Source organism: Gossypium hirsutum, chromosome D08 (assembly GCF_007990345.1).
Source record: "Gossypium hirsutum isolate 1008001.06 chromosome D08, Gossypium_hirsutum_v2.1, whole genome shotgun sequence".
NCBI classification, from domain to species: Eukaryota; Viridiplantae; Streptophyta; class Magnoliopsida; order Malvales; family Malvaceae; genus Gossypium; species Gossypium hirsutum.
This window is the reverse complement of record NC_053444.1, coordinates 7,347,342-7,419,430: the sequence shown is the minus strand read 5'-3', so window position 1 is coordinate 7,419,430 and position 72,089 is coordinate 7,347,342. Positions and strand designations below refer to the sequence as shown.

Below are 72,089 nucleotides of genomic sequence, written 5' to 3'. Positions count from 1 at the left end.
GACGAACTCCAACAGCAGCTTCAGAGTATGATGAAGATGTTTCAGCAGTCACAACTTTCGCCGTCATAGTGTATTGCATAACTATTTTTATCATTTTAACCTTTAACATTTTTGTAAGAATAATATGAATTCACTTTTATTTATTAATATTAATATTATTTTATTCATTTAATTTGAAATATTATATAAATTTATTACTTTTGGCTGGTTTAGATCTGGTTACTTTTGATTTGTTGCGTCAGGAGGGCTGAAAAAGTGAAAAATTTTATTTTATAAAAATCCCAAAATTAGTGGCGTTTTTTATAAAAGCGTCGCTAAAAGTCATATCCTATAGCGGCGTTTGTGAAGAAAGCGCCGCTAAAGAACATGATCTTTAGCGACGTTTTTTTCTCAGCGCCGCTAAAGAACATGATCTTCAGCGGCGTTTTTTTCTGTGCGCTGCTAAAGAACATGATCTTTCGCGGCGTTTTTTTTAAGCGCCGCTAAAGAACATGATCTTTAGCGGCGTTTTTTTCTTAGCGGCGCTAAAGAACATGACCTTTCGCGGCGTTTTTTTTCTAAGCGCCGCTAAAGAACATGACCTTTAGCGGCGTTTATTTTGTAAACGCTGCAAACGTTAGCGACGTTGTCATTAGCGGCATTTTTTGCGGCACTGGTGGAAGCGCCACAAACACCTTCAGTGGCACTAAAAAGCGCCGCTAAAGGCTTTAAAAAAATGCCGCTAGAGGCCTATTCTGGTGTAGAGATTTGACCCTTATTTGATTATTTTAAAATGTTTGATTTTCATTTGAACACTTTTATGAAGGTTAGGTCATTATATGATAATTTTTTAAAAAATATATTATTCTTATGTGAGCAACTCAAAAAAGTTGGAGCATTTAAGCTTTACAATATATAAAATAATTGTTTATATTAAAAGTAGATTTGTTTAAAAATATTAAGTCTATTTATATTTAAGTTAACTTTATTATGAGGTATACATTAGTGGCTGTAAAATTTTTTAAATATATAAAATTTTTAAAACATTTATTTATTAAGGGGAAATGTAATAGCTTATGTTTAGAGAAATATTAAATAAAAAATAATTTAGAATTGTACCATATTTAAATTTTTTTGAATCGGTAGGAAAATTATAATTGAAAGAAATCACATGTATTAAAGAACCATGTGAATTTAAATAGTGAATTGAATGTTTTGGGAAATTTTTTCTGATTTAGTAAACTAAATGTTTTTTTTAAGAAATTAAAAATTTATTTTAGAAAAGGATAAATAGAGAATGGATTGTATCTAACAGGTCCCATGTCATCATCCATCTCTGTTAATTATGTAACAATTTTTCATGTTATTGATACATAATTTTAATAATTTTTTTAAACTCGAACCTTGAAACCTTAAACCCCAACTCTGATTCTAAAATCATAAACCCTGAACCAATAGGTCAAGTTCAAGGTTCAAGTTAAAAAAATTACTAAGATTATGTATAAATGACATGAAAAAAATTATTAAAATAGCATTAAATAATTAAAAAGAGATACAGACTAACATGACACGACTATTTCATACAAACCTTTCTTTTAATATATAGTTATTAATATATTAATTATAAATGTAACTTAAAAGAGTTATTCCTGTAATGATTAAAAATGGTAAGTATATGTTGATGTACTATATAGATAATATGCATAGATGATTGTTTTTAAGAAAGTATAAAAGTTCTAAGAAAGGTGGGTTTCTTAATGGCGTAATTTATGTTAAAAGTATATACTAAATTAACGTCACTTTAACAAATAAAATCCCATAGCGTATAATACATTGCTTAAATTAAAGGTTACTCCATAAGACAATATTGCCTAATTAAGCAAAAGTGAGAGAAAGCCCCGGCCGGCCGCCGACCACTAAACGTTTGACCTTTAGTAACTCTATAGTTACATTTTTCATATTATATAAGTAAAAATATTATATTTATTACAAATTTATATAAAAATTAAATGCAATTTTGGTTAAAATTATAATGTTAAAAGTTTTAAAAATATAGTATTTTAAGTTTAAGTTTCATAATTTGTTTGGTTTTAGTGATTATAAAAAGATAAAAATATTCTTATAATAATATAATTTATTTTGTATTTTAAATGATTTTAGTAAGAATATAAAAAAATCTTTTTATCGTAACTAGTTATTAATTTTTTATATATAAAATATAAATTTTAAATATTTTTAAGCAATTAATATTAATTATTTAGCTTTAAAGTAATATACAATTGCAGTAAAAGAATATTGAAATATATGCAAACAATTTGGATAGAATACAGCCTCGATAAATAAATATATAATAAATTAATAATCTCGGTTAAATAATATTTTTTCACGGTCCCGACTTAAGCTAAGATAATCATTTTTAGAAAAGTTCTTAAGGGCCCAATGAAAATATAAAATAATAATTCATTAAATATAATGAAAATTTTATATACAATATATAAAACTAAAGTGTTTTTTAGACAAATCTTATTTTTTATTCAATTTTATAAAAATATAAAGATTATATGAAAATTTTATATACAATACATTGTTTATTTATAATAAAATTTTTTGAAACCATTAACATTTTTTTTCTTTTTGGTTACAAGAACCAATTAATTAACACTTTTTTTTTGTTACATGAATCAATTAACTTTGATTCATTGCACCTACATGCATATTGGATTTTGATAAAAAAAAACTCATGTGTAAAATATGAAATATTCTCTAAATTAATAAATATTAATTTATCGATAAACTAATAACCTCGATAAAATAATAATTTTTTTGAGTCCCAAGTGTATTATTTTATAGAGGTTTTATTGTATATCAAATCAGATATAGTATAATTTAACAATATTTTTTACAGTATAACACTTACAAAAATATATTAGTTTATTCGTAACTTAAAAGGGGTTAAATATTCAAATTATGGTATTTTTTAGGGCTTGTTCATGTAAGAGTCAAATCATTCAAAATGGTTACATAGGAGGTTAACTTTTATAAAAGTGCTCAAATAATACTTTTCACGTACTTCAATCAATTTGTAGTAAAAATTTGGTGAATTTTGATGTGTTTAGTATAAAACATGTAAACAACATGATCAAATATTGCTTGAAAATAAAAGAAAGTAATAAAAACATAATTTGAAACTGTATATGACATTTGAGAAGCCCTTATTTGAACACTTTTAGAAATATTTAGCCCTTATTCGATTATTTTGAAATGTTTGATTTTCATTTGAACACTTTTATAAAGGTTAGGTCATTATACGATAATTTCAAAAAATATATATTATTCTTATGTGAGCAACCCAAAAAAATTGGAGCATTTAAGCTTTAAAATATATAAAATAATCGTATATATTAAAAGTAGAGGGCAAATTGCCATTAAAAGCTATTTTTTAAAATAATTACCGAAATGGGCCCGGTAAATAATTATTTATCGAAATGGGCCCATTTTCCAGAAAGCGCGTCCACGTCAGCGCGATGTCAAAGTACGTGACAGGAAAACGCGTCCCTGAAGGAGCGTTTTGCCTACGTGGACATAAAACACGTCCTTAAGGGAGCGCTTTATGTCCACGTAGGCAAAACGCTTCCTCAGGGATGCGTTTTGCCTGATTCACTATTTTTAGGGTTTAGGGTTTAGAGTTTTAAGGTTTAGGATTTAGGGTTAAAAATTAAATAAATAAGGGATTAGAGTTTAGGGTAGAGGTGTTCATGGGCCGGGTAAGGCCTGGTTCGGGCGGGGCCCAAAAATTTTTTTGGCCCGCTTACTAGGCCCAGGGCCAGCCCAGTAGGGGAAAAATTTATAAGCCTGAGTCCGGCCCGGCCGGACCCATTTTTTAATAAACACCAAAAAAATTATTTTAAAAATAAAAAGAATAAAAAAAGTATTTTAAAAATATTTTAAAATTAAAGAATAAAAAATATTTATTTATTTATTATATATTTGGGTTGGGCCGTGCCGGGCTCGAGCCAAAAAAGTGCTGCCCGAGGCCCGGCCCGTTTGCTAAACGGACCTCGTTTTTTTGCTCAAACCCATAATTCGAGCCTATATTTTTACCCGAACCCTCTCATATTTTTTGCCCGGCCCATGAACACCTCTAGTTTAGGGTTTGCCAATTAAATTTTTTAAAATTTTTCAAAATTGGATTAGTTTTCGTGTTTATTATTTTTTAAGAAAAATTCAATTAAATTAGGGTTTTGGTGTTTTTAAGCAGGATGCTTTATTAGCAGAAGTATTGAAAAAAGTAAAGCATTTCTGAACAAAGTAAAGCAAGATGCTTTAACTTATGCATATGTTATGCTCAAAGAACCATCTACCGAAAACATTATTTTTTTTAAAAAGAAAAGGCAAATTAAATTAAAAGTAAGGTTTATATGTCATAAAAAATTCTGAATAAAGTAAAACATTTCTACAAGAATAATTCTTTGATTTCAAAGTAAATTTTGCTCTTTTCTTGTCAATTAAATTATCTAATTGGTCTATCAATTGAGTTTACCGATTGACTATAAATAAGGCAAAATTTTCCCTCAGATTACATAAGTTAAAGCAAAAAAAATTAGAGAAATGATAGAAATTGAAGATGAGTGAACGTATTAGTGCTGTTATTTACTATGATGGTGAGGTTTGCCACACCGAGAACGGTGTTGTTTTTTTATCAGAGAATACAGTGCGACTAGTTTTTAACCAGAACATAGATTTGACAGAACTTCGTAAAAGAATCAGGCGTAAAATATTTGGAATGATGCCAATGAAAGTTCTGTATATTATGTATCGATTTTGTTCTTCTGTTGATTCGGTGACATATGACTCATTCGATATAAGAGGTGCTCATAGCTTGAAGGCAATGGTGCAGACTCATCTCGCTAGTGGAGCACCGTATATTGAGTTATACGTACAATTTACATCACCAAATGATGCAGTTGCGACTGATGTTCGAGAGGTATACACGACCCCTGCCTGACACTCGGTTAGTGGGTTACAAAACACGGAGCAACCCATGTTTGGTAGCAGTGTCGAATACATAACCCTTGCACGACACTCTGTCGATAGATGGGACATGCACCTCGGTGGGTCGATGTTTGATACTGGAAATACGTATTGGGGAACAACATCAACTTCTATTGGTTGACAATCTACATCTAGTTGGGGACATAATAAAATGCCTAGAAGAATGGATGATGTACTCCCTACGACGTCCATCGGTGAGGGGACCTCGTACGTTGCAGATGATGGTGACTTAGATGAAATAATATAGAAATATTCAACATATTGCCTTATTTAAAAGAATTTCTATTATATTAAAAGTGTAAAAGTAAATTTCTATTTTAGTACATGAAATAACATAGAAGAATTTCTATTTTATTACATTAAATAATATCAAAATATTCAAAATGTTTGTACAAATATATTAAAATAGCTTCTCAATCTCCTTGACCGCAGGATTTAGGGCCACATGGCGGCCGTCGATGGTTACGCGTTGGATTCCTCTTTTATCCAGCTTCCAGCTAGGGTTATGGTTGATCCGGTGGGGATTCTGGTTCCTCCGGTAGGCTATCTGGTTGTCGGTGTTGGGACGATGAGCCACCTTGATAGAATAGTGACTGTGGAGGTGTTTGCATCACCAACGGTGAAGCTGTTTGAAACCCATACGATGATGGAGATTGGTAAAAAGTAGAGCTCCCCGACGGCCTCTCTTGCGATCCCTCGTGCGATGCTGGCCTATACAGCGGCGGTCCACTCGGCTTAACAGAAAATGGAGATGAACCGGGCCATTGACTCCAACTTGCCATAGGACTCGGAAAAGAAAACATATAAGTGTTAGGATACATAAAAGGGCTAAGATACGCACCTAGCATCATTTGAAAAGGTTGTATCGTGGGTATCATCGGTTCAACTGCTGGGTCGGATGACTGTGTTGGTGCTTTCGTTGGGCTTGGTGATTGAATGGCCGCTGATGATGGGCCGGGTGATTGTCTGGGCCTCGTTGATGGGCCTACGTCGCCGTCCATTCGTCTTGGATTTAAAGGCCCACGTCGTTCCCTTTAGACACGTAATTGTCGCTGCCTCTCCTCTGCCTACAGTAAATGCGGCTTGCCATGGATCCTAAACCATGGCATGTATTCCGGCACGTATGCTAACTCTAGAACGATGATCGATTCTCGAGTAGGTATATAATCATACCGATCTTCCCACATTTGGATGTAGTATGACCAGAATCTCGGCCAATGCTTATGCAATTACCGTAGGTCGATTTTGTGGTGATCATCAAACACCTCAGGTGCCATGGGAATCGATTGTCTACATCCAAATTGCCGTAACACTCTGTCTGACTGGTGCATCTCCACGGTCGCATAGTTGATCAACACGACTTTCACCTGCCAAGTGTTTGGATTTTGGAAGTACTCATTCGGAATTACTACCCGAATTGCCGGATCCTCGTATGGTGTCCATTGAAACTATATGAACATGATGGAAATATTAGTTATATATATTACTAAATACTAAATACTAAATACTAAATACCAATCGACTAGCTCATGAGGGAAATATCAATTTTATTTAATACTTGTGCTTCCGACTGTTGGTCTAATAGAAGGCGTATATCTTCAAGAGAGGTAGGTAATCGAGCAAAACTTGCCGGATGGTTCCACCTAATTAAATCAATTTTTAGCATACTATTATTTTTAAAAATCTACGTAATAATTGTAAAATCTAAAATAAAATTTACCTTGTTATGAGCGGAAATGTATATGGGTGGTCCACTCGAGGACGTAAAAATGGAAAGCGAAACCGTGTCCATGACTGTAGTAGTGACAAGCAACCTCCAATTTTCGCTTTACTCGGTCGCGTCGCCCCGCACATTTCCCGATATAATGTTGCCAACACGGCAGACCCCCAACTCAATTCACCAACTGCTCTAAAATCAACGAGTTTCAGCAGCCATCTTAGATGTATGAGGTTCCGTGACAAGTCCGGCATTAGATAACCTCCAATTATCTGAAGAATGTATGCCCGAGCATATCGGATTCTTTCTACTTCGGTTGAATTATCATCCGGATTCGGGAATGTGTTTCGTAACCAGCCTATCTCGTCCGACCTCCGTTAATTTTCTCCGGAATTGCTCCTTAAAGCTCGTAGCACACAGCTCCCTAATCGCCAGATTGAACAGACCCGGTGACTGGGTACCTTTCCACCGGCAATCCCAATTGCAGATTGACATCTTCCAAAGTGATAGTGCACTCTCCACATGGAAGATGGAATGTGTGCGTCTCGGGTCTCCACCTCTCAATCAACGCACTGATAAGTTTCGGGTCCAACTTGCATCCCCGGCCTACCGTCGCCACGTGCCAAAAACCCACTTCCCGCAGGTAATTCTCTACCAACGGTGATGGAGGACCATGCATATTACGGATATAGCATTCCAATATCTGATCTATAGACTTTTATAGCAAATAATAAATTAATAATTATTTAAAATTGCATAAATAAAAAATCTTAAATAATATTTAAAAAATAAATTTAACACTTACTGTTTTCATTTGTTTGACGGATATGTGATTGTTATCAAGACGAATCAATTCTCCGGCCATTGCTAAATTCGTACAAATTTTTACAATTTAAAAAACTTTTAAAAAATTAATTTTTTTTAAAAAATAATTAAAAATAGGGATTTAAGAGAAATTTGAGAGGAAATTGAGATTAAATATGGATTTGAGAGAAATTTGGAAGGAAATTGAGAGCAAATTGAGAGGAAATTGAGAGAATAATTGAGAAATGAGTAAATTGTGAAAAAAAATGAAGGGGTGGAGGGTATTTATAGTTTTTTTTTAACTGTTGGGGGGGCCAACGGTCAAAAAATGATTGTTGGTACTGTTCACGCGCGGGGAAAACGCGTCCCCAGGGATGCGCTGACGTGGAAGGAAAACGCATCCACGTAAGCGAGCTTTCTATCCACGTGGACAAAGCGCGCCCTTGAGGACGCATTTTGTTGCCACATCAGTAGAAAGCGCGCTGACGTGGACGCGTTTTTACGGTAAGGGCCTAATCCGGTAAATAATTATTTACCGGGCTCATTTCGGTAATTATTTAAAAAAAGGGCTTTTAATGGTAATTTGCCCAAAAGTAGATTTGTTTAAAAATATTAAGTCTATTTATATTTAACGTTAATTTTATTATGAGGTATACATTAGTGGCTGTAAAATTTTTTAAATATATAATTTTTTTGAAATATTTATTTATTAAGGGGAAATGTAATATCTTATTGTTAGAGAAATATTAAATAAAAATAATTTAGAATTGTACCATATTTAATTTTTTTTGAATCGGTAGGAAAATTACAATTGAAAGAAATTAAATGTATTAAAGAACCATGTGAATTTTAAATAGTGAATTGAATCTTTCGGGAAATTTTTTCTGATTTAGTAAACTAAATGTTTTTTTTAAGAAATTAAAAATTTATTTTAGAAAAAGATAAATAGAGAATGGATTGTATCTAACAGGTCCCGTGTCATCATGCATCTCTTTTTCAATTATGTAACAATTTCGCAACAATTTTTCATGTTATTGATACATATATAATTTTGATAATTTTTTTTAAACTCGAACCTTGAAACCTTAAATCCCAACTTTGATTCTAAAACTATAAACCCTAAACCAAAAGGTCAAGTTCAATATTCAAGGTTTAGGGTTCAGGTTAAAAAATCACCAAAATTATGTATAAATGACATAAAAAAATTATTAAAATAGCATTAAATAATTAAAAAGAGATACAGATTGACATGACACGACTATTTCATATAATCTTTTCTTTTAATATATAGTTATTCATATATTAATTATAAATGAAAACTCAATTAAATGAAATATGAGAGATGTACTATATAGTTATTCATATATTAGTTATTCCTGTAATGATTAAAAATGATAAATATATGTTGATGTACTATATAGATAATATGCATAGATGATTGTTTTTAAGAAAGTATAAAAGTTCTAAGAAAGGTGGGTTTCTTAATGGCGTAATTTATGTTAAAAGTATATACTAAATTAACGTCACTTTAACAAATAAAATCCCATAGCGTATAATACATTGCTTAAATTAAAGGTTACTCCATAAGACAATATTGCCTAATTAAGCAAAAGTGAGAGAAAGCCCCGGCCGGCCGCCGACCACTAAACGTTTGACCTTTAGTAACTCTATAGTTACATTTTTCATATTATATAAGTAAAAATATTATATTTATTACAAATTTATATAAAAATTAAATGCAATTTTGGTTAAAATTATAATGTTAAAAGTTTCAAAAATATAGTATTTTAAGTTTGAGTTTCATAATTTGTTTGGTTTTAGTGATTATAAAAAGATAAAAATATCCTTATAATAATATAATTTATTTTGTATTTTAAACGATTTTAGTAAGAATATAAAATAATCTTTTTATCATAACTAGTTATTAATTTTTTTGATATGAAATATAAATTTTAAATATTTTTAAGCAATTAATATTAATCATTTGTAAAATTTAATTTGACTATATAAATTATATTTTAAATTCTAAAATATAGTATTACAAATTTAAATATAAAATGTTTTATATTTGAAATAAATTTGGTTAGAGAAACAATTGTATACTCAATACATAAAATATATTGGATTATAAATAAGGGTTAAAAATGAGCTTAAAAAAAAGATTATTAGCAGGAGTAAAAAATACTAAGGCCATTAAGGAGCAAGGACGATATTGTATCATTAGGGTAATCCAATGACACTAAGACAAACTTAATTATTATAACGCAATGAATGAATTAATGGTAGAGGAGCAAAGATTTTGTTAGGTATATAATAGAGTCACATGACAATGTTTCTATAATCCAAGTGGGCTCTACTTGGAGCTCCCAAGGAGTTTTGCCACAGTACACAAATATTTCCATGTGTTTGGATGTTTTGATTATATTTATGAAAATACTTACACACAAAAGTGTTTAAATTAATGTTATACAAAATATTTGTGCTTGAGAAAAAACCATGATTCACGTAGACAACATTTCTTTTTATTTATTTTGGGAGAATTTAAGAGTAAATAACGCTATTGAATTTCACAATTTCTTTTCACATTGTTAATTTTTTTTATTCATATTAGTTTTGAAATTTGATAGTGTTTATTAATTTGGTGATTGAATTTTTAGGTAATGAAATAATATAATTTCAGAGTGCCACGTCGATGCACATTAATGGAATCCAATTTTAAAAGACCAAGTTGCAAAAAGTTGTCAAGTTCTTACACTAATGTAGACCAAGAAAAGTTCAAGGATCAAGTTGAGAAAAATTACCAAGTTCACCTCTAATTAGACCTCTTGATGTTGCTCGAGCAATGTTAATTTTCACCCAACCACTCAATGGAGACCTCTATTCAATTTTTTGAATCATCTGGTTTGGCTTAAGGAGTAATTATGGTTTGTAGTCATAACACTTCTCACCTAGACCCAATTCTATATTATTATCAACAAAAATATTCTCATCTACAAAGACAATAAGATTTTTTTTGTTTCTAGAGCTTCCAACAAATAATTCCAAATACAATTTCCCATTCAATGTCATTAAAGGGAAAACCCGACACATTTTTCAATTTGCAAGCAACCGTGGAATACAAGGAAGACTGAAGAATCTATACCTTGTTGTATTCAGTATAAGTTTACTCCAAATGGCCTTTGCAACTTGGGAGTATGTGTCAAAGGCAATTCCACATCTACATCTCTTAACATTAGTCATCAATCTATCCTTTAAAACCAACCATAAGAAATTTATCACTCATTGAGGGCCCTTGTAGCTCTACACATTAAACCAAGTTCAATCCTTTGGATCTTTGCTGTCCTTTGTTAAAAAATCATAAGCACCTAGAACTGAAAATTCCACATCCTTAGACCATTGCCATGTGAAATATTCAAACCAATATATACATTAAGAGGTTGAATGTCACAATCTTCAACAAGCTAGCTTGGTCCAATGAGGGAGCAAACTTGCTCCATTGCCAATTCCCTCGTGCATCTACCATATCTTTACCTGTTAACTAAAAAATACCAAGAAGGGTGAATTGGTGTTTAAGAAGAAAGTTAGAAAGGTTAAAAATAAACCAACACAAAGATTTATAGTGGTTCCACCTTAATTGCCTACCTCCACTTCCTTGGCTTCTCTTGCTAAGGATTTTCTCAATCATTTCTTTTAAAATTGATGCTTATCAAGGGTAGGGTATAATATTTACAATCTCCTCTCTTTTGAAGGTTTTCTATCCAAAATATTAAGAAAACATTCAAAAATAAGAAGAAAAGATTGTCAAACAAGGATTGACCTCTTTAAGGTTTGTGATTGTAAGTTTAAGCTCTCTCAATTACAAATGAACACTTCAATAAAGAAATGAAACTAAACTTAACAAGTGTTTATGTAGAAAGTTTAAATGTGAAAAGAATAAAAGAATAAATCTTCAAATACAAGCTCTTTAATCTTTAAAAGAGTTTGAAAGCTCTATTTACAAGCTCTTATTGTTTTTTAGCAATTTAGGGTTATTGAAGGAAGTAAATAGTTGTTTGGAGCATTAAATGTGTGAGCCTTTACAACCTTACACGTTAGGGGATAAAGATTTTTTAGATACTAACTTTAGGGGGATCAATCCCTTTGTACTTAAAACCACATTTTTTACTCGTAATTACTGTATGTTGTATCTAACACTTTTCAGTAAACTAAAATATATAAGATACGAATATAATCAATTTATACAAGTGTTCTTGAGTTTGTTTGGACTTGAAATTTTTTTAAAGATCAAATTGTAAAGTTTTAAATGATGGATATGTAGTGAATGTCTTGTTAAGAAGTCAAAATTGAGTACTTGAGCTTATTTGGTATGTTTTAGGTATGTTTTGAATCAATTGAAAGTGTTTGTTGGGTATATGTTGTAAGGTTTCGTTAGAAAGTATGAAATAAGTATTAAATAGTTCATTTTTACTAAAAATAGGGGCCACGTCGTGACCTCAAATTTTGGATGTCGCAACGTTGCCATTACAGTGAGTGACCTTGTGATGAGCTAGGGCTTGTCGTCGTGACGTGATATACTAAATGGCCACATCGTGACGAGCACTAGATAAAGTTGCAACGTCTATCCATACATTTGTAAAACTTTATAATTTAGTCCTATTTCGTACTTGACTTGTTAAAAGAGCTTTCATAAGCTCGATTAAGGCTCGAAATTATTTGTTTAACCTTAAATGAATGTGAATTACAATGAATTGAATGTGTAAATGATTGTTATTATGAACCTGATGGTAGATGCTCTGGTGATGATTGTAGCATCCTATAACTCGGACCTGATGATCGGGTCGGGCAAGGGGTGTTACATTCCATCCATTAAGTCGGTTCTGAATTTTATCTATAATAAATTGATATGTACTATTTGTTACCCTTATATTAAATAAAGGTACTCCAAAATATGTACCAAGGCTCGAAACTTGCTGAAACGCAAGTTTATTGCTTATCAAAGTAGCCACCTCACTCATTCTGTTTGTTGAGAACAATATTTGAGTTTTCTAAGCATTAATTTTATGCCCGGGCTAGAAACTTGCTAAAACCTAAACACTAATTAATGTTATGACCTAGTCTCTCTATGTCGGTAATAAACAAGTGGAAAGGGGATCTCCTTTCCTAACACTTCTTATTGGCCTAAAGTCATCACTTAGTTCTCTACTCCAGAGTATTTGCATCAAAGAAGTGGACACACATTGCATTGTAACTTGTATAGAATTGACAGGTGTCCAAGCTTTGATAGAGAATCATTAATAAGGTCCCATTGTAACTAATTGCATGCCTTCTTTGTGCCCACTTTAATTGCTATCAATCCTATTTTACCCTTGTGGATTTTCATCGTGTTAACCCAAGTTTTTTAATTGGTTATCTATGTGCCAATGGAAGTGGTCTCTTCCACTATAATTGTTCCTGGTACATAACTTGCCTTATTAGTTGGCATGTTTAACCAAAATATTTTAACGATTTGCTTGCATTTTTTTGAGGATTTGGTGCAACCAATCTCATGGTTATGATTGGAGAAGATATTGAATCAAGTAATATTATTTTTCAAGGATTCTTATATGGTCCACTTACCTTATATATTGAGATATAGAATCCATGAAGATATGAGCTAATTTATGATATTTTGTATCCTTTTATTATGTATAATTGATTTGATGAGATTTGCGCAGATTAAGATAGATTAAAGGTTACCTTGTAAAGATGGATTCATATTCTAAATATGAAAGGCTTGTTCAACCTTGATAGAGGTTTTACTATTAAGACAAGTACTTTTTTAAGTGGTTGTCGATGTACTAATGGAAATGGCCACTTGTTAGCACATCGACAAACAATATAACTTGCCTTATTTGGAGTTGAAAATCTTTTCAACCAAATTAGTTGGGCAATGACTCAAATAATTTTGTGGACATGTGTTGGCCTATATTTTATGATCCATCTTGTGGAGTAATAAATCTTTAAAGATTGGATCGAATCAAGCAACCAAATCCTTTGCTTTGTGGAGATTGGATCGGGAGCATTGAAACATATCTTTCAACAATCCAACTTACTTTGGTCATTATCATATTATAGTATATTTAGCTAGTTTAGTTGTTGTTTAATACATATTTAGATTGGAATTGATCTCTAGTATGTTAGCAATTCTTGAATTTTTATATATTTGAAAGACTTGTATAAGTTGAAGTACAAAAAGTTAATAACACTTATTTGTTAATCGAGAAATGTTTTTTGAGAGTGCATTGAGAGCGTAAAATAAGTTTATTTCTTGGTTTTACGGCCTAAGTAATTTAGATGTGAGTGATTTAGTCTTTGGATACAAAAGTAATGTTACTATACCGGGGTGTGATAGAAGTAAGGTCACTTGTTGTATTGAGTTCAAAGATAGTGGATTCATCTTATTAAGCTAGCTTCCAAAAACGTAGTGAAACCAAACTGCGTAAACAATTTCTTGTCCCTTATTTTTGTATTGTTTTTCACATTGTCATTTGATCTGTCGTAATTTGATATATTAAATTAAGCTCCCCATTGTGCTTAAAGAGCTTGTTTCCGAGCATTTTATATGTTTTTTTCGCATTTTTACTTAGTTTTCATTTTTTCCTTAATAAGTGAAATAGTGTGTTTTATGCTACTTTTGAGACCCAAAATGGCCAAATGCGCCATAGGGACCCTAACGGTTGATCGAGTGTTGTAGGGAGTCAATGATGGCCCAAACGTGAATGAAAATATCACTTAGAAGGGGCATTGCGATATCAAAATATGAAAGTCGTGATACCGCTGATAATGTTGAAACGAGAAGAATTGAGACCATCTACAGTGGTATCACGATACCAACCATGGGTATCGTGATACCCAACATCCAAGCAACCCTTTATGTCAAGACTAACATAGGTATCGCGATACCACTGTCGTGAGGGGACAAAAAATGACTACAGGGGTAGTCATTGTCCAACTTCAACTCCTATCAAAACACATGCTGTTGGGTATTTTGGTCAACAAAAATATGGTCTGATGCTTACTAAAAAAGGCCAAAGTTAGGCTGGAGAGAGGGGACAATAGACACAAGTTTTAGCTTAGTTTTCTTAGTTTCTTCTTCATCTTTTTAGGGTTTAGTCTTCTCCATAGTTGTAAGGTTTAGTTTTTCTGCATTTCTTAATTAGTTAAGTTAGTTATTATTGTAATTCATGTTTATTTACATGTTCATCACTTAAACTCTTTTGTAATCACATTTTAGTCCTAGTTTAATATAAGTTAGCTTTGTTTTCCTTTACTTATTAAAATCATTGCTTTAGTATTTTTATTCATTTATCTTGTTGTTATTGTTGTCTTCTCCAAACTTTTGTAAGAAAGCTTGGGTTTTTACTCATTTTTCTTCAAGTTTAAGTTAATGTTATTTTTATCCATTCATTTGTTGTTTTGGTGTTTAGACATTAGCATGAGTAGCTAAATACTAAGTGTTTGGTTGATGGAAGTGATGGGTAATTGATTTTTGGGTTCAGGGACTAAATTGTAAAAACTAGACTAAATCGAATAGACTTTAAAACTTAGGATTGACAACCCTAAAGGAAAATTAAGATAAGTGAGACCGAGAGGAGATCTTATCGGGTATCAATTTGATAGTCCCATGTTAGTTTGGTGAGGTCGAGAGATAAACTGGACTAATTTGCCAAAATTGGTAAAGTTGAGGCCGAGAGGTAAAATTGAACCAATTTAAGATTAATAGCAATTTAGATCCCTAATTCGAAGGTTAACCAACCTCATGAAAACAACCAGTCACTACAGGTTATCGTATTTTTTCAAATTTGCTAGTTTCATATTTTGTTTCATTTGCAATTTAGTTCTTTGTTGTTTTTAGGTAATTAATTAGCGTAATTAAACTTGGGAATGGCTTGTAGTAATATAGTACTTAGTGAATAGTTATCTAGACTCCTTTGGTTACATGTTCATAGTTTAGGAATTGCTTAATCACCAACTTCTTTGGGTTCGACCTCTTGGAATACACTAGTGTACCATCGAACAATATAAATATTACAATTGACACTGTCCGCTTGTAGTTAAAACTGCATCTTTAAAATTGCTTTATAAAATTGTTTGTTTTACGCACACGCGCGACACGCAATTATTTTCAAAAGTGTCCACTTCTGCTGCCACTTTAATCACCACTTATGTATTATGTTTTTCTTAAGCAATTATCAAATGGCTTAGGATAACTCATCGAGCAAATGACTTCTTGAGTAATCAAAATGTTGTTCGTAACCGAACAACTCACCACAAAACTCACCAAAATAGGGGGAATCAAATAAGGCGTAACTTGCTTAAAACAATTAACTATTGTCTTCGTGCAGGTAACCTAAAATGAGGGAAAGTTTCCGAGCTATCAATTTTGGAGATTAAAATCAAAGAGTTCTATTCAACAAGTCCAAATCTTGTCTTTCAACCTCTCATATGCTGCAAATTGAATGTCAATATTTTGAAAACCGTAACACTCAAATCGATGAGAATACTAATTACTAAAAAATCATAAATTAGTTCAACCCTATTGAACTACTATTTTTTTCTCATTTTGTGATATTTTACCGAATCAAACTGCAGATTCTTACTTCTCGACCCATCTAATCACTTCTGAGATCACTGTTGAACCCCATTGATTTTGGAAAAAATTAAGCACGTAGCCAGCAGGTTTTAAAAGATGCCATGTCAAATAAGGCAGTTTATTTAATTATATATATGTCATATGATGCAATCAGCATTTGAATATAAAATAGTTGTTTCCACAAACAAATAGTAATACGTAGCTGCAGCCAGGTGAAGTTATACACAAAGATCTTCTTTCATGTCCATCCAATGCCTATTGCCTAACATGACATCTTACCAACTTCATGAATCAAATCATCAATCTAACTAATTTTGGGATTTCTCAACACTTCTCCTATTATGTATGGTTAATTTTCACGTGATTATTATTGACATAGACGGTAGCATGTGTACTGCAGTCATATTTAGGTTATTGTTTTAGGCGTTATTTGATAAAAAAAAAGATCTAATTTTCAATGCAAAATTTTCAAAGTATGGAATTTATATTAATAAAAATTAAATACTAAATGTAATAATGTTGTTTGTCAATGAATTTATTTGAGCTTCAGGTGATTTCATAATCTTGATCAAATAATGGTACATGCAAGCATATAAGCATGACGATGGGTGGAGTAAATCAGTCTCTTTCTTTTATTTTTCGGGAAGTTCATAAATCATAATCGAGCAAATTAGACAACAGAGAAAAGGACCAAATATTAGTGGGAGTCGAAAAATAGTGTGAAACATGTTGCCACATAAACGTTAAAAAGACAGCAAGCAAACCATTGGTAAAAAGTATGTATGCCCTGATTGAGTGCATATCCAAACAGATTTGATTGAGCAAAGACACACCTTAATTTGGTCTCCAACAACGATGTTTTTTTCTCCAAATCTAATGGAATCAAGTTGTTATCCCACCCAATCTTCAATTTAGGGAACAAATATTTGGAGTTTTCTTTTTATATATATATATCAATATGCCACCCCACCCAATCATATTTAACTTCTCAATATGATTAGCCTAGAAAAAAAGTTACCAAAAATGACCAATTGTGGTACGACTTGAAAAATACTGTCTGCCTCTTAGTTATAGGTTATATGAGTAGTATATACTAATGATGTGGGTTTTAATTGATTAAGGCCGTCCAAATTATTTCTCCCACAAAACAATTAGGGATTGTAATTTTCCGAACTACAGTATTTTTTGTGTTCAATTTCAACGACATTCATTATATATATAAAGTTTAATTATCTGAATTAAATCTAAAGAAATAGGGGTATGCCTTGTATATTAATATTATATGATGTTCTAAGTAAGTGTTAGACAAAATACGTTAGCGAATAAAATAAATTAATTATAAATAAACATCTATGAAATAAAATAAAAATAAAATGATTTATAAATAAATTATCAAATACGAAAATCAAATAAAACCATAATAAACAGTTGAAATAAAGGAGAATCGAGATTTTACAAAACGTTGAGGCTTGTGAAACACAGTTTCCTTAAGACAGATTCGACTGCTCCTACAGTACTTGGAGTAACGTTGGTCGAATGTCTCCTAAGATACAACAACAGTAGTAATCAAAGTAGTAGCACCTCTACCACGATCAACTAACGAACAATGCATTTTTCTATCACCGAAATGTTTGAAAAAAAAAACAAAGAAAGAAAATGAAGAGTTTTGAGAGCAACAGAGTTTCGACAAGAAAAATTATCAGAGAGTATTAGTGTATAAAAACCCTTCAATAATATAAGTTTCCATATGAGGAAAATAAATTCGAGTTGAGTTATAAAATAACCATAGGCCCAAACATTTCGCATTACCCACATCTTGCACGTGTGCCCCCACCCCAACAAGTTAAAACTTGAACACCCCCTACATGCAAGCCAAGATTACAAACTTAGTCATTTAATTATTTTTTAAGAGAGTTTACATATATAAACACATCTCACACTTGGTATCTAACCAACGTGGGATCTAAGCCTTTACTTTTCCTCAACAACATTTTCAAGTAGCTTACTTTGAGCATCAATTTCTCATTCATCACTCAATCATTTTCAGCATATGATATACCGTTCTAAAGGTCTCATGGAGTAGAATATGGAACCATAATTTTATGATTCAACTCTCCACCTTTACCTATTGAGAATATGCCTCAAAGTTCCCATAAAAACAATTTTTCGAACAGTAAGTACATACCAATAGTTTTAATCTTAATCAATATTTCACCCTCCTATAGTTTTCTTTGTCTTCAATTTTAATTATATAAAAATTTCCAGGGTTGTCTTCATTTAGTGGTATACAGGAAATGCCTAGAAATTTTAATGTTTTAGGTTTTGATAATTTAATATAATGATTATGATTTTAAATATTTGAACATATAAATTATAATTAAAATTCCTAAAAAACTAATTTTTTAAATTGTTCATGCTTATGTCACATCAAACACTCTAAAAATGTAAGTATGATGCATTAATCTCATATTGAAAAAAAAATGGAGGGACTTGAGCTATATAAACAAGTACGTTGCACATCAAATTAAATATGAATTTTGAAAAGAAAATGACGATCTCGTGATAAATGGTATCAAATTGACTCTTAACTACTTCCTTTCATGCCAAGCACCTCAACGAGTTCAGTGAAATGTACACATGCACACCCAAACCCAATACTTACAAGTCATTCACATTCCTATATCATGATTTGGACAAGTGGACTAAACATTCTTTGTTATTTCTTTTCCTTTTCCTCTCGGAGTTGGATTTGGAAAGATAGGAATTTATTTAAGATTCAATGATTAATCATTTTGGTAGGGGATGGAATTCCACAAATAATCTAAGCTACCAACCAACCAAGCATACATGTCTTGATTGCAAAGCTTAATTGGCATATGGAGATATTAGTGGAGGGATGTTCCCTTTAGGTCTTTGCATTTTTCTCCATTGATCTCCATATAGATACTTGGTGTAGACGCGTGGCTATATGTACCACTGTGTATATTGGCTACAAACTTAGAAATTACTCCAATGGAAAAATGCGAGGATGGGAACAACTTTCAAGTTGCCTGTAAAGTGGATTCTAGAAACATTGACAAAATCAAATACCCTGACTTTGGGAGAATTGGATTTGATTTACTTATGTCCTTTAAAATTATTAGCACCGTATGTATTGGGGGGTGTGGTTGAGAGAACAAATAGAATTAATATGACTATATTTGTAGGTTTAAAGACAAGTCCCTATAGGGTCTCCATTTTCATTTATGCTTCACCGTTCTTTATTACATTTTTGCATTGTCTGTCAATTAAGGTTTCTACCTTAAAACTTTCGACATTTAAGAATATTAATAGACCAAGCCCTTTTCTCATAGTGTTTGAATCCCTATTTGCGTGTTTCATGCGTTGCTGACAATTCGGTCGGAATGTAAGGCCGCAAACATGACAGTGCTGTGAAATCGCTTTCAAACTCCCAATCCCTCGAACAAAAAAGGGTGATCTGTATGAGTGTATCTGATCTTAGCTACACACATATGACTCGCAGTTGCAATGATGTCCCTAACTCGGGCTTCGTCTCCAATATCTACACGTGTATTGGTCAATTTTTGCTACTTTCTGAAATGTAATGATGCTTTGGCTTTGAAAATAGTTAACAATATGTTTCATGTCATCAGGGCTTGATTGGTGTTAGTCTGCTCACCTTGATGGCTCCATTAGAAGTTTCTTAATTGGTTTATTATAGTTAGAGAGAGCTGTAAACTGTAAACCTCATCCTTTCGCAGAATGATATGTATTTTTATCGAATTCGAGTTTGTATCCGTTATTTTAACAAACCATATAGATTCGGGTAATAGATATTAATGGAACATTTATTAACATCCATTTTGAATCTATAATGAATAATATTATCTAAATTCCTAAAAAAAAACTATAAAATATTTACAGATATTCGACTCCGCAATACGAATTACCATATATTCAGCAACAACTTTTAAACACCTAATGATTGTTGTTGTGGAACTTCCGCAATACCTTTTCCATATTCTTCTACTTTTGTTAATTCCTTTCACACTTCATGAATTTTCAAAACCCAACAAATGGACCCTTTCTTATCATATTTATAATTGTGCAAATTTTATTGGTAGAGATGAAATAAATAAATAAAAATCTGAAATTGTTAAAATTAAATTATAATTTTATGGTTTTTAGGAAGAATAAATTTAAAAATGACCAATTCCAAAGAGGTTTTGTTCCATGTTAAAAAATAGGTTCAATTAGCATATTTGATTAATAAATAATAGAAAAAATGGAAGGTTAAATTATTCCCAATTAGATGTTAATTAAATATTGTAAATTCAAGTTGTTATTTGAGTAAAATATGCATATAAATGATTGAATGAGAAACATTTGTGCGCCTGCAAGAGAATGGACAGCTAACTAGCAAATTTGATTGCAGAAGAGTAAAACGAATGGACCAAAGAAAGGCCAATGGAGTCCCAAAATGATGATTCCACCACCACTGTGGATAATCCAATGGAAATGAATGAAACATCCCACTTCAACCCACCACGCCAATGGAGGGCTTTGATTTATTTAATTAAGTAAAATAATTGTAATAAACTAATAATAATTAAATTTAAGAAATGTGTTCAATATATAGTACAAAATCTACCGCAATTCATTTTAGAGTAGATAGGATATAGATCTAAAGCAACTTTTGAGCGAATGTAAATTAAATTAAAAAAAAAATTGAATATAAATTTAAGAAACATGTAAGTCAACATGCAAATTAGTCATTTTAATTTTATTTCTTTTAACAGGTTGGATATAAATTTTAAATCAGCTTATCAATGCTCAAATTTGCTCTTATTTATTTATTTATTTTTATTATCATATTGGTTAATTTTTATCTCATGGAGAATTTGTAGTGTTGTGTTAACATTAAATGCCCCTCGAGTTACAAAAAGGGAAAAAAAATAATTCTTATGACTTCTGTTCCCTTTCTTCGACTGCTCTTTCCTTTTCTGTCAACTTTCTTTATACTTTCAAGAATTACAAACTCACTTTCTTGGTTCACAATGGTTAGAGTGAAATGTGCAGCAAAGAAAAAGGTTGGAATCTCTCATTCTTCCTTGGAAATTTCTAAAGACGAGGCAACAACTGTTCAGACCAATGAAATTGACAAGGATAGCCTCCCTTATATTGATCAAGAGAGTAAATATATAGACCGATGGACTCCCTAATGGGTTTTTTACAAAATTGTCCATGCTTTTTTACCATTTTGTCCTTCTGTTATTAGTATAAATAGAAGGTTGATTTCTTCATTTTTTACACTCAACACAAACACAACATTCTCTAAAAATATTTTTCTCCCCTGCTTTTTGTTTGTAATTTTTTAATAAAATTTGTCAATTTTCCCCAAATCACTTTTAAAGAAAATTATGTCTAGGAGTTTGAGTTTTAAGTGACACTCACTATGACCCCTCCAAACTTTCCTAGGAATTGTTCTTATTGTGATTTCCCGAGAAGAGCAACACCAATTGAGTTCCAATTTTCATATTCGAGTGTACGAATATCAAAGGACTGTGTTAACCTTGGGAGACAACGTCCACTACACGATTACACCGATCAGGGCAAATTCGTTTCTAAGGCAGTGGATTTACCATGGCACAATAATTTCTAATTTTATATTTAATTATTTATTTTTCCCAGTTAGTGCTAACAAATTTGTTTTTGCAGTAGATTATATTTCTAGCACCTAATACAACAAGCTAATGAAGCATTAGGTGAAAAACAACTTGGAGATCAACCTGACAAGACACATGTTTGAACAGATACTTGAATAGAAATTCGAACAGATAAAAAAATAATTTGAGAAAAGTGAATTGTTGAGAAAGACTCCAGTTGAGATGCTAAGCTAATAAGTGACATTAAGAAGACACCCTGGTAGGGGGAGCAACTTTTTGACAAAAGGGGATAGTATCGTATGCTTTTGTTCGGGGGAGTTTGAGTTTGATGGGCTGTTACTTTTTTCGTTGTTGATGTTGACTAATTTTAAGGGAACAGTTAAATAGTTTTTGACTCTGTTGTTATGAAGTTTTCTTGTTGCTACTACTTTGAGGATTATTTATGCTCCTGTGTAATGGTGGATGGTGCTGATTAGCTGATGAATTTGGTTGATATGGTGCTGGTTTGAGGGGGAGATGTGCTACTACATGGCTTCTATTGCTATACTATCTTTTATGCTTCCTTTGTTTTATTGTTATTCTTCTTTTGATGGTTGTTGGTTTTATTCACTTTACTTTAAACTCTTTTGAGTGAGATTGTTGATGTATTAAACATCTGTTATGAGCTTTTATACAATTGGTTCCTTGGTATATCATGTGTGTTTTTGGCATAATGATAGGGGGCGTGTTTGTCATTTACTTATGTTTTTTCAAAAAGCCAAATGAGGAATTGTTGAGACTAGAGCTGTGCAATGTTGATGCTTAAACAGCATATTTACACCACTGTTTAGATAGCCTTTCAAGATAGCTTAAGTGTTATTGGATGTCATCATTTTTTACTTGGACCTCCATAATTGTTTTCTTCATAAGCAAATGAATTTTAAGACGAGTTGTAACACCCTTATACCCGACACGATAATTGGATCAAGTATAGGAATGCTACATTGATTGTCAAAACAACATACTTTGACTTTTTGTTCAAAGTAAAATTAACACTTGTTGAATATTTTTAATTAATTTCTAAGATTAGGGATGAGCCAGTTAATTTTCTTTTTAAAACATCCTTGCATTTGAGATAGTATTCTAAACTTAAATGAGGATTATTGTAAAAAACTATGCATACGACCATGTTTTCAGGCCATATGGATCTTGGGAATTGTATGGTTTCAAAAATATTTGCTTCTAATATTCACACAGTTGTGTCACGGCCCATGTCTGCTATACGGTCGTGTGGTTGGCCATGTAACTTTTATAACACCGCCTAACCCATCTCTGTCGCCAGATTAAGGTTACAGAGTATTACATTACAATTCAGAACATTTGATTTCAAACAGAACATTTATTCAATTTACACATTCAATTTATAGCATACAATGCACTTACGGGCCTTAAACGGATCCTACGTGCCCTAAAAACAGTTTGGGAACATTCTAATGTCAATTTGAAACAAAACAGGGGTCACACGGCAGTTTGACATAGCCTAGATTGTGTGGACATTCAAAGTCCAGACACACGGCCGTGTCCCAGCTCGTGTGTCTGCCTATGTGGGTATTCGAAATAGGGCCACACTATAATGGCCTAAATTCAAGGTTATCGGAACAGTGGTTTCGAGACCACAAATTCAATGAGGAAAAATTTATTTTTCTTATATATTTATGGTCTACATTTTCACAAAATGATTTCGTGAAAATTTCGTTCGAAAATTTTGACGTTTGGGCACTCAATTTAGTCAAAAGGACTAAAGTGTAAAAAGTGCAAAAGTTGAGTTCTACATGTTGGAGGTGTCCAATTGTTATGAAACTTTAAATTGGAGGTCCTTATATGGTAATTAGACCACTGGTTAAGTTGGTAGACAAAAATGGACATGAAATAAGCGAAATAGAAAATTTTTAAGTTAGGGGCAATTTGGTAATCTAGTAATTAAAATGAATTAAAAGGAAAAAAGATGACAAATTGTGCTCATCTTCTTCATTTGGACGAAATCAGCAATGGGGGAAGCCATAGTTAGGGTTTTCAAGCTTCCAAGCTCCATAATCAAGAAGAACAAAACTCGAGGTTAGACAAAGGGAAGAATAAAGTTGAAGACTAAGTTGGTGAATTGGGCTATATTTGGTACCGAGGTAAGTTTACGGTAAATAAATGCAATATTTGAATAATTATTATTAATGCTGCTATTTTCCAGCAACTATGAATTTATTCCATGAATTTATTTGATGTTGATTCAAGTATAAAATGATAAATAATTAATATTAAAAAGTCCCGTTGATACATAAGGAAAGTACTGGATACAAATGTCATGACATTTGGGTAAAGAGATCCCATGTAAGACCATGTATGGGACATGGAATTGGCATCTTTGAGATCATGAGAGGTCCCCTATAAGACCATGTCTGGGACATGGCATGGGCACCGAGATGAGAGGTCCCATGTAAGACCATGTCTGGGACATGGCGTTGGCACCGAAATGAGAGGTCCCCCGTAAGACCATGTCTGGGACATGGAATGGGCACCGACATGAGAACATCCCATGTAAGACCATGTCTAGGACATGGCTTTGGCATGTTTTTACCAGAAGAGACCCGAGTATCCTTATTGTTCCAATGTAACTCAACGGGCTAATAAACAAATCATGTTCAGGAAAGTTCAGTTAAAAACATAAATGGCAAGCTCAGGTAAGTTATAGGAGTTAAGAATTTATTATATTATCAATTGATATTCAATGATGCAGAAAGAGAAGAGTAAGTTATGCATACAAGTATACTAAGAAAACAAGCAAGAGAACTAGAATGAGATTATCTAAAGAGTAAACTAGAGATATAGACACTTGAGTTTAATTATTTGTGTTTAATGTTGTTATTTATTTGCTAGTAAACTTACTAAGCTTTATGCTTACTTCTTTTTCTCTTTCTCTTATAGTATTGCAAGGCTACTTCAAGGATCCTAAAGAAGTCGGAGATCATCCACACTATCAACCACAACTGCTCGGTATTTTATGATGAAACTCGTTTGAGGTATGGCATGTATAGGGATTTAGTTATTTTGCATGTTTGTAATTATGATTTTGCTAAAGAATGAGGTGTAAGTATTTGATGATGAATGATTATTAAAAATGGTTAAGTATGAAGGTGTTTGTTGTTATAAGAGTCTAGGTGATAAATTATGCATGGAAATCATGAAATGGGTAAAATTTTGTAGAGAAACAGAATTTAGGCAGCACAGTGACGTGACTTTGAAAAATAACCTAGGATGGTATAAAAATGAATTAGAGGGTGAATGATATATGGAATTAAAGCTTGTTGAGTTTATTTTCATGGAAAAATAACGGTTTAGCAAAAGGAATTTTATATTTTGAGATATGTGAATTTTAGTGAGACAGGGTCAGATCTATTTTTGGATTCCCCTATTCTGAGTTTAGAAAATCATTAAAAATTCTAAAAAAAATGGTTATGAGTTATAGTTTATATTCCTAGATTCCTTAATGAGTCTATTTTCTGTAGGAACAATTGGGAACACCATATGAAAATCCTATAATGATAAAATTTATTTTTAGTAACAAGAGGTCAGAACAGTCGAATGGTGAAACAGGGGAGACTTTAACTAATATACTGTACTAATTGGCTAAGCCAAAAACTCTAAAAATTTGACGGTTGAAAGATATACGAGTCTAGTTTAGGGAAAATTTACGAAATTAAATTTTGAGTTTTGTAGCTTGAATCAATTTAGTAACTGCTGCGCGATTGGACATATTTGCTGTAAATAGTGAAATTAATTTTCAAAGTAAATTTTTATGCTCCGAATTAGTAAGATAAACTAAGTAATGCCTCGTGCTTAACTCCGGCAATGGTCTCGAGTAAGGGGTGTTACACACATGGTTGTGTCGCAGGCTGTGTGCGCATTCGATGTTGGGTCACACGATCGTGTGCCAGACTTTGTTACATACTATTTTAAGACACAAGGTCATGTTGCAAATCGTATGAAACCTACACCTAAAACAATAATGACACACGACAGTGTGGGATGGCCGTGTGTGGTACACGGCTGTGTGACAGCCCGTGTGCTTCTCAAAATAACCCTAAAACAAGCCAAAGCATTAACCTTTTCTTGCATAACAACCATTTCAATCATTTTGACTTGACCAAAACACTTTAAAACATACCAAAACCAACCAACTTAGGTGCCTACCCAATATGCCATCAATTAACACCACAATTCAACGTATTAAGTTGACTCAATTCGACATTTCAAGTTCATTAAGCTTAATTCATATATATATCAAATAACCATTTCAAAGCATACCATTCAACCACATTTTACCTATTTTCATATGAGCATGCATAAATGTCACATACCATATGTTTACACTTTCATTTGCAATCTATCAACTAAGGACATTAAGACACATATAAGCTTGGCACAAACTTAAAACAAACCAAGTTATCAAATCAACGTTCAAGCCTTATTACATGCCAAAACATATATATATATCATTTCAAGTAAATGTCTATCTAATATACCCTCATTGGCACCACAATTTAACATCCAAATCCATTCAAATCCAATACCATAAATTCATACCTTAAACTTACATCACACGTCTGCCATTTAACCACTTCATTCACACATCAATGAACCAAAAGCCATCTAAATCTCAAGGCATTCACAAGTGACCAAAACATATACTTACATATTTACATTTATAAGCCAACATCTAGACATATAGGCAAATAAACTTAAACCACATCACATTGATAAATAACATAAAAACTCCTTTTACATGCCATTTATAACCGTTAACTAAAACAACCAAAACTACCAATATGATGAATGGATAGTGTGATTGTGCTCCTATGCGATTCCAACCAATCGAGCTTTCCAATGATCTACAGGAAAAGAGAACAACTAACGTAAGGAAATAATGCTTAGTAAGCTCATATAAATCTTAAACGTAATCTTATCTGATTAAATGCAAAAAGTACATATTTTATGTAATTTAATTGGTCAATTTATGAGGATGCACTATTGATTTTCTCCATTTTATATTGAATTTTATACAAGGGTGCAATTTGGGGTCAAAAGAGAAAAAGGAGAAGCAATTGGGCTAGATTGAAGAAATGAGCAAAGAAGGCGAGCCAAAATAGAATTTTTCCAAGATGTAATTAGCTGAAATTTTATTTTGACTTAGTGGGAGATTATGTAGGGATTTTGATATTATGGGAATATTTTTCCTTAATTTTCTATGGCTAGTGGCCTTTAATTAGGCAAATTTGTTCAAGGCCACTAGTATAAATAGGGGCTACTATGTTCATTCATTCATCAAGTTTTTCATCAAGCTTTCATCTTTGGAATGCGATCTTTCTTTCCTTTTCACGAAAATTATTTGTTGTCTTTGGTTTCTTTACTTTCAATTTATTAATTTCTAGCTTGTCACCAACTACACTACTTACATTTTCTTTTTCATTTATCCAACCTTCCCCAATTATGCCCAACTCCAATACGCCTCAAACTTTAGCCAACTAAACCCCTTTCAGCTTTAGGTCAGTGTTAACCTCATCAAAGACCCGTGAGTTACAAACCCGAGCAATTTAACTCCTAATTTTTAGTATTTATTATTTCTTCGGATTAAGATTATGACTTCGTCAACTCACAAAGTCAAATCAACACTAAGCCAAAAAAGACGTCATTTGAGTTAGTGTGGTTAGACGTACAATTGGAATTCCGAAATGATCGATTGTCTAATCGGTTTTCCGTGAACACATTGGCATGCCAAGTGGGGATTGCTATTTGGTTCCGTCAAGGGAGGTAGTAACCGAATTTAAATGTCCCACGCGATTGAGGGCATTGGTTCGAGCTAGGCTCTTCTAGAACGCAAAGCTGCCGGAGTTCTAAATCACGAACGTTTCGTAGGTTGTTTGATCGGCAAGAGTTAGTTATTGGACGTTCCGTAACTAATTTACACAAGGAAGAGTTGGTGTCCGAGGCGTCCTTGGTAGCTATAACTAGCTTATTTGAAAAGAGGAGTTCATCTAATTTCGAGGATTGGTTCAAAGACGGAAAAACCCATGCCTGAAGTTGAGCTAAGTTTAATTAATTTTTCTTCATATTTATTTAACTGTTTTTATTATTTTTGTTTTCAGCTTTTACTTTTTACTCATTTTTTCTATTTATTTCAGGTTTCAAATTTTATCCCCCCAAACTTCTTGGGCACGACAACTACCCCGACATAAATTTGGTCAAGAGAGCAACAATTTGCAGTAAACCCAGTCTTTAAGGGATCGACCCTACTCCCTATACTGCTTAAATTTGCAAATTAGGCGTAGGATTATATTGGTGGAATCGACAACCATCAGTTTTGGCACCGTTGCCGGTGACTGGCAACACTCACAATTGTTTAAAACATCTTCATGACTAGATCTTCATCCGGAGATCTCGAATACGACCCAGAGATCGAGAAATTGGCACGAGCACGACAAAAAAAGACGAAAGCTCTTAAACGTGCAGGTAAAGCAAAAGTTGAGCTAGGATAAGGGATCCTAGAATCTGACTCGAAAAGTTGAGCCAAGTAATTCGTGTAGAGGCAATTCGACGTGGGAAACAAGTCGAGGTGGTTGAACCTAAGACTGAACCACTTTTTGAAACAAAAGAAGTAAAAGACAACCTCAGTGAACCAGAAAGGATGACAAATTGAACCATTCGTCAACTAGCCATTGCTCCCAACTAGGAAACACCGTTATGCATCAACTATCCAACCGGAGAAACCCGTTTGGAGTTGAAATCAGGCCTGATTCACCTTTTGCCCACTTTTCGAGGCTTGAAGAATAAAAATCCACACACTCACTTAAGAGAATTCCACATAGTCTGCTCAAGCATGAAACCCCAGGGAGTAACCAAAGATGAAATCAAACTTCGGGCATTTCTTTTTACTTTAGTTGATACAGCAAGAGAATGGTTATTTTACTTACCCCCTGGTTCTATTGCAACGTGAGATGACTTATCTCGTGTATTTCTTGACAGATTCTTCCCAGTATCGCGAGCAGCTGAACTTAGGAGAGGTATAGTGGGAATTCGCCAAATGGAGAGTGAATCCTTCTATGACTATTGGGAGCGATACAAAAAACTATGTGCAAGTTGTCCTCAACACGGTTTGACCGAGTAATCACTCCTTCAATATTTTTACGAGGGTCTGCTCCCTATGGAAATGAAGACGATTGACACTGTTAGTGGAGGGGCGCTTGTCAATATGACTCCTCAGAGGGCAAGAAAAATGATATCCACCATGGCGGTAAACTCTCAACAGTATTGGCCGAATTCAGAACCCACGAGACGGGTTAATGGGGTAAACGTTTCATCCTTAGAAGATAAATTGGATAAGCTTACTAATATTGTTCAATCTATGCTTACAGAAAAGAAGAATCAAACCTAACTGTGTGGAATTTGTACTACGTCTGAACATCCGATGGATTTGTGCCCAATCCTTAACGATAATTCAATGGCACATGTTGATGCTATCAGAGGTTTTCGAGGACCTCCACAAAGACACTATGATCCTTTCTCCAATACCTATAATCCCAGGTGGAAGGATCATCCCAACTTGAATTATGGAGCTAATCCCTGATATAATCCATCGTACCAACCGAGACGTCTGCAAACACCACAACAACAACCCAAGCCGAGCATATCTCTAGAAGATATTGTGGAAAGACTTGCCGTCGATGCTGCAAAATATCAACAAAGGACAGACACATCAATACAAGAGTTAACTAATCAAGTTAGTAAACTCTCGATGGCAGTTAATCGTTTGGAGTCTCAAGGTAAACTAACTTCCCAGATAGAGTCGAATCCTCAGCAAAATGTAAGTGCAATAACTCTTCGTAGCAGAAAAGTTTTGGAAACAGTTCCAGATAAAAGTCATGGGCAAGATAAGGAATGAGAAAAATAGATGTCTGATCCAACAGCCAGACCAGAATCAGAAATTCAGAAACCAGTCGTGATGCCACCTCTTTTTCCAGGGAGGCTCGCAAAGGATAAGAAAGAGAATAAGGAAAAAGAAATCCTCGAAACATTCAGGAAGGTGAAGGTAAATATCCTTTTGCTCGACGCTATCAAACAAATCCCTCGTTATGCAAAATTCCTCAAGGAATTGTGTACTAGCAAGAGGAGGTTAATAGGTAACGAAAGAGTAAATGTAGGAGAAAATGTCTCCACAGTATTGAAAAAGAAAGTTCCGCCCAAATACAAGGACCAATATATGTTTGCTATTTCCTATGAGATAGGTAATGTAGGCATTAAGAAAGCCATGTGTGATTTAGGAGCTTCCATTAATGTTATGCCTTATTCTATTTATAAGTTGATTAATGCGGGTCTTTTAAAAGAAACAGGAGTAATAATGCAGTTGGCGGACAGGTCAGTCTTTTATCCCGAAGGATTGCTTGAAGACATCCTTATTAAAGTTAACAAATTAGTTTTTCCTGCAAATTTCTACATTATTAATATGGAGGACGATAATTCAACTAATTCGTCTAACATTTTTCTTGGAAGGCCTTTCCTAAGTACCGCAAGCACAAACATTGACGTTCAGAGTGGAACACTGACAATGGAGTTTGATGACGAAATCGTGAAATTCAATGTCTACGAAGCTATGAGTCATCCTAACTCATTATTAAATATTTCTAGTATCGATAATATAGATTGTTTAACTCAATCTTATTTCGAATATCATGACTATGATGAGTTGGAAACTGTCCTTTGCAGAAGCATTGACATGGATGTTTTAAATCATCTCGAGGAATTAGCAATTATAGAAGAATCGTTGAAAGAAATTGTCAAACACTTGGAGACGCAACCATCATTGACGAACCGAGGTAACCAATTTGAGCTATTACCTTTCCAAACTAAAATGTTGCCCTCGATTTTACAACCACCAACCTTGGAGCTTAAAGAATTGCTGGACCACCTTAAGTACGTCTTTTTGGGAGAGAAAGATACCTTACCGGTGATTGTGTCAAACAAACTAACCAAAGACGAGGAGGAAAGTCTAGTTCGAGTTCTGAGGGATTATAAGAAAGCTATTGGTTGGACAATAGCCGACATAAAAGGGCTAAGTCTATCTACTTGTATGCACAGAATTTCCATCTAAGATAATAGAAAACCAAAGAGAGATGCTCAGAGGCACCTTAATCCACCCATGATGGAGGTAGTAAAGAAGGAGATCCAAAAACTGTTAGATGCTGGAATGATATACCCGTTCTCTAACAGGGATTGGGTTAGCCCGGTTCATATCATTCCCAAGAAAACTGGCGTGACAGTGGTGAAAAACTTGTCAGGAGAGCTAGTCCCTACCCGAGTCCAGAATGGATGGAGGGTTTGCATCGATTACAAAAAGTGGAATGCAACTACCCAGAAAGACCATTTCCAGTTCCCTTCATCGATCAAATGCTCGAGCAATTAGCTGGTAAGATCCATTATTGTTGTCTCGATGGGTACTCAGGATTGTTCCAAATTTCGGTGGCGCTAGAGGATCAAGACAAAACAACTTTCAAATGCCCATTTGGAACGTTCGCGTATAGACGAATGCCGTTTGGACTCTATAATGCTCTGGCCACTTTTCAGAGATACATGGTGAGCATATTCTCCGATTATGTCGAGAAAATCATTGAAGTCTTTATGGATGAATTCACAGTATACGGTAACTCTTTTAACGAATGTCTCGATAATCTTGCTAAGATATTACAAAGATGCCTAGAATTTAATCTTGTTTTAAATTATGAGAAATGTCACTTCATGGTTGACAAATGATTAATTTTGGGTCATATAGTTTCCTTGGAAGGAATTGAGGTCGATAAGGCAAAAATGGATATTATTAACTCGTTACCTTACCCCACATCCGTGAGCAAAGTTTGTTCGTTTCTTGGCCATGTAGGATTTTATAGATGATTCATGAAAGACTTCTCGAAAATCATGCAACCGCTTTGCAGTCTGTTACAAAAGGATAAAAAATTTGAATTTGATCAGACTTGTAAAGACGCATTTAACATGCTGAAGCAGAAATTAGTCTCCGCTCCCATAGTGGAACCACCAAATTAGAACTTCCCGTTCAAAATCATATGTGATCAAGTGACCAAAGTATGGGAGTTGTTCTTGGCCAAAGAATAGGGAAAGAGCCTTATGTTATCTACTATGCTTCGAAGACTTTGGATGCTGCCCAAAGCAATTACACAACCACTAAGAAAGAATTATTAGCTGTTGTGTTTGCCTTAGACAAATTTAGATCTTACTTGTTGGGAACTAAAGTGATTATCTTTTATGATCATGCAGCTTTGAAATATTTAATAGGGAAGAATGAGGTAAAACCTTGACTGATTAGGTGGATTCTGCTCCTACAAGAGTTCGATTTTGAAATCCAGGATAAAAAGGGATGCGAAAACTTAGTAGCTGACCATCTGAGTCGATTGCTGATTCCAGTAGACGACACACCATTGAAAGATAACTTCCCAGATGAAAACTTGTTTTCAGCAAATGCGATTCATCTTTGGTACGCAGACATAGTAAATTATTTCGTTACAGGTACTATTCCTTCAGAATTACCAAGGTCTAAAAAAGATAAGATAAAGAAAGATGCTTGGTATTACATTTGGGACAACCCTTACCTTTGGAAGCATTGCTCCGATCATGTAATTCGATGGTGTGTAGCAGAAACAGAGGTACAGTCTATCTTAACTTTTGTCATTCTTATGCATGTGGAGGACACTTTAGTCCAAAATGCACCGTACATAAAATTATCGAATGTGGACTATTTTGGCCAAACATATTTCGTGATGCCTTTTTATTCTGCAAAACCTGTGAAAGGTGCCAAAAAGTTGGGAACCTTAGTCGTCGAAATGAGATACCCCTTACTCCTATTCATATTTGCGAAATTTTCGATGTGTGGGGCATCGATTTTATGGGTCCTTTCATTTCTTCTTTCGATAATTTTTATAAACTCTTAACTTTTGATTACGTTTCTAAGTGGATAGAGGCAAAAGCCACTCGTAATGATAATGCTAAGACTGTGATTGACTTTATTAAAAGTTTTATCTTTTCCAAGTATGGCACTCCACGAGCATTAATCAGTGATAGAGGAACTCATTTTTGAAATAAGCTCGTAAATGCACTTATGGAGAAATATGGAGTGACTCAGCGGATTGCCATTGCTTACCATCCATAGACAAACGGGCAAGCTAAAGTGTCGAATCGAGAAATCAAATCCATTTTGGAAAAGACTGTTAAACCTAACAGAAAGGACTGAAGTTTGAGACTAAATGACACACTTTGGGCTTATAGGACAACTTACAAGGGACCAATAGGCATATCACCTTACTGACTCGTTTTTGGTAAATCGTGCCATCTTCTTGTCGAATTAGAGCACAAGGCATTTTGGGCAGTTAAGTAGTGTAATATGGAGATGGAGTCTGCAGGAAGGTCTCAGAAATTGGACATCCAAGAACTCGAGGAAATTAAAAATGATGCATTTAAAAATTCTCGAGTTTATAAAGAAAAGACGAAGGCGTTTCATGATAAGTTAATCACTAGAAAGCTGTTTTCAATAGGACAAAAAGTTCTCCTATATAACTCCACCTTAAAAATTTTCGCTGGTAAGCTTCGATCCAAATGGATAGGTCCATTTACTATTACTAATTTATTCTCAAATGGTGCAGTGGAAATTCAAAGCGAAGAAGCCCGGAAGTGCTTTAAGGTGAATGGTCAATTACTGAAACCCTTCTACGAGAATTTTCAAACAAACACAGTTGAGGAGATTGTTCTTGAGGAGCCCAGAACTTGAATAACAGGTCGTCGAGCTAACGACGTTAAACAAAGCGCTATTGGGAGGCAACCCAAAATTTTCCCTTTATGCAAATAAAAATGTTGGAAGGTAAAACGGAAAGTGAAAATGCATGTCGAGGATCGGTTTTGTCTAAGGAAAGACTTGGCACTTAGGAATGTCCATTGTGACTCACCTCTCTTTCTTGGGAACTTACCTGGCACATTTATCACGACTATTTTACTAAATTTCATAATCTTGGTTTTTAATAATTTATTTCTTGAATATTTAAGCATAGCATTAGCGAAGCTATAAAATCGAGAAATAAAAATTACACATTTTAATTTTAATTTATTTTAATTTTTATTTTTATTTTGCAGGTAGACATTCCAAGACAAAATTGAAACCCCCATGTCAGCCCATAAAATTCCTTTAATTTCAGCCAAGGCCCAATCCACCTACCCACCATTTAACACCGTGGACACACCTACGAGGCAACCCTCTAAGACGTTGAAATACATGAGGAGTTTCTTTTTTTCCTTTCCCTACTTACCTTTACTTTTTATCATTTCATTCAATTCAAATTACATTGGGACAATGTAAAATAAGTAGAGGGAAGGGAACATATATTGGTTCTATTTTTCTTATCCGTTGTCGCTGTTTTTGCATGTTTTCCATGAAAGATAAAATTTTTCTTTTGATAAATTGGGATGGTACACTTATGGTTTGACTTATTTAGCTATTTAGTTCTTTACACATAAACCTTTCAATAGCCTAGACTTAGTGGGTAATAAAATTTTTTACATGTCAAATTTTTGTCTTCTCTTCCTAAAAAAAGAAAAAAAGAAAAAAAAGAAAAAATAAATAAAAATACTCCTCTTATACGAATGTTAAGAGTGAAAAATTGGGGTTGTACATTAGGCCGATTAACCAGAATGTGGTGTTTGGGTTGTCATCACATCTCGCATAAAAAGGTTCGTATGACTGTTTAATTTCTTTACACTCACTCCGCTAACAAGCTATCATGAGTAGGGAGGAATAACCCAGTTAGAGACATCTGAATCAAGCAATCGGAACATGGTGCTTGGGTTGTCATCATGTCTCACATAAAAAAAAGTCGAAAATGTCCTAAGTACAAAAATAAATAAAAATAATAAAATGAAAGGTAAGTCTATCAAGCTCGAATAAATTTTGAAATATATTTACATACTTCTTAGGCTAGGTTATTTGAGATGTTAATGTGCTAGGATTAAATTTTTGAATTGTGCAAACCATAGGGGTCAAGTCCTATTTTGGAGGAAATTTTTCCTTTTGCAGATACATGCTTAATGCTCGAGGACTAGCATTAAATAAGTATGGGGGATTTGATTAAATGCAAAAAGTGCATATTTTATGTAATTTAATTGGTCAATTTATGAGAATACAACACTGATTTTCTCTATTTTATATTGAATTTTGTACAAGGGTGCAATTTGGGGTCAAAAGAGAAAAAGGAGAAGCAATTGCGCTAGATTGAAGAAATGAGCAAAGAAGGCGAGCCAAAATAGAATTTTTCCAAGATGTAATTAGCTGAAATTTTATTTTGACTTAGTGGGAGATTATGTAGGGATTTTGATATGATAGGAATATTTTTCCTTAATTTTCTATGGCTAGTGGCCTTTAATTAGGCAAATTTGTTCAAGGCTACTAGTATAAATAGGGGCTACTATGTTCATTCATTCATCAAGTTTTTCACCAAGCTTTCATCTTTGGAATGCGATCTTTCTTTCCTTTTCACGAAAATTATTTGTTGTCTTTGGTTTCTTTACTTTCAATTTATTAATTTCTAGCTTGTCACCAATTACACTACTTACATTTTCTTTTTCATTTATCCAACCTTCCCCAATTATGCCCAACTCCAATATGCCTCAAACTTTAGCCAACTAAACCCCTTTCAACTTTAAGTCGGTGTTAACCTCATCAAAGACCCGTGAGTTACGAACCCGAGCAATTTAACTCCTGATTTTCAGTATTTATTATTTCTCCGGATTAAGAGCATGACTTCGTCAACTCACAAAGTCAAATCAACACTAAGCCAAAAAAGACGTCGTTTGAGTTAGTGTGGTTAGACGTACAGTTGGAATTTCGAAAGGATTGATTGTCTAATCGGTTTTTCGTGAACACATTGGCGTGCCAAGTGGTGATTGTTGTTTGGTTCCGTCAATTGAAGTAGTAACCGGATTTCAATGTCTCACGCGGTTGAGGGCATTAGTTTGAGCTTGGCTCTTCTAGAACGCAAAGCTGCTGGAGTTCTAAATCATGAATGTTTCGTAGGTTGTTCGATCGACAAAGGTTAGTTATTTGACGTTCCGTAACTAATTTACACAAGGAAGAGTTGGTGTCCGAGGCGTCCTTGGTAGCTATAACTAGCTTATTGGAAAAGAGGAGTTCATCTATGTTCGAGGATCTGTTCAAAGACGGAAAAACCCGTGCCTGAAGTTGAGCTAAGTTTAATTAGTTTTTCTTCAGATTTATTTAACTGTTTTTATTATTTTGTTTTCAGCTTTTACTTTTTACGCATTTTTTCTATTTATTTCAGGTTTCAAATTTTATCCCCCCGAACTTCTTGGGCACGAGAATTGCCCCGACATAAATATGGTCAAGAGAATAACAATTTACAGCAAACCAAGTCTCTGAGGGATTGACCCTACTCCCTATACTGCTTAAATTTGCAAATTAGGCGTAGGATTATATTGGTGGAATCGAAAACCATCATTATCGAATAGGATTAATTTATGTAATTCATAAATAATTCCTTCGATATGCTTAAGAGATTATCCATTTCCTATTACAACATCAATATCACAAGTCAAAGAGTTCAATAATGAAACATCAAACATTCATTTATATCAAGGAACATATATTGGAAGGAAATCCATATACATAACATTCGTCACATCTCTAATACGAAACATCCATACATTCAAAGTTTTTATGTTAAAACTTTCCATTCCATCTATTATAGTTTCATAACATTTTATATAATTAAGTTCATTCGTTTGAGTCTTTATCAACCGTTGAACCAAATGAAACAACATCGGATACACAGGAACTATGCTCACACAAAGTGTGCTTGTACATGTAATTGAAACCTTTTTTGTAATACTCACACAAGCTGTGAAATGGGCTTGCTCACACGAGCTGTGGGTTGAGATTTTAAGCTACACGATGATGCTCACACGAAATGTGGGGAATCTGCAACAAATGCAGGACCTCAACCATCGGTAGGACATCCAAGACTAGCACCTAAAACCTTATAACCCTTAATGACATGTCATTTGTATCCTAGGTATTCACAAGGTTCAAATGGGACACATTACAACTTTTGATTCCTTTTTCAATATAACATTTCACATACATATTCTTGAAATTTACATTTTCCACATTTCGAAAATTGATCACCGTAATCATTTAATCTCATTAAGCATATAACACATAATACTCATTTAAGATATAACTAACATTATTATTCATTAAAATTTAAACAAATCCGTAAATAATGAATTAACCATTATACAAACTTACCTCGACTACAATGGTTATAAAAAAAAGTCGATGATTAATCCAAAACCTTAGCTTTTCCTCAATTCAAATCCGATTGATTTGTTTCTTGACCTAGATAATAATTTTCATTCAATTAAACCACTCAAATAACTTAATATAATTAATTCAACTTATAAACCTTATCAATGGGATACTTACGAATTTAACCCCAATATTTTACCTTTTATGTAATTTAGTCCCTAAACGTGAAACTTGCAATTTAACCACTTTTAATTTAAATTCATGCTAGCCAATTTTCCCTTAGTCTTATAATAGCCCATACGTTTCCTCATTTCACGCAATTTACATTGAATTTTACTATTTCAACAATTTAATTCCTAAACATTAAAATCATCAAAAATCACTTAACAAAATACTTATATTTAACTACCAACTTCAATAATCTATCAATTAAAATAAAAAACCTTAAAATCATTAATTTTAAGTCCCTAGAGTTTTAACAATTTTACGAATTGACCCTCGGACTAGCTAGATTAAGCTAAAACGATCACAAAAATAATAAAAAATTAAAAACGGGATCAAAATCATACCATGCAAGCCAACAATGCTTGATCGAATGCCTCCTTCTTCTCTAATGGCTTTTGGTTGTGAATTTTTTTGAAGAAGAAGATGACAACATTTGTTTTTGTTTTGTTTATGTTATTAATTTATTAAATTACCATCTTATCCTTTAAAAACTAATTAAATTTCATGAAAATTACCATCAAAATTGTCCAATTTAATGATAAATGGTACATTTTCAATTTAAGTCTCCTTATTAATCCTTCCCTAGCCATCTGACACCATTATCTAATAGTAACTTACTTTTTTTTACTTTTACGATTTAGTCCTTTTCGTTTAATTAACTATTTAAATATTAAATTTTTTTAACCAAATTTTATATGACCCTAATAATACTTCGTAAATATTATTAAATGTTTATAGGCTCAGTTTAAAGTAACGAGGTCTCGATACATCATTTTCTAAAACCACTTGACTTTAGGGACATACCACTTAAATCTAATTATTCTTTCAGTTAACAAAAAATATTAAATTAAATTTCCACTTAATTCTATATTTGACTCGTAAATATTAAATAATAATATTTATGGACTCACTCGTCAGATTTGTGGCCCCAAAACCATCATTTCTGACATCACTGAAAAATGAGTTGTTATAACTTTCGAAAATTATGTCCCTGTTTAAAATTTTAAGTTTTCTTTTTCAATTTTATAAATTTTACCTCTAAGTCCCTTCAAACAGGTTTCAAATGCAACCAAACCTATCACAACCAGGTTTGGCGAATCGGTTCGATTCAAGAGACTACGTTGGCGAAAACCGCCTAAGTTGCGAGACGTAGACCAGATAAGGTTGGTAACTTCGTGGCGATGCGCTTAGTAAAACTTCGCCAAAACTGCGAAGTTCCAATTCGCGGATGGTGAGTTCGTGATGGAGATGAGAACTTTATTAGGTGGACCTTTCCACCAATAAGTCTGCCACCCGTGTTTTTGTGTCATTGTTGATGTAAGTATAGTAGTTAGTGGGACACATTTAAGTTATCTATCATCCTAGTGGAGGTAACATGTTCGTAATTAGGACGCCTGCAGAGCCTAGTAGGATATGATTAACTAGTAGAAGTGTGTGAGAATAAGTAATGATTAGAGTAAATCCTATGTGGGATTTAGATGTGAGTTATCTATTAATAGGATAGTCTGATAGTGGAAAAAAGATTTTTTGTTTCAGATTCTTTACTAGAATTTGTTGTTATTGAAGAAAAATCATGAGAGTTCTTCGTTGTTAACGAATGTGTTGTCTGTTAAGCTTAGAAAAGTTTCTATGCTAATCGTTTGCTGGTAAATTCTTAAACCTTTCTTTAAATTTTACCAAATAAATGGAAGCTAATGTAAGAGAGATTCAATAGGATTTCTTTAAATACTGGATAGGAAGTAAGCTTCTACCTAGAAACTATTTGTATGTCTATAAATTCTTGACATTGCATAAAGTTTTGGTTATTTTTTATTATTAAAGAGGTATTTTTATTGTTTTAGCCAAATAAATTGGAAAAGGACCCAATAATAAAAGGAATGAACCAGTAGAGTAAACAAAGCATGTATATTGTAGCGAAAAAAGAAGTAAAAAAAGAAGATATCGATAAATTCAATGAATTTTGAAGGGCAGGAAATAGAAAGTAGTACCCCTCCACTACTGAACAGCACTGCACCTTCTACAAGCCGAGGAGTTATGGGAACAAAGTCTTAGAATGCCCTAATGGAAATGATGGGATATGTTATGGGACAGTGGTTTGACCATTACATGGGAGCTATCCCAACCTCGTCCTATAGACGCCGTGATGAGTTGTGAGACCCAAGGAAATTGTGAGGATAGTAGAGGTTGCACGAATAGTAAACCTTTCACCTCCAGCCTTAGTTATAGTGGTGTCTAAAGGAGACCCTATGGAGGTCATCCGTAAACGTGGTGCCAAAGAGTTTCGAGGCAGTAAAGAGGATGATCCAATTGTGGTAGAAAACTAACTTTCTAGAGTCTGTCGGATAGTTGAAGAGCTGCAGTGCTCCCTAGCCGAGAGTTTAAGATACGCCATCTCTCTACTTGAGGATGATGTGTATTAATGGTGGGCCATGGTATCCAGCATCGTCCTAAGAGAGTAGGTGCATTAGGACTTTTTCCTAAAGAAGGTCAGGAAAAAGTTCATTAATAGACTCTTCATTGAACAAATGAAGAAAGACTTCTTGGAGCTCAAAAAAGGATGAATGATAGTGTTTGAGTATGAGAAGGAGTTTATCAGGTTAAGTAAGTATGCTAAGGAGTGTGGAAAATGTTCTCAATATAAAATTGTTCTCTCATATAAAATCAAAAGCTTACAAACTATTTATAGGCTATAGTTTACCATTTAAAACAACAAAAATTGAAAATATTAAAATCTAATAATAACCATAAACCAATGACTCTTGACCTTTCATTTTCCTAAACAAAAAACTACTAATTTAAACCCATTAAAAAACAATATAACTCTTGACCTTTCAACTCTTGACCTTTCACTTACATGACTCTTAACTTTCATTTAAGTTTATTTAACAAGGAGTTGGTCCCAGATGAAGAGGGTTTGTGTGTTAGGTTTGAAGGAGGTTTAAATAAGGAATTGAGGGTATTGTTGTCTGCCCTCAAGATCAGGGATTTCGTTGCCTTATCTAAAAGGCTCAAACGATTGAAGCTATCATTCAAGATACAAATGAGGTCAGGGAAAGAGAAACAAACAAGCACAAAGCTTTAAGCTTAGTGTCTAATGTTGGGTTCAAGAGACCCATAAATGTAAAAAGACATTTTGCTGCTTCAGCAAGGGACTCACAAACTATGGGTTTCCACCGAGAACGGAGTGTATGCCAAGCAACTTTTATGGCTCGTACTGAAGGAACCCAGATAATAAAGATTCATGTATGTAATAGTTGCGGTAAGAACCATACTGGTGTATGTTTGAGGGCTACCATGAGATGTTATAATTGTGGGGCCTAGGATCATTACAAGAAGGATTCTCCCATAAGAGGAGCAAATACTGAGCAATCTGTTCAAGTAATTAGGGAGTCCCAACCTAAGGTGAAAATTGGAATGGTGTCGAAGTCAAGATCAATCTAAGGAGACCTGATAAGAAATCCAGTTATGTTTAGCCCAAAATCTTCAGCAAAGGTATATGTCATGTAGGAAAAAGAGGATGTCAAAGCCCACGACGTCATTATGGGTAGATTCTCTTTATTTGACACATGCATATATGCATTAATAGACACTGGGTTTACTCATTCTTACATTTGTGATAAGTTTGTAGTTGAGAGGAGTCTTAAAGTTGTCCCTAGTGAGGTCAGGATGATAGTCACAAATCCTTTAGGCTAGAGTATTGTAGTGAATAGAGTGGTAAAAGACTATTCATTGAGATTTGACACCCTTAACCTGTATCCGTCGTCAGATTTAGGGTTACAAGGCATTACCGTTAAAAAAAACCTTTCAATTAAATTATACACAAATTTTAATAACTCAATCACGAGAAGTTTTTAAATTCAAATAGTAACTAGCAGCCAATATTAATAATCACATTCGCACAAATGGATCACTTAACTAACAAAAATCCAACCATGCTTTACTACTTATAATACATAAACAATTCATGCTTTAAAAAAAATTTTAAACACATCAATACTATTTATTTAATCATCTACTTGACTCAACTAATATACATTATTTCACAAGTCAAATTCGGCAACTTATATCCCTATATAAATCAATCTTAATAACATAAAATCATAAGCAATGAATATTCATATACGAATCAATATCAATATTACACATAATTAAATAATTATCCACATGATTAAACTACCATTGTTAACTATCCACAACCAAAACACATCAATGTTTAATCCAATTAACTCACAAAAACCAAATTCAACCCATATGTTATAAAGATATAATAATCATACATGTGTACCATTTAATCTACTAACCAAACATATCTTAATATTATAAAACATTATATCATAATACATATATATAATAATCCCATTAGCCTTTAACTTGTGGATAAATAATAAGCCATTTGAACACCTAAATAAACATCGATTATATATTACTTCCATATACTCAACTTACATCAACGCATTCATTATATACATTTACCCATTTATGCATAATTAAACCACAATTACCATATCAATTCAAAACATTAATTAATATCAATATAAATTATTTATGAGCTTGTTACATGTACATATAAATTTAAGTTGAACCATACCACACGGCAAAATGGAAAAAAAATTATACGAATACATACAAGCATTTCTAAATGATCAAATTTCAATTGTAAAACTAACCAATTCATGCACTACCCACTTAACTATCCTTTACCATTTTTCTAAGTTTAATAGTCAAATTTAAACATGCCAACTTTCAAGACTATATCATCATGCATATATCAAATACGTCATATACCTATAATATATATTGCTTTCGAAATAGACTTAAACCCTAACTAAATTACACAACCATTACCAATGTACCAAATGCATCACATGTATATTTATACCATCATCGAAATTTGCATAAACTTAGGCATCATATCTAGCCATTTTCGCATGGCTTACTATTTATAAATTCAAAACTAACCCAAACACAAGCTAGCCTATACAAGCCATGAGAGTAAAGTTCAACTTTTAAAAATACCAAAATAGCGATTGATAGTATGACTGATTACTCTGACGATCCCCGAGCTCATAACTTGATCAATAAAACAATGAATAAACAGACGCACAGTAAGCTTGAATAGCTTAGTAAGTCATAAGCAAATAAATCATTAAAAAAACATTTATAATATAATTTAACTAAGCCGAATCAAGCAACCCTTATTCACATATACATTTATCATAGTATCCAATTCGTATAACTTCACAAATATATATTAGCAATTAAACATCACTTGGCCGAATGCACTATACTCATAAGCACACTTAACTCTCACTTTTAAAATTTCACAAATACCTTATTTGGCTGAATATGAGCATTCATATAAATACATATTATTCTCTATATAACATACATAATTTATATAATCATTTCAAATACTAAGCTTACCTTATTTTCATTAACATTGAACTTAGCACTTACCTAACCTTTTTAGCTCGATTTCACATTCAATCACAACATAATAAAGCCTATTGAACCAATCAGAACTGAATAGGATGCTCGAATAATCATGTTTATCGTACAATACCAACGTCCCCCACGTGGTATTACATGTAATCACATAGCGATGTCGCTGCCCACACAGGGTCTTACTCGCAATTATAAATTGATGCCACTGTCCCACATAGGGTCTTACACAATAACACTTATCGGAATTCCTTTGGTTCACTCAAGACTTTCGTATGTCGTATTTCGATCAAATCCAAATTATACATATTGTTTCTATATACATATACCTTCGGCTATCCCATATAAATACACATAAATTCTATTCAACATTTAAAATTCACAAATATTTAAATTTAACAACTTTTATGTGCTTATAGACTTACCTCAAACGAAGACGAACGAACCGAGACGACTATTCAACAACTTTAGATTTCCCTCGATCCAATTCTGTTTTCCCTTTTTCTTGATCTAAATTAGTAACATTTAAACTTATTTAATCACATATTCAATTAAATTCATCCAAAAACAAATATATATATAGGTAAATTACACTTTTGCCCTTGACATTTCACATTTTCACAAATTAGTCACTATTTCACAAAATACAAAATAAACAAAATTTCATCACACCATATTTAGTCGAATATTCACTAAGCTTATATAAGTCCTCACGTTTCATTTATTTCACATTTTAGTCCCTCAATTTATTATTTTCACAATTTATCCCAAATTACTCAAATTCACCAAAAATTCAAATACAAAACATATGAGCATTCATATAAATACATATTATTCTCTATATAACATACATAATTTATATAATCATTTCAAATACTAAGCTTACCTTATTTTCATTAACATTTAACTTAGCACTTACCTGACCTTTTTAGCTCGATTTCACATTCAATCACAACATATTAATGCCAATTGAACCAATCAAAACTGAATAGGATGCTCGAATAATCATGTTTATTGTACAATACCAACGTCTCACACTTGGTCTTACATATAATCACATAGCGATGTCGTTGTCCCACACAGGGTCTTACTTGAAATTATAAATTGATGTCACTGTCCCACATAGGGCCTTACACAATAACACTTATCGAAATTCCTTTGGTTAACACAGGACTTTCGTGCGTCGTATTTCGATCAAATCTAAATTATACACATTGTTTCTATATACATATAATTTCGGCTATCCCATATAAATACACATAAATTCAATTCAGCATTTAAAATTCACAAATATTTAAATTTAACAACTTTTATGTGCTTATAGACTTACCTCGGACGAAGACGAACAAACCGGGATGACTGTTCAACAACTTTAGATTTCCCCCGATCCAATTCTGTTTTCCCCTTTTCTTGATCTAAATTAGTAACATTTAAACTTATTTAATCACATATTCAATTAAATTCAACCAAAAACACATATATAGGCAAATTACACTTTTTCCCCTAACATTTCACATTTTTACAAATTAGTCATTATTTCACAAAATACAAAATAAACATAATTTCATCACACCATACTTGGCCGAATATTCACTAAGCTTATATAAGTCCTCACATTTCATTTATTTTACATTTTAGTCCCTCAATTTATTATTTTCATAATTTATCCCAAATTACTCAAATTCACCAAAAATTCAAATACAAAACATATTAATCTAACAGCATAGATTTATTTTCTATCATAAAAGACAAGATTCATCAAGCTTTCAACAATGACAAAACACAAAATCATCATCAAATTCAAAAATTGAAACATGGGCTTGCTAGTTTACATAGCAACAATCTCAAAAACATAAAAAGCATTAAAAACTAAGCTAAATACATACCTTAATTGAACTTAGACAAGGTCGAACCTAATAACTCTCTTTCTTCTTTCAACATTATACTAAGATGAACACAATTGCATGGCTATTTTATGTTTGTTTTTATTTAATTACATATTATTATACTTTTTACCATTTTAACCTTATTAACATAATATAAAAATTCACCTAACCATGTGCAATATTGTCCACCACTAATATAAATGGTATAATTGGCATGCAAGTGCCCCACATTTTCATTTAATAGCCATTAAACACCTTTAACAATTAGAAAGCCATTTTTACATTATACGCGATTTAGTCCTTTTATTAAATCGGGCATCCAAATGATGAAATTTTTAAACGAAAATTTAGCACACATAAATTCACACATAATAAAATTAGAAAATATTTTTTAAAATACTTTTTTACTCAGATTCGTGGTCCCAAAACCACCATTTTGAATAGGGCCAAAATCGGGCTGTTACATGGCAGACATGCTTTCTTGGCGGATTTAATGCTTCTAAGTATTCATGAGTTTGATGATATTTGTGGTTTGGATTGGCTAACAAGACATAACGCAATGGTCGAGTACAAGTCTAGAGGGGTCTGGTTAGTATCTGCGGATGGCAATAAGGTATTTGTCTCAAAAGTAGAACGTGATATGAGAAATAGTTTAGTTTATGCTATTTGAGCACAGAAAGTGATTGTTAATGGTGAAGATTCTCACTTAGCATATATATGAGATTCTAAAATGGTGAGGGAAGACTTTGGACGGGTACCAGTTGTGAATAGATTTTTGGATGTCTTTCTAGAGGAATTACCAAGGATTCTACCAAACAGAGATGTGGAGTTCTCTATTGATGTAACATCAGGGATTGCCCCCATATCAAGTACGCCATATATAATGGCTCCAGTAGAACTGAAAGAGTTGAAAGCTCTTTTGTAAAAACTATTGGATAAAGGGTTCATCCGACCAAGTGTATCGCTTTGGGGTGTGCTAATACTATTTGTAAAAAAGAAGGATGAGACCTTCTGTTTGTGTATTGATTACAAGCAGCTGAATAAGGTGAATATTAAGAACAAGTATTTATTGCCCTGAATTAAGGACTTGTTCGATCAACTAAGTGGAGCTAGGGTTCTCAAATATTGATATAAGGTAAGGGTATTATCAGGTGAAGATAAAAGGGGATGATATTTTTAAGACTGCATTCTACACGCGCTATGGTCACTATGAATTTTTAGTGATGCCTTCCGGCCTAACTAATGTGCCAACAGTATTTATGGATCTAATGAACAGAGTATTTCAACCCTACCTCAATCGTTGCATTGTTGTCTTCATTTATGACTTTTTGCTATACTCAAAGAGTAAGGTAGAGCACGAAGAACACTTGCAGATAGTTTTAAATTTCTCCGAGAGAACAAACTGTATGGAAAATTTAGCAACTATGAATTTGGGCTAAAAGAGGTTCACTTCTTAGGGCATGTTATCTTCACGAAGAGAATCAAGGTAGATCTCGAGAAGATTTAGGCTCTTCTCAAATAGAATTTGCCAAAGAGCATTACTAAGGTACGCAGTTTCCTTGGTCTTATGGGATATTATAAGAGGTTTGTAAAGGGGTTCTCAATGATTGCAACGCCTTTGACACGGTTATTGAAGAAAGATGAGAAGTTTCTCTAGTCTGAAGAATGTTAGCATAGTTTTAATGAGCTAAAGAATGCGGTGATTGAAGCTCCAATATTGAGTTAGCTAGAATCAATGGTAGAATATGGCGTGTTCACTAACACGTCTTTGAATGGGTTAGCATGTTTTCTTAAGCAGAGGAGAAAGGTGATCACTTATACATCATACTAGCTTAAGCCTCATAAGAATAATTACCCAGCTCATGATTTGGAACTCGCCACAGTGGTGTTGGCTTTAAAGATTTGGAGACACTATCTCTATGGAGAAAAGTGTCATATATTTTTAGATCATAAAAGCTTGAAGTATTTGTTCACTCAAAAGGAGCTGAACCTACGGCAATGAAGATGGATCAAGCTATTAAAAGATTATAATTTTACCATCAAATAACATCTAGACAAGGCTAATGTAGTGGTTGACGCATTGAGTAGGAAAATCATATCAACTCTAGCTTCTCTAATAGTAAGTGTGTCTAGCTAATGATGGGTCAATTCTTGTTAAATTAAAGGCGTGACAAGTTTTCATTTCTCAAATATTGGAGTCACAACTTAAGGATACGAGATGCATTGAAATCAGGGAACGCATAAAGTCTGATGGTGCTAAAAATTTCAGCTTAGAAAGTGAAGAAGAGTTGCGCTTTATGGGAAGACTATATATTCCCAACGAAAAAGGTATAAGGCAAGAGATCATGAAGTAAGCTCACCAATGACCCTACTTACTCCACCTAAGAAGTGTAAAAATGTATCGGGATTTGAAGACTTGTTTTGGTGGTTAGGAATAAAGAGAGAAATATCAGAATTTGTGATGAAATGCTTAACCTTCCAAAGGGTCAAGGCTGAACATCAGGTTCTTTTGAGTAAGTTTTGTTTATTAGAGATCCCAAAATGGAAATGGAGATCCCAGAATGGAAATGGGATAGAATTACGATGGATTTTTTTTAGGCTTGCTACTCAGTGCATCCAAGAAGAATTTTATTTGGGAGATCATGGATCGATTAACGAAGTCAGCACACTTTGTGGTCGTGCGTATGAACTACTCATCGGAGAAGCTAGCAAAGTTGTACATATTAGAAATAGTTCACTTGCATGGTATACCTTCATCAATTGTGTCTGACCATAACCCTGGATTCACATCCATATTTTGAAAGCAGTTGTAGACATCTCTAGGAACCAAGCTTCGGTTCAGCACCGCCTTCCATCCATAAACTAATGGGCAATCAGCTGATCCATGTGTTGGAAGATATGTGCAGAAGTTGCATAATCGATTTTGGGTTGAATTGGGAAAAGTAACTACCTCTTGCAAAGTTTGCATATAACAACAGTTATCACGCCGGTTTAGGCATGTCACCTTTTAAGGCATTGTATAGAAGAAAGTGTTGATCACCAATATGCTGGATAAAGCTTAGTAATAAAAAGCTAGTTAACCCAGATCTAATCCGTGAAACAGAAGAAAAGTAATGGTTATCAAGAACCACTTAAAGTTTACCCAAGACTGCCAGAAAGCATACACAGACAAAAGAAGAAAGGATGTATCTTATGAAGTTGGTAACGAAATGTTTCTTAAGGTCTCACCTTGGAAAAGATCATTCGCTTTGGGTTGAAAGGGAAACTTAGCCTAATATTTATCGGACCTACTGAAGTTTTGGAGCGCATAGATCTTACAAGGAAAAACCTATATGTATCTTGGATAGAGAATTCAAGACGCTCAGAAAAACAAAGAAATTCTATTAGTTAAAGTGTTGTGGCAAAACCACAAAGTTGAAGAGACTACGTAGGAAATAGAAAGCTCAATGAGAGAGTAGTATCCGCATCTCTTTGTAAGTATGAAATTTTGAGGATGAAATTTTTATAAGGGAGGGGGAGTTGTCACACCCAAGTTTGGTGAACCGGTTAGGTTCAAGAGACTACGCCGGCGAAGATCGCCTAAGTTGCGAGACTTAGACTGAATAAGGTTGGTAACTTTATGGCAAAGTATTTTGTAAAAATTTTTCAAAATTGAAAAGTTCCACTCCGCAGATGGAAATTTCTTGATAGAGGTGAGAACTTTATTAGGTAGACCTTTCCGCTAATAAGTTGTCACCTGTGTTTTTGTGTCGCTGCTGACGTAAGCATAGTTGTTAGTGGGACTTGTTTAAGTTATCTAGCATCCTAGTGGAGGTAACGTGTCAGTAATTAGGACACCTGTAGAGCCTCGTAGAATGTGATTAACTAGTGGAAGCGTGTGAGAATAAGTAATGATTAGAGTAAATCTTGAATGGGATTTGGATGTGAGTTATCTATAAATAGGATAGTCTGATAGTAGAGAAAAAATTTTATGTTTCATCTTCTCTACTAGACTTTGTTGTTATCGAAGAAAAACCATGAGAGTTCTTCGTTGTTAATGAAGGTGTTGTCTGTTAAGCTTAGGAAAGCTTCTGTGCTAGTCGTTTGCTATTAAATTCTTAAACCTTTCTTTAAGTTTTACGAAATAGATGGAAGCTAATGTAAAAGAGGTTCAGTAGGATTTCTTTGAATACTGGATAGAAATGAAACTTCTACCTAGAAACTATTTTCATGTCTATAAATTCTTAACATTTTATAAATTTTTGGTTATTTTTTATGATTAAAGAGGTCATTTTATTATTTTAGCCAAAGAAATAGGAGAAAGACCCAATAATAAAAGGAAGGGACTAGTAGAGTAGACAAAGCCCTGAGTAAAGTATTCCGGTGAGTTCCTTTGTATTTAGAGTCTGTATATTTACATTATTTCGGTTAATCGTTCTCATTGTACAACCAAGTAAGTGGCTTTATCCTTCGTCTCTGGGTTTGTGTCTACAAAAATGTGGTCAAAGAGTCATTGCATGCAAGGGTATAAACATGAAACAAACTCAGAAAACCTGACATATATACACAATATAAGTACTCCTTCTTTGGTGCACAAGCTCCATATCCAAACTTGTGTGAGGAAGCAACAGAGGGATGTTGTGTAAAATGATAAAAGAAGACCTAGGATAAAATGTTTTGCCAGCGATATGGCACTTTGGTGCAAACCGTGACTGGTGAAAACCCGGTCTTGCAGGGGAACATATATGTGTTCGAGAAAATCGGGAAGTTAAGAGGATATGGAGGTGATGTTTGTTAAATAGCTCTGAGGAGCGGATATGAAGATACAGGGAAATATGGTTCTTCGAAATTAGGATCAGAAGTTAGCACAATGAAGTATGTTGAAAAAAGGGTACATGTATGAAAACAATTGTGCATGTTGCATGTAAAATAAACAGAAAGTCTGACAGTGTAAAAGAGTAGTCGCGTAAGTGGTGTATTCGTAGAGCAAATGTACTCGTGTTCGCCATAGGCAAGTTTCCTAAAGCAGATAAAGTAACCTGGTAGACTGATTCTGATCGCAGCAGTATCCGTTAGTGAAAACTCCTAATCACAAAAATTTGTATCCGTCAACTATGGCTTGTTGGCCCGTCAGTTCGAGTCTGAACTTTTATTTCCTGATGGTGTATATTGTGGGATGTATGTCCCAAGAGCTCACTAAGTTCTTACGAACTTACTCTGTTATTTCTTTTTAATTTCAGGTTTTTAGGCTAAACATAGTGATTGAAGGGAAACAACCATATCAACGTCCATTTATGAGCCTTCTTTGTTTTCGTGAGTAACATGCTATTGTTAGGAGTACTATGATGATTGTTAGATGTTGCCATTTAAAAATCATTAAACTGTATTTTGAAACAATATTTTCTACTTCAAATGTTTATTGATAGCCTTGTTGGCTTAAGATTAATTGTGGATTATGGTATTTTTGGATTAATTTGAGTAAAGTTTTAATCTACAAGCTCGAGTAATAATTTGAAAGGAAATTTTATTTGATTTTATAAATAATTTCTAAGTTGCCTTCAAAGGTTATATACTCGTAACTTTAAACCTTTAAAGTGGCATGGTACCATGTTACATTTTGATTTCAATCATTTATATTTTCAAGTCAGTTGAATACCCCTCTGGTAAATGGGTACCCACCTAAGCAAAATATTGGTTTAAAGAAAAGGTTTAGTGTTTTCAATGGTTCCACTCGTGACGCTCCATACCCAGATCCGACGAACGGGTCGGACATGGGGTGTTACAAAACCTATTTACAATTTAAGCATATAAATCATTCATACCATTCACTTATTATTATACACCACAAGCATATTGAGTTTCTATTTAAGTTCTCAGAATTTATAAAGTTTTCAAATTTACATTTTTGTCTTTCATACCCATTCACACACTATTTAGCCTATGTACATGTCAAACTAAACCAAAATTTAGTTTCATACTCTTCTCTAAGCTTGGCGATGTGATAAGATGAGCCGACCATGACCTCAGTTCTAGCTTTCCAAACCTATTTTCAACCTACACGTTAAAAATAAATGCATTAAGATGATGAAGGCTTAGTAAGTACATCAAGAATTTTTAAAAAAAATATTAGTTATATAAACTACTATACGCTACATTATATATATTAAGTTTTGTTCATCTCTATCATTAATTCAATTTTTTTCCTTTCAAACATTTGCCATAACTTACCATGTTACATTTTTGTTTGTTTATACCAGATTTTGTTTAGTAGTCCATTGTAGACTAAATAGAACATTTAGGATATATGGAAACAAATACAAAGTCGCACCAAAGTGCATTAACAGAATAGAGATGCACCAAAGTGCAATTTCAGAACGGAGGGCACTGAAGTGCTAATAGAACAGAGGGTGCACTAAATATCCTTAATGGCATGTCATATATATCCTAATAGTTCACATCTCGTCTACATGGGCTTTACTTCCAACGAATTGCAGCATTTTATATGTTTCAAAAGATACACTGTAATTTGTCACTTTTCACCATTTAGTCCTTGATCATATATATACCAAACTTGTAGATTTCATCACACAATTAATATTCATAACATCATAACTTTAATATTTTTCATATAACTCCTCTTTTTAACATTTCAAATTATTATGACATATTTTGTTTTCTTTTTAATTTAGTCCATTTTTCACCAATATTATGAATTACTTCATTTTCACGTCATAAAATAGAATATACATAATTTCCATAGATTTCCATAGATTTCCATCAACAATTATTTCATAAATTCATATAATACTAGTAATTAAAACATCTAAATAGCATCATTTTTTTGCTAAATTAAAACTAAACAAGGTAAAATTCTAGAAGTACTTACAACCAAAGCTTGGATAATAAGGTTTCCTTTCTTCTTACTTCTTGATCACCTCTTTTCCTTTTTCTTTAATTTGATCCTCACCCTTCTTCTCTTTTCTTCAATTCCATATCAAAATATATAACATATTCATGTTAAAACCACAATTAAATGACTTTTTTATGTTATTTTATTGAAATAAACATGCATGCCATGAAGATTTCATCATCTCTTACCTTAGTCACTTGAAATCACAACCTTATTCTTACTTTCTCTCTCCTTCAATACATTTATAAAGACTCTTCTCATGAAATTAAGGTAGCTAGTAAACTCCTCTATTGATTTTGCTAAGGAAACATGAAAGAAACTTGAAGAAATAAGCTTAGAAAGGCTCAAAAATGATGGAAAGACCTAAATGTAATAAAAACAAAAGTCCAAATGATGGAGAAAAATGGTGGTGGCGTGGGAATGGGAAAGATGAACGACTTTTCATTTTTTCTATTCAATTTTCTACACAATTCCACTAAAATATCTCTTAATTTAATAATCAATTTTTATTAATTTGCAAATTAATCCACCAATCCCATTTCAACAGAATTTCATCCTTTAATCAGTATGTTTCCATAATTATCTAATTTAACTAATTACCATATTGTCCTTTACCTTTTTCCATAATACCATATGTGAATCATACCTTATTTTAGTAAAATTTCACTCCTAGTCCTTCCTCCTTTTTCCACCAATTCCACGTAATCATTTCAAAATTTTGATTTTCTCACTTTTGTCCCATCAATTTTTATTTTCCTACAATTTAGTCAATGTCCTAAATCAAGTTTTATCATCTAATAAGCATTTCCTAATTTCTTATCAACTCTAACTATTTTCTAAATCGACACTCAAAATTCCTATTTTATATATTTTAAAATTTTCCTAATATTTCCTAACCTGATATATCATTGTACCTAGCTCCGAGGCATAACACGGATTTTACATGAGTTTCATTTCATATCAAACCATGGTGATCCAATTTGGCTGGTTAAGGAAGGCATGAGATCGACATGTATTATCTATTAAGGCTTATCTTATGGCTTAAACTAATGATTTTATTTGGATAATAAGGTTGTGTCTTGGAATATATTTTGGAGGATTTTATCTTGGATTATATTGCACCGAAATAGAGTATTTATCTCTACAAAATCTTATTTAGAAGGCTACCTCAATTGGCCTATAAATACGCAACTTATTCGCGTGAATGGATGCACCTTTTCGGAGAGTGTTTCATGTTGATATTGCTGGGATCTTTGCTATGATGTTTCTTGTATTTTACACTCGTATTATAGGCATTCTTTGAGAGGGTTTATATCTGATTGTAAGTGAAGTTTTGGGTGAGTGGGTGTAACAAGTTAGGACTAGCTATTGAAGCTACAATTACTTCTTTGTGTAATGGTAGATTGGGCTTTAACCAATAGATTGTTAGATTAATTGTTGAATAAACCATTTATTAATCGAGACTCCACAAAATAGGATTGTTTTCGAACTGCGTAAATAAACCTTGTGTGCTTATCTCTTTTTACTCTCCTTATCTACACTGTTTTTATTTTTGTTCACTACCTTGTTCAAACTCGTGTCTGAACTAGTTGTTTAGAGAATTGTTTGAACAAGAAGCAATCTGTCTATTTATTTTCAAATCTCTTTTGCAAGAAAATGAAATTTTTATTTATAATCTTGAACTTCTTGAATATTGATTAAAATCCCAGCATTTTTATTTAAAAATGATTGTTGCAAGTGTGATTATTATGAATCTTGTGTTTGAAAATTGGCATATTGCATTCTAGTGACACCAAAAAGCACTTAAATGATTTTCTTTTACTTGTTATATATAGGCTTCACGAAAACTTTTTCTTTTAGTTATTGTTTAGTTTTATAATAGTCTTATATTTAACCCATATACATTAGTTTACTTTTGTAAACATTTTAAATTTTTTAAAAATTAACCCAAAATCCTAATTTTCTAATTTCACCCCGCCTAAAATAGCCTTTTGTAGACAAGGATATTGACTTAGATTTTGTGGAAGGTTGGATGGATCCAAAACAAGTTGCTACACTAAGAGGGACTAAACGAAGTTGGAATCCGAATTTTGTAACCGGAGATATTTTATTTCTTGTAAATGTTGTTTAGGCTGTTTGATAGCAACACAAAGGTAACTTCAGGAATTTACTGAAATCATCTAAAATGAATTAAGATCCAAGATGTATATGAATGAAACCGTTCATCATTTTGAGCTTAACATTTATTCTGTCTCCCAATTAATTTATCACATTTGTCATTCTTGCTTAGATTTTTTGTCCCCTGATTTCTCAAATTAGGTTAAGCATGCAAATTATATATATATATATGATATTTTGCAATATGAGTTTTGGAATGTAATTCAATTTTGATATCTTGAATTTCAAAAATGTTGTTTTTGTTCGGCTATAAATAATTTGGTTGATTGTTTTTCATGAAATTATTATAAAATTAGGAGAGGAAATGATAACAACAAAGTGTCGAACCATTGTCATTGTCAAAATTAATAAAAACTGCTGTATATAATTCGGTAACCCTAGATATATGCTTTGTTTTGCTTTTATCTCCTAAAATCACCCTACTCTAACCTTATCAATGAGAGTTATACATGGCATTATCGGCATCTACTTTAAAATATAAACACTTGTGGTTAATGGTGCTATTTTTTAATTTACTACAAACGTTTGGATATCTCTAATATTGTCATAGGAGTAATTAATTGTAGTTTTTAATCTATTAGCATCTGGTTTTTTACTTTAATTTGTGAAATTTTGTTTAGATTAATTAAAAAAAAATTCGATAATATATGTGAGTAGAATGATTGAAATATTGGGTGATTAATCTGAAGATTTTAAAGTTTATAGACTATAAATGACATCAACATAGCATCGAGAGCCACCAAAACAGCCTGCTTTGCTCTCAATGCCTTCAACAGTAGCCCCTCTCTTCTTATAATTTTTCTAATAAACGTCACTTTAATTATCTTTTTCATATATTATATTGTTACGTTGCGTCCGAATTATCCCAGTAAAGATTGTAATTATTTTGTGCTCATATTTTGGAATCTTGCAATTTCAGCCTAGTTGAAGCAACCTACATGTGTCATATGTAGTAAATAATTTGTTATATACAAATATAAATATAAACCTTAGTTCTTTATTCAATCCAAATAAACCCCAAAAAATGCAAAATACAGATTGATATCTTGTTATTCATACACAAATTCATGTAAACCAGAGAGGGTATAATCCATTTGAACTGCTCATTTATCTTCAGAGAAGAAATGGTTAATGGCTGGCATGACTTCAGGGGACGTGTTCTTAGGAATTTACGAAGCCCATGTTCTGCATATTTTTCTCCTTCCTCATAGTTTTCTAGCACTGCTTGGCTACGATCAGATTTGTTGATCCTGCAAAAAATTAACAATTTTGAGAGCCAAAAATAAACATTAAACATACTTGTTTACGTATGAAAAATTATGATTAAAAAACAAAAAAGTACCTGACAGCAGGATTTAAGAAAACGTTCCTTGTAAGCTGAAAGATGCACATGCTAGTTACAAAGGCCATGGCTCCTACTAGAGGGTACACCTAATAAAAAAAAAAGCCAATTAACCAAAGAAAATAAAATAATAAAATATAAATAATTCATTTTGCCCTTACCTCTGGCTTCATCCAACGCCCCATAATGAACACTTTTTTTCTTTTTTCGTGTGGTTAGTGAAAATAAACCTTGAAACTGTAGGGTGGATTTGTTTTGTATAGGCAGAATTTGGTGATTGAAAGTGCAATTTGAGTATTTATATGAAAAAGGCAGGCCAGGGAAGTTTACGATGGCTGATTGGCTTGACCTGTATTTCAGTGGGCTACATTTAATATTTTGACTTAACCCTTAAAATGAGACCCAAAACCATGTGCTTTAGCCTATGGTTTTTTCTTGAGTTGGTACCTTTGGAATATATTATCTTTTATTGCCTTATTGGCCTTGACTAATTTGGGTTTCTTTGAATTTAATGACTATAGAATTTTCCCAGTTCGTTTTTAGAACAAATCCAATTAGACCTTTTTTAAAAAAAAATTAAATTTGGTAATCACAAGGAACTAAGAAGATCATTTCCTTTCTTTCTTGATATTAGAAATTTCTTAAGGACTTGGACTTTTTTCTGTGTGGCTGTTCCAAATATACCCATCATTACAATCGGTTAATTCCTTGAGTTGCTATTCAATTAAAAAAGAAAATTCAACCTAAGCTTATCTCTCACATCTTTGATGACATTTATTATAGTATGAAATTAACAAATCAAATTATATTTGGCCAGATTCACTATAAAGATCAAATTCATGCCATTACTTGATATCTTCCTCATGCGTTGCTTACAGTTAGAATGCGTGGCCGGAAACATGACAGTGCTAAGAACTCATTTCCAACTCCATATCCCTCAAACAAAAGCGTGTAATCTTAGCTACACATGCCTTGCAATGATGTCCCAAACCCTACCAACTCAGATTTCACCTGCAATGTGTAAATGTATATATCTATTCTTGTTGTATTGGATGAGTTCGAGTTAAGAGAGGACATTGGTTACAGTTTGCTCCCCAATGCTGCTTCGGCTTCAGAAAGTTAAAAAAGTTTCATATTATTGGGCTCTGCCTCTGCTCATCAGGGTGTCTGCTCAGATTGATAGCTCCATTAGAAGTTTCTTAGATGGTTCAGTTAGAGAGAGAGAAAGGTCTCAACTGTCAACCATGAATGGCCCCAATTCAACACAAAGTGCCCAAACCTATACGGCTATACCTGATCCTGTTCCAACACAAAATATTTAGATACTAGTATATATAACAAATGGTTTTGCTTTCTTTCGCATTACACTATGACAAACAGATTTACATTCCACTAATTAGGAACTTTCCCCCCCTAAGGCCTTAAAAATACAAATGCAATGCAATGATATACAAAAGTAACGGAAGGAAGGGCATGGTTAGAAAGTAGTACCAGCCTCCTTCCTCAGAAGTCATCAGCTCGACAACTATCTTCCTCTCATTGCTCCCCGCACCTTCTACCAGCAACTGCAAGTTGCAAATCAACATTCTTCAATGATTATTGTCCTACACATGACTTTTCCAAGTATGTTTATCTGATTGGTACATGCACATTTCATAATCATAGTTCTTTAGTTAATCCATCTAATAGACACATCTCAATCAAATAAAGGAATTGTTTTACTTGAATCGGCATTCCATTTGAGTACCATCATCGAAGGCAGTTTCTTTGATCATACTCCACTTAAAATCTCATCTCTACCATCTCCATCATTGCATCCTAATTCACTGATCACATGACCTCATTCCTTCTCATCTCCTTCACCATAACTGCCAAAATTTCAAGAAAACAGCAATCATGTAAGAAACGTAGTCTTGCAAAATACAACATTTGTCTCATTGAACGCTTTGATTTGAGCAACTTGATCCAATTAATAATCTGTTTACTAAATCACAAAAAAACAGAAACCACAAATCTGGAGTCAAATATTAATTGTCACCATTTGCTTAGTGCTGTTCTTTCTATTGGATATAGACAATAGATACTACGAAAAGAGCTTGTAGTTCAATGACCTTTAAGGTCAATTCTTGACAAGTATTAAACAGAACAGAAAATATCTTAAGTTGATTTGAAGTTAGAAAAGTATAGAATTACACAGATAGAACAGAGCATTTGAGCCAATGCTCAAACATACCTAAACTTTTGCTTGTGTTGTTGATCAACTTGTTTTGTAAATCTTGAGCAGCTTCAATCATGCCATGAGTATTGTAGGCTTGAATCATAGTTGCAAAAGTGATGTTATCCGGCATGCATTTTTTCTCTTTCATCAACATAAACAATTCAGCCATCCTTTTTATGTCATCAACCTGACAATAGGCACTGATGACACAGTTAAAAAAAGGGGTATCGAGTATCACATCAGAATTCTCCACCTGCCTCAAAATTGAATCAACCTTCTTAATTAAACCAGCCTTAGAGTAAGCACTAACAAGAGAACAATAAGTAATAGCATTTGGCTTCATTCCTTTATGCTTCATTTCCTTGAAATATTCCTCCATCTTCTCAATCTTTCCGGCCTTTCCTAATACTTCAATAACAATATTATAAGTAACAATGGTGGGGGAGAAAAATCTTTTGCTCATGAACTTCATGACCGAACCCATCTTCTCATACATGCCTGTTTTCCCAAAAGATTTAATAAGGATGTTGAAAGTGTTAATGTCTGGTCTTATTCCCATTAGCTGAAATTCTTCATACCACTTTTCCATCTTCTCAATCTGCCCACTGTTTCCATAAGCCCCAATAATAGAATTGAAGGTGAAAATATCAGGCAGGGAATCACCACTTTCAATCATATCTGTCAGTAAGTTCTCCATATCCTCAAACAATTCAGCCTTACCATATCCATCAATAATACTGTTGTATGTAACAGTGCTAAACCCAATTCCTAGATAAGACATCTCTGCAAGAATTCTACTCATGAGATCAAAGCGGCGATGTTTCACACAAGAGTCGATCAGAATGGTGTAAGTATACACATCAGGTTTGCAGTCAAAGACTGATTTCATATCTTCAACAGCAGAAAAAGCCTTGTCAATGAGGCCACTTTTACCATATGCATGTACAAGAGCAGTATAGACATCAATGGCGGGTTTAAGTCCTTCCGAAAGCATTGTTTCGAATAGCAAACTGGCTTGCTCGGGTTGCTTGCATTTACCCAGCATCACTATCAATTTTGTGTATGTTTGGCATCTAGGCTCGTACCATTGTTGCTTACGTAGAAGTGCAAATATCTATGAAACAAGCGAGTAATAAAATATGTTGTAACCCATCTTATATAAATATTATTTAAGAAGTAAGGCAAAACAGTTGAGAGGAGAAGAGAATGAAACGACCCAGTCCATAAATGACAAACCTCAAGAGCAGAGTACCAAGCGTTGTCCTTTATGGCTTCATCGAGAGCCTCCAAGAGAGCCTTAGGCCAAAGCCTCTTGCGCTGCTTCTTGGACTTGGCTTTCCTCCCAATGCCTTCAATAGCAGCCTCTCTTCTTATAATCCGAGACAATGCGTCCTTGGAATCTTTCTGGGACCCCGTCAGGCAGTACACGGAGCTTCGGTTTGATGAGCGAATGAGCTGTTGAGGGCGGATTTTTGTCGAACAAGTGATGGGCGGTGAGGAGACTGACAGCGGGCAGCTTAAGTTGACGGCGCTAAGGGGACTTCGCAGCATTGGTGAGTGAAATACAAGCTGATAGTAATGAAGAAGTTACGAAAATGAGAAGGCGGAACGGAAGGGAAGGATGGGAAAAGGAGTCAGGAATTAATGAGTCGATCCATTAAAAGTGAGATGAGGTTTCATGGATGAGCCGAAACCCCAAATTTTGGAATATTTTTATATATACACAATTTGACGTTGAAAGAAGACCTCAATTAGTGTAAGTAGGCAAGTCCCAGATAATCCATAACAAATACTAACTACATTTATTAACCAAAAATAACTAATAATAAATTTTAGAACATAGCTTCTTCTTTTTTAAATAATGGGTTAATGCAAATTTTGGGTTTGAATTTGGCTAATGGGATTTAAAGGTTTTTCAACTTAATATCATATTAGAATTTAAATTTTTTTAAGAAAATGTCAATGATTAATTTAAATAGAAAGAAATTTTAATTATAAGTTCGGAGATTAACTTAATAAAAAATTGTAAGTCATATTGCAGGAAACATGTTCAAAAACTAAAATAAAATTAAATTAAAATTTGAGTATAATTGTCAAGTACATGCTCTAAATAGTGTATTAACCCAGAAATTAACATTGATAAAAGTATATATTTAGAGTTATGGCTTTGAACTTCCTTGAACCCTTTATATTCAAGCACTAAAAATCATTCTTTTTTTTACCATTAACTTCATTACAGATTTTTTATCATGTTTACTCTAAAATTAATTACAACCCCCCCCAACCCTTAAAGGAAAACAATACACCCCTACATCTTCTAATACTAACAACAAAACAATAGTTTCTTTAAAAATCAGCATATTTGCATTATCAACACTATATTTTAACAGAAGGACAAATTTTTTTCAATCCAAATATACCCAAAATATTTCTATATTATACCCGCCATAGATTGGAATCATGATGTCTGTGTACCGTATTCTATAGACCAAAGATGTATTTTGGTTAATATTAATAATTCAAATAAGTAATAATTATCCAACAAATATATTCAAAATATTGAACATTCCGCTAGAGATTTCAACAACTTAAAAACATGAAATAAGGATAAATTTATATGTTTCACATAATCCAGTAACTTCTATAAATGAAAATACCGGAAATCAACTAGCTAATAAACACCAAGTCTCTAAAACTGTTACAGACGATGGAACCAAACAACCAGCTTAAGTTCATATTTGATAGATTCACCCAGTTTTCACCCCCTACATCGATGCATCACTGTCTCTCCGAAAGTGGCTTTCGGGCCAAAAAGAAATACATAGGCGTAAATATCTCTTTCCTGAAATTGAAAACCAAAACAAAAATTAACATAATGTTAGCATATTAATTGGACCCAGACAGAGAACCATAAGAAACCGTCACCCATCTCGTTTATTTAGTTTTTATTTTTTAAATACCGATTAAGAATACATGGCAGCTTTTTAATCCTGCTTCTAGGATTAAAGAACTCTACCATCCGAGTATCATTCCAAATCAAACTTACATGCAGATGAAGTAATCATGGGGAAATAGGACTCAGTAATGTAACTCACCTGCCACCTTCAACCAACCCTTCTGCAGCTTTCTCTAGAAAATCTTGAACTCTTTGACTTCCCTTGGGAGCTAATCCCACAAATTCTAGACCCTTTACCTGCAAAGAAATGGATAAAAGTACTGGTAAGTGCTTATGACCTTAACATTGAGTCCACTGTTACTTCATGATGAGCATCATTAGAGTGGAACAATGTAGTGTTTCGTAGCTTTTACCATATTTCTAGTGATGAAGCGTCCAACAGATGTTAGACGGAAGCTACTCAATGAGAAGTGGCTTGTATCCAAAGGCAAGTACCAAGGGAGTGGGGAGCCAACAGCAAGATCTTTCTCCCAAATTATCTAGAATACAATATGAAAATGGTTAACAATATTAAAAGATAAAAAGGAAGGAACAAAGGGCAGAGACTACAGTAAGAGTTCACCTCAAAACCAGCCTGTTTTAGAGCTTCCAGGCACTGTCCAGTCAACCTGATATCCGGAAGACCATCACCAATCTCAATTTCAGCCTGTAGAAACAAAACTATCATTTAAGCTAAACTCATGGATGCATAACAAACCGGTTGCATTTTAATGCCCTTAAGATGCCCACCTTAATTTTCTGATGTTCTGAGTTATTTGGATCAAATGAATCTGTCATGCACCACTCGTATGCAGCAAAATACTGTCCTGGCTTTAGTACTCTGTAAATCTCCTTGTAGCAGCCATACTATGTCATGACAGACAACAATCAAATCAATAAAGTGGTACAATATGAAAACAATTAAATCAAACCAAATCAAATCAATAAATAATGGAAACTTTATAATTCATTCCATCCAAGATGAAAATGATCTTGAGTGTAATGGGGGAATTTTAAATTGACATACCGCATCCGGAGCATGGCAAGTAGCTTCAATTGCATAAATTGCGTCAAAGGTGCTGTCAGGAAATGCCATCTTCATGAAGTCAGCCTGCATTAGACAATAAAAAAATAAAGTCAGCCATACCACTACTGTGCCTCGTGAAAAAACTTTATTGCATGTTGTATGAAAAATTGTAAAACAGGGAATAATAACAGACATAATGTAAACTTGAGTGCAACAATAATAAAACTTGACACAGAAAATTACCAACCTTCACAAAGTTGCAAGTCTTTTCCACTCCAGCAATGCGGTTTAATTCCTAAAATATTCAAATTTTTAATAATTAAAAAGTAAATTTTACAGTAGTCAAGCGAAAACCTAGACACAACATGAAACACAAAAACAAAATAAAGAAACTAACATAACTATGATCCATCACTATTAAAAGAACTTGAGAAGTTCTTAAAATATTGCCCTTCTTTTATCAACCCAATGCAGCTAATAATAATTTCAAAGATCAATAAGCTTACAATCAGAAACAAGAGTTAAAAAGAAAAATGAACAGAGAAATAAAAAGCCTATCTGCTGCATATCCATAAACGTTTCTATTGAGAATGAAGAGATATTCACCTTCCCTCTTGTTATTTGATATTCATTGTTGTTTATCCCAGTGACCGATGTGGAACTGCAGCAATCACCAGAAAACATGACTTAAGAGTCCTTCAAGGTATTCTCTAGATAAGAATATCAACTACAAAAAAACTAGTCATGATTTATTCAAAAAAATATATTGGTACAACTACAATACCATCCGATGGAACAGGGCAATGGTTCAACAGCTATGAAACACCAACAGAAGTTAGCTTACCTTACAAGATAATTGCAACATTTTCCCCCTAATTTGAGCTTAATTATTTATTCAGCCAAAAGAAATTTAAGAAATAATGAGAAAACACAGGTTTAATGAAAAACAAAAACTAATATCAGATGACTCTATTCTCCATGCTCATCCATACACATACACATAGAACAAAGAAAACTAGCCGATTAAGCAATATAAGCTACAAAAAGGATACAAATAAACTAGGAAAAATACATAAAAGGAAGATGAAATAAAGCTAAAGGGCTTTGAAGACAAACTGCTATTTACCTGAATCGAGCAATTTCTCTAAGTGGTCCACCAATTCCACATCCAACATCCAACACCTAAAAGAAAATGTAAAATCTCAAGTCAAAAATCATATGTAACAGAAAACTCAGAAAGTAATGGCTCCATGCTCTAATGAAGTGGGAAAACCTTGTGTCCAGGCTTCAACCCAAGTTGTAAAGCAAGAAAATGTTCATGCCGCTTTATGCTTTCTTTGAGAGACTCCCCTTTCCATCTGCAGGAACAAATTTTATGATAATGATCAACAGTGACTTGAAAAAGCAACTGTACCATCTTCCTTGCATACACAAGATAGAGGTGAATGAATGGATACCTGGGAGCAAAATGGAAAGATTCACCCCATCCAAACTCATAAAAGCTGGTAACAAGATCATAGTATTTGTTAACCTGAATTCATAACATCAAATGAGTGTTTGCACATGCAATCAAATCCTAATTTAACTTTACCATTCCAATAAAACTGTAAGTGAGAATACAGTATTCATTAGTTTAAGACAAAATAGCAGGTATCGGATCATCATATGGCTTGATGAAATAAACAACTATATCTGCCAGTGTAAATAATACAGTCAAACAAAACAACAAAGCAAACATCCAAGCTCCTAATTCATAACTAACAGAAAAAGTTGAAAATGAGCTAAAACTAAGAAACCAAGCAGTAGGTTGGAAGGATCACTGAGAGCAAGATTGGTAAAAGAAGCTAGTCTGACCATGTCAGTGTAGTTGGCTTTTCTCTCTTCCTCTTCGCCTCCATAAAAGACATGATATCGCTCATACCTGAAGCATTAAAATAATCTCATATAAATTTCAAAAACACTAGCAAAAATCTAAAGTGTAAAAGACAGCATTTCAAGTGATCATGCATAATGTAAGGATACACTGTATGAGTTCTAAGTAACTACAAACAACCCTATGGTTTTGGTCACTGTGTAGCAGATTTTGCATGGGCACATATGTCTTATTTTTTTTAATGATTTACAAAATATTTTGATGGCATGCTATCGATATCTTTAAATAACTTTCACCACATGGCTCTTCAGTTGGAGTTGGAGGTCTTTTTATGATTACATTTTTGCTTTGAGAGTAAATAGCAGGGTCCACTACTTTTTTTGCATACCAGGAAATAAATGAAGTTCTAACTTCTTTGAGAAAAATCAACAACTGAAATCAACAGACCTGCCAAATTAAATTTTTTATATATATTACAATCACCATTGAAGACCAAAGGGATGCTAACAACTAAGATAAAAGAAACCTATAAGTCAGCTGCCAGTCATGTCATGTTGACACACAGATACGTTTACTTCCTTAATAATATCGCCATAGAAATCTATAGTCACTTGTATCTTTCAACCAAACCCGTCATGTTCTAAATGTTTCAGCCTTACCCAGTTACAGAAGAGTCAAAAAGTAAAACAGGTACCAGTCATGACCCGGTCCATGTTCCGTGCAGTTATATAAATTAAATGACTTAATTATGGCCAACATCAAAGAATCTTAAATTTGGGAGATGGAAAATGAAACTTATTATGGACGTAATAAATGCGATTGTACTGCAAACTAACGTCACCTGTAAGTGAGAGAGAGATGCTAACAATCAAAGGTTAAGTACACAGAAAATAAGCTAGCAACTAGAGAAAGATTAAATCAAGCAAAAAGCTTAATCCATAGAGTGGGAAAGAAATTTAAGTTACTTTAACTAAAAGACACATTAATCCAGAGAGAAAGAAGGGTCATACTCTAGTGAAGATTGAAGTAAAATATACATTCGTTAGGCATTTTTCACAATAATTATTGCTTTTATCTTATTTCTCTCTCTATAAAAAATTTATTTCTTCATATCATTTTTCTTTCCTGTCAAACACAACAATTAAAAAATATATATGCTTTCTATATTTCTTTCCACATTCCAAGTAAAAGCTTAAGTATTTTTTTCTCTTTTATTCTCATTATGAACATTTACCAAATACATAAAAAAAAATTGCATAAAAACTGAAAAAGGAGGGATCTATACTCAACTCTCAAGACATAATTAAAAAAGTAAGAAAAAAATTAAAAAAGGGGAGAATGAATACTGTTCAACAGCGGAAAGGACTTCGGTTTTCTCGATCTTGCCGCCGAGACCGGATGCCAGATCCAATGCACCAGCCTTCGACATTTTTCTCGGTCTCTCTCTCTCTCTCTCTCTCTCTCTCTCTCTCTCTCTCTCTCTCTCTCTCTCGTCACTAGCAGCACCCGCAACAAATCTAGTTAAAAAAAAAACAACAACAACGAAGTTATTCAAGATTCCACTTAAATGTAGATTCTTTTGCCTGACCATATATACATACAGCGGATGGGGAAGCGAGAGGAAAAAAAGGCGGAGAGTGGCGTAAACAGATCAAACAATAAAACCAAAGCAAAGTACCGGACTGGACTTGGACTTGGACTTGGACGAGAATGCAACAACTTTGAGGAGAAATTTAAGGATAGGGTGTTGCAAACGAATAATCTCATATAATGGTACAAAATTGCCCAACTGGACCAGCCTGTTACCCTAATAGGGCTGGGGCAGCCACAACGTGCACATTCTGAAAACTTATTAATACCCTTAAACATCCTTAAACAATACTCTAAATTCTAAATCAATTCTAAACTTTTAAATTGTTTTAATTAAGTACTCAAAGTATCAATATTACATTAATCATATCCTTTTTGTTAGTTTAGCTGTTGATTTAGATGTTTAATATGGAATGGCAAGTGACATTGTACTCCCAAAGAAAAAATCTTGGTTCGAAATTTAGATTTCATTGATAATATGAGCACATTAGGAGTCTATTTGATAATATTAGAAATTTGATGACACGCATATGTGTATGAAAATTATGTATTTAGAATAAAAATTTGTGTTCAAAAATAATATATAATAAATAATGAAATTTATGATATCAAAATAAAAAAATAGATTAAACTCTAAGTAAATCGAAATTTAAACATATGAATACAGTTATTTATCATGTTGTTGTCATCAATCCTAAATTGGTATCGAGTTAATTTGTGGTACCATCTCAGTTAACAATATTATTAATGTATACAATTAATGAAGATTATGAAACGTGTATAAGAAAAATAAAATGTATAAAAATATCAAAATAATAATATTTCTCTAAATAATATCCCTTTTATCTTAAATTTTGTTTTTTTTGGTACATATCTTAAAATTTTGCCAAACTAAAAGAGATCGATCCCTTAAAAAAAAACATTATCAGTTATTTTTATTTTATGAAATATAAAATAATTAAAATATTTTATAATAAGATATTACTTATAAGTCTTAATTTAATTAGTAAGTGATAAATAATTTATTCTAACTTCTTATATTTATTATATGATTTTTAGTTTTTATTAATACGAAATTAATTTTACATAATAATTTGAATCCAATACTGTATTATATAATAAATAAAAATATAATTAATATGATTTTATCTATTATAGTTAAATAAATAAAATCTTTGTTATATTTATCATATTATTTTATATGACTTTAGCTATTATTAATTATTAATTAATATTAAAATATAAAATACAAATAAAATCAGTTTTAAATTTTATCTATTAATATTATTCAACATAGTTTAAATGTATAAAAACTCTATTATTATATTTATAAAACATTATTCATTACAAGTAACCTAATATTTTTATATTTATCAATAACCAATAAATTTACTATATTAATTTGTAGATAATATATAATTAATATAAATATATTATATTATATTATATTATATTAAAATAATTTTTATTTATTATTCATGGAAACATATTAATTTAAATATAAAATAATGCAATATAAAATTTGATTTTTTATTTATTATGTCAATTTATTTAATAAATGTCTTTTAATAGATTTATAATTTTTATTTATAAGTATGATAAATTAATTATCAAGTAAAATTTTTAACCAGTTATTTTGGTAAAACTAAAACTCTTATTATAAATTTGATAAATTTTATAAATAAATAAAAAATTTAAAATGACAAATTCAACTATGGTTATATTGTACCGTTCAAAAGTTTTTTTAAACTCGTGTTTTTTTATACATTATAGATAAATATAAATTATAAATAATTATTAATTTAAATTATTTATTAATGTTGATTGAATCTTAGCTCGACTAGCATGGGTATTGTTGCCAGTCTAAGATAACGTGGGCTCGAGTAGCGCATTACCCTCTTATTTATGGGTTGGAGGCTATGAGTAATTTTAGACATTGTATATATAATCACTTGGAGGCTATGAGTAATTTTAGACATTGTATATATAATCACTCTTTTTTTTGTCAAAATACCTATATGTAAAAGAAAAATTAATTATTGACTTTTCTCTGGTTTCTTCTTCTTCTTTTTTTCAAATTTTGCATTGTTTCTTTTTGTTCAAGATTTATAAAGAATTGGGTTTCTACCATCAATTCTTTTTTTGTAACGACCCAAAATCTGTAGGCACTGAAAAAATATGTTATCGGGCCTCCGTCTTAGTAAACTGAGTTAGTAAATAAATATTAGGAGTAATTATGAGTCTAATAGTGTGTTTAATTAGATTTTTATTTAGTGAATTTAGCCCAATTTAAAGCAATTAGGAAAAAGGATTAAATTGAATAAGGGGTAAAAGTTGAATTATAGATTAATAGAAAATAAAAAGGATTAGAATGGCAATTAAGCCATTAACAATAAATGATGCGGCAAATTGGAAGATTTTCTTTGATTATATATTATATTATATATAAATATTATTATGGTTTTATATTAAAATTATTATTATTAAATAAATTAAAAATAGTGGCAAGTGTATGGTAGAGATAATAAACATGTGTAAAATATATGAAAACACACTTGTAATTTATTTGTATATTTTCTTAAATAATAAGTAAAAGATGTTTATTAATTAATATATTATATTATGAAATAAAACAAATAAAGACAAGTGTGAGGTGATGATAAAATACAAGTGTGTTAATTAAAATATGTACATTTGTAGTATATGTATTTAATTTACTTGTTATTTAAGTAATAGATATTTGTTATAATTATATACCATATAATTGTTAAATTAATAAACAAATATAATACAAAGAAAGTAAAAAGGACTAAAAGGGCAATTAAACCAAAAGCATAAGTTGAGGCGGTTAATCCTTAAAAAAAAATCTGAGATTTTTAAGTTTAATATATATTAATTTTGATGTGTTAGAAGTCTTAGAATAAAGATTTTGATGAAATTAAGTTGGGACTTTGGAAGTTTATAGGTTTTTAAGTATAGTTCATGTTGAACAAATGTTTGAATTAGGGGTTTAATTGATAGACTTATTGATTAGAATTGATTAAAGTATTAAATTGTAAAGTAAGCTATAAGCTTTACATAGTAGGGACTAAATTTCAAGAATTTCGAAATTAGGGTTTTATAATGAAATTTAGATAGTTATGTCTAAGTTTGGTTAAAATTTGAATTGAAATAAAGTATGAATTGAGATAGAAAAATAAGTGAATTTAGTTAAGACTAAATTGAAATTAAAGTAGAACATTGAATAGAAATTTAATTAATTGGACATAAATTAATAGTGTATTATTGATTATAAAATTATCTTAATTTTTTGTAGCTAGCAAAGAACTAGAAGCATCGGCACGGAAGGGAAAAGAGGAGATTGTCGAGGAGTAAACTCAAGAAAATCACGGTTTGAATTACTATAATTCAAATCTATTTATTATTATTAATTGTTATATTTTAATTAAAATGCATGTTAGGTAAAATTAGGTAAGCAATTAAAATGATAATATTGAATTGAATGAAATTGATTCAAAAATGTTTATGGCTATTGAAATTGAAGGAGAACAAATTAGAAATTAAAAATGATTTGAATTAAGTAAATGAATTAAATTGAATTGAATAAAAAATAATAATAATAAAAATAAAATAAAAATAAAAAAATAATTATGTCAATCTTTGAAATGTATATTGACTGAAAAGTAATTAGTGATTTGAATGTGATTGAAAAATGAAATAAAAATATATATACATATGAATTGAATAAAAAAATTATGAATAAGTGTGAATACTTGAATTGAATATCGATTGAAAGTGGTTTGAATTGAATCGAAGTATGATTATATATGAATATCTGGAATACGTATTGGTAGAGTAGAAAGTGGAAAGTGAATTTGAATTGAAATGTGATTATTGAATAGAAATTGAAATGGTTTGAATTAAATTATTGAATTGAACTGGAATATTGAAATTGATGATTGATATAGATTTTATTGGAATTGAAATTGAGAAAGTGGAAATTGATATGTGAGACTGATACTGAACTGAATCATGGAATACTGAATATTGTTATGTGTACTGCATTGAACTGTGAAAATACTAAAGTAATGAATTACTGCAATATTGTGAAACTGATTGAAATAAGAAATTATAATTGATTCTGAACTAAGATGGAAATTTATACTGGAAAGTGAATTAAATACCCTATTAACTAGTCGGGCTAGTCGGATATAGTTGGCATGCCATAGGATATGGAAGAGTACGGGGTATTACCGGCTTACTAATCAGACACTTATGTGTAACACCCATAACCCATATCCGTCGCCGAAATAGGGTTACAAGGCATTACCATAAAAAAAAACACGACTCAAAATAGTCACATTACACATGCTTTAAAATCCTACCATTCGAAACATATATACTTCTTACTCATATCATTCAAAAATCAAATTATAAGATGACTCATCACATTACAAATTCCATACGCTTACATTAAGACATCCAAGCATTTTTTTTTTTACTTCTTAAGCTGAATATCAAACATATTAATTCATATTTCTATTCATGTGCATAAAACCAAACAATCCATATTGCTCGGCTTATTGTCCATTAGAAAATGCAGCATAATCAATTTCACCAAATAGTCAAGTTTAGCATATAAACATCTTAGCGACAAATGCATTTAACCTTATAAAATATACACCATTTTTTTTAAAACTCAACTAATAAGACATACATGCCTAACTTCCCATTTAAGTACAAAACATTTGTATGCTTTGCCATTCTTCTTATCTTCTATTCAGCTAGCAAACTAACCATACAATTTATACCCAATTCACATGCTAATTATTAAGCCTAAAATACATGCAAAACCAATTCATACTTTACTCACTTGACTAACATTAGCCATTTTTCAGGTACTTTAGCCAATTCAAAACGTGCCAATTCTATACAGTATAAATCATGTCAAAATTTCATATACACACCCAAATCAATTTATTATATATATATCCAGTCATTCAAATTAACTTATCAAAGACATATATATTTGTTTACATTTCATCAATCAAATATATATAATAATATATCAATTTCCATTTTCAATCCATTTCACCAATGTACTCATGCCATTACAAATTTACTCAAATTAATCATTTCAATTTATCAAATATTCATAGCATAACATAGTCCATACATAATGAATACAACCAAATTCAAAATTAAAAATGATTGAAATGGTTTGAATTTAGTTATTGAATTGAACTGGAATATTGAAATTGGTGATTGATATGGATTTTATTGGAATTTAAATTGAGAAAGTGGAAATTGATATGTAAGACTGATACTGAACTGAATCATGGAATACTGAATATTGTTATGTGTACTGAATTGAACTGTGAAAATACTGAAGTAATGAATTACTGCAATACAGTGAAACTGATTGAAATAAGAAATTATAATTGATACTGAACTAAGATGGAAATTTATACTGGAAAGTGAATTAAATACCCTATTAACTAGTCGGGCTAGTCAGATATAGTTGGCATGCCATAGGATATGGAAGAGTACGAGGTATTGTCGGCTTACGATCAGGCATTTATGTGTCGACTACTGTTACTGATTCGACACTTTGTGTGTCGAATACTGTTACCCTTACTGTTACAGATTCAGCACTTTGTGTGTTGAATATTGTTACTGTTACTGTTACTGTTACTGTTACTGCTAACGTTACTGATTACTGTTTACTGGTGTGTTTGGTTGGAATCCGTGTATCCGCCGAGTCCGAGTCAAGTTAATAGAGGCAAATGAAATAAAGTTACTGATAAAACTAAATCTGAATGATATAATATATGCGAAACGTAAGAATTATGGTTCAAGAAACAGATAAGGATAAATTTTATGAAATAGATTTTGATAATATGAAATGATGTAAAAATGAGAAGTGAAAATGAAAAAAATTGAATTAGTGAAATAATACTTAAATTTAATTGAATACAAGTTATTGAAAAATATATTTATGGATTTAATGTAAGAAGTGAGTATTTAAAGACTCTAACTGTAAATAAATTATAAAGGAACGAATTGACAATGGAAATTGATGATGGATAAATTATTAAAATGGAATGGGAAATTGAAATGAATGTGAAATAGTTACTGACAGACTAATGTTGTAAGGTTTAGATATGAAATAGAATAAGTTATTGAATTGAGATATATAAATGAAATGTACGAAATAATGATTTTATGAAATGGTTATTGATGGATTGCATGAAATAGATACTGTTATAGTAAGAAGATAAATAAGTTAAAACGAAAAGAAACTATTTGAAATACATACCTTTGAAATAAAATTAAAGTTTAAATGCATGAATGATTTATTAATGGTAAAATAGTGGTACATATATAGTTTTACATGTACAAAATGAGAATTTAGAAAGTTAGAGCTTGTAAATGAAAAGTTTGGTACATTAATATAAGTTTAGTCTTTTGGAAATAGAAGAAATAATAGAAATATAATAGTAGAATAGGATAGTAATATTTTTTTTTCAATCATGAAGATCAGAAAATAAACTTTTAGAAAGAAGTATAGAAAGAAATAAGAACCTTAATTAAAAAGAAAAATTAGAGAAGAAAAGGAAAGAGAAATAGCAAAGTTGTAAATTGTGAGATAAAAGAGGCAAACTTTGAAAAGAACAGTTACGTCAAGGAGACTGTTGGCGGCGGCCGGCCAATAGATTTCCAAGAGGTTTGGATTAAGAGTAATAACTCTGATCCGTAACTGGAATAATCATTGTTTGCCTCGAATATATATATATATATAGGATTATAGGAATAACTCTAAAGATAATCTACTAAAGGTTTTCGATTTTTATGGAAAGAAAATTGTCATTTAAAGTAATGATTCTTGAATGGTTTTAGTTATGTTTTAATGTAAGACTAGAAGTGATTGCTTATGCATCTCGTCAGCTAAAAAAAATGTATGAATGCAATTATCTGACATACGATTTAGAAACTAGCTGTTGTGGTTTTGCTCTAAAGATTTTGATACACTATTTGTATGATGAAAAGTGTGATATTTATACCGATTATAAAAGTCTCAAAAATCTTTTATCTCAAAAGGGAATTGAATTTAAGACAGCGTCGTTAGATAGAACTTTTGAAAAAAAATTGTTGAAGTTTAAATTCGGGAAATTATGAGGGTGTGCGGTATTACTATATATTGAGTGAAAGAAAAATGATGGGGGTAGAAATACTC

General features: G+C 32.4%; 3 protein-coding genes and 1 pseudogene across 8 annotated transcripts; 1 reads left to right on the top strand and 3 right to left on the bottom strand.

The window, feature by feature from the left end:
• The first annotated feature begins 29,825 nt into the window (after window positions 1-29,825).
• On the top strand, window positions 29,826-31,022 carry LOC107908429 (uncharacterized). Its single transcript, XM_016835595.2, has 2 exons — window positions 29,826-30,159; window positions 30,259-31,022. Exons 1-2 carry the CDS (start codon window positions 29,826-29,828, stop codon window positions 31,020-31,022), a joined length of 1,098 nt encoding a protein of 365 aa, XP_016691084.2.
• Window positions 31,023-54,888: 23,866 nt separating this feature from the next.
• Window positions 54,889-55,812, bottom strand: LOC107915851 (uncharacterized; annotated as a pseudogene).
• Window positions 55,813-56,032: 220 nt separating this feature from the next.
• On the bottom strand, window positions 56,033-59,201 carry LOC107915832 (pentatricopeptide repeat-containing protein At3g53170). Of its 5 annotated transcripts, none has more exons than XR_005917426.1 (5): window positions 58,664-59,201; window positions 57,443-58,541; window positions 56,932-57,077; window positions 56,701-56,774; window positions 56,033-56,508 (listed from the first exon to the last, which is right to left on the bottom strand). XR_005917426.1 is itself a non-coding variant. In XM_041099723.1 (3 exons), exons 1-3 carry the CDS (start codon window positions 58,976-58,978, stop codon window positions 57,040-57,042), a joined length of 1,452 nt encoding a protein of 483 aa, XP_040955657.1. In that variant the 5' UTR covers window positions 58,979-59,201; the 3' UTR covers window positions 56,512-57,039. The 5 variants fall into 5 exon arrangements, 1 of the variants encoding a protein (XP_040955657.1); XR_005917427.1 differs by having other exon boundaries at window positions 56,701-56,842; window positions 56,957-57,077; XR_005917425.1 differs by having other exon boundaries at window positions 56,957-57,077.
• An 804-nt stretch (window positions 59,202-60,005) lies between these two features.
• On the bottom strand, window positions 60,006-65,066 carry LOC107915814 (cycloartenol-C-24-methyltransferase). 2 transcript variants are annotated; one of them, XM_016845014.2, is made up of 14 exons: window positions 64,941-65,066; window positions 64,609-64,779; window positions 63,244-63,310; window positions 62,847-62,920; window positions 62,663-62,747; window positions 62,516-62,571; window positions 61,996-62,050; window positions 61,637-61,684; window positions 61,390-61,473; window positions 61,113-61,229; window positions 60,946-61,029; window positions 60,737-60,862; window positions 60,523-60,620; window positions 60,006-60,269 (listed from the first exon to the last, which is right to left on the bottom strand). In XM_016845014.2, exons 1-14 carry the CDS (start codon window positions 65,027-65,029, stop codon window positions 60,206-60,208), a joined length of 1,218 nt encoding a protein of 405 aa, XP_016700503.2. In that variant the 5' UTR covers window positions 65,030-65,066; the 3' UTR covers window positions 60,006-60,205. The 2 variants fall into 2 exon arrangements, with proteins under 2 accessions (XP_016700503.2, XP_016700511.2); XM_016845022.2 differs by having other exon boundaries at window positions 64,864-65,012.
• Between the last annotated feature and the right edge of the window lie 7,023 nt (window positions 65,067-72,089).

Coding starts and splice junctions, on each gene's coding strand:
- LOC107915832 (XM_041099723.1), bottom strand. CDS start 58,978: ATGCTGCGAAGTCCCCTTAGCGCCGTCAACTTAAGCTGCCCGCTGTCA. Junction 58,542..58,663: donor CTTGGTACTCTGCTCTTGAG/GTTTGTCATTTA, acceptor CTTGTTTCATAG/ATATTTGCACTTCTACGTAA. Junction 57,078..57,442: donor CAACACAAGCAAAAGTTTAG/GTATGTTTGAGC, acceptor AAATTTTGGCAG/TTATGGTGAAGGAGATGAGA.
- LOC107915814 (XM_016845014.2), bottom strand. CDS start 65,029: ATGAGATTATTCGTTTGCAACACCCTATCCTTAAATTTCTCCTCAAAG. Junction 62,572..62,662: donor GGTTGAAGCCTGGACACAAG/GTTTTCCCACTT, acceptor ATTTTCTTTTAG/GTGTTGGATGTTGGATGTGG. Junction 61,230..61,389: donor CTTGCCATGCTCCGGATGCG/GTATGTCAATTT, acceptor GTCATGACATAG/TATGGCTGCTACAAGGAGAT.
- LOC107908429 (XM_016835595.2), top strand. CDS start 29,826: ATGTCTGATCCAACAGCCAGACCAGAATCAGAAATTCAGAAACCAGTC. Junction 30,160..30,258: donor TGCTATTTCCTATGAGATAG/GTAATGTAGGCA, acceptor GTCTTTTAAAAG/AAACAGGAGTAATAATGCAG.